At 47.3% G+C, this 70,663-nt stretch overlaps 4 protein-coding genes and 1 long non-coding RNA gene across 6 annotated transcripts; 2 read left to right on the forward strand and 3 right to left on the reverse strand.

The window, feature by feature from the left end:
- The first annotated feature begins 3,964 nt into the window (after positions 1-3,964).
- On the forward strand, positions 3,965-18,810 carry LOC144296349 (olfactory receptor 9S13-like). The gene is made up of 2 exons (XM_077869489.1): positions 3,965-4,177; positions 17,299-18,810. Exon 2 carries the CDS (start codon positions 17,741-17,743, stop codon positions 18,689-18,691), a length of 951 nt encoding a protein of 316 aa, XP_077725615.1. The 5' UTR covers positions 3,965-4,177; positions 17,299-17,740; the 3' UTR covers positions 18,692-18,810.
- A 621-nt stretch (positions 18,811-19,431) lies between these two features.
- LOC144296350 (olfactory receptor 9S13-like) lies at positions 19,432-30,747 on the forward strand. 2 transcript variants are annotated; one of them, XM_077869490.1, is made up of 2 exons: positions 19,432-19,567; positions 29,545-30,747. In XM_077869490.1, exon 2 carries the CDS (start codon positions 29,624-29,626, stop codon positions 30,572-30,574), a length of 951 nt encoding a protein of 316 aa, XP_077725616.1. In that variant the 5' UTR covers positions 19,432-19,567; positions 29,545-29,623; the 3' UTR covers positions 30,575-30,747. The 2 variants fall into 2 exon arrangements, with proteins under 2 accessions (XP_077725616.1, XP_077725617.1); XM_077869491.1 differs by having other exon boundaries at positions 19,481-19,603.
- Positions 30,748-44,146: 13,399 nt separating this feature from the next.
- Positions 44,147-58,900, reverse strand: LOC144296354 (uncharacterized). The gene is made up of 3 exons (XR_013363515.1): positions 58,452-58,900; positions 58,166-58,344; positions 44,147-57,371 (listed from the first exon to the last, which is right to left on the reverse strand). It is a non-coding gene; the product is annotated as an uncharacterized LOC144296354 (long non-coding RNA).
- Positions 58,901-58,913: 13 nt separating this feature from the next.
- COPS9 (COP9 signalosome subunit 9) lies at positions 58,914-62,273 on the reverse strand. The gene is made up of 3 exons (XM_077869495.1): positions 62,117-62,273; positions 61,237-61,309; positions 58,914-59,176 (listed from the first exon to the last, which is right to left on the reverse strand). Exons 1-3 carry the CDS (start codon positions 62,177-62,179, stop codon positions 59,139-59,141), a joined length of 174 nt encoding a protein of 57 aa, XP_077725621.1. The 5' UTR covers positions 62,180-62,273; the 3' UTR covers positions 58,914-59,138.
- A 3,284-nt stretch (positions 62,274-65,557) lies between these two features.
- OTOS (otospiralin) lies at positions 65,558-67,612 on the reverse strand. The gene is made up of 4 exons (XM_077869496.1): positions 66,944-67,612; positions 66,631-66,720; positions 66,496-66,522; positions 65,558-65,788 (listed from the first exon to the last, which is right to left on the reverse strand). Exons 2-4 carry the CDS (start codon positions 66,689-66,691, stop codon positions 65,604-65,606), a joined length of 273 nt encoding a protein of 90 aa, XP_077725622.1. The 5' UTR covers positions 66,692-66,720; positions 66,944-67,612; the 3' UTR covers positions 65,558-65,603.
- Between the last annotated feature and the right edge of the window lie 3,051 nt (positions 67,613-70,663).

Genomic DNA, 70,663 nt, shown 5'->3' on the forward strand with positions numbered 1-70,663 from the left:
GTCCCAGTGCACTCCAGAGGCCAGAAGACAAACAAGCTCACCTAATTGGCCATTCAAGGCTCCAAGTCCCAGCAGTTCAGGAGAAGAGACTTTCCTACCACAGTGACCCCAAGGTGCACGTCCTTGCACTACTACTGCCTGGATGAAGCAACAAGATGTGGCAGCTGAAGTGAGCTGAGGCCATTTCCTCCTCTGCTTCTACCAGAAACCAGGAGCTCCTGAAGCTTGAACATGGAGCACCCATCCACACAGTTCCTGTGACCCCAAGACCCTCGCCTTCCCCCTCCCAACACTCTCTTCATTGCATGGGAACCCAAAGCTAAGAAGGAGAGGTGACAGTTCTACAAGCTGACCTCATCATCTACTGCACAGACATGGGCTGTGTGACCTTCAACAGTCATGACCCTCACCTGGAGGAGGTAAGGGTCAAGGCAGCCATCCCTCAGGGGTCCAGGGTATGAAGGACACCGAGTGTGTAAGGGGGGCATCAGAGTTATGGTAGACAGGAAGCACTCAGGGCTTGCCTCAGCAGCTGAAGGGGTGACCCCACTCCTGCCCTGGCCAGCACTATTTGGGATCAGGGTCATTCCATCTGAAGGAACAGATTTTCATTTTAATCAGAGGATCACAGCACCAGGCTCCCTCATGACCTGAAATGTATTTCTCAGGCTCAAATCAGTAGCCCACCAGAGAACTGGGCACACACTTCTAAGGGACATGGTCCCAGGGTGGGGGATGCAGAAATAGTGCAGATCAAGGCCAGCCCTGGGGAGCTCATGGCTCTGCAGGAAGGCAGACATGACAACAAACATGTGCAATATGATGGGACACAGGCAGTGAGAGGGGGTGTGACCAGGTTGCCTATGGCACAAACAGGAAACAGTCACATCAGAGAGGTAACAGAGAGCCTGTGGGGAAACAGGACACATTTCAAATGTGTCCAGCACATTTGGCTCCTCTCCTCTGCACATCACTTCTACCTGTCTCTCGCCTGTATTTCTACAGGCTTGTCTTATTCTTGCGGATCAAGGATTATGTATATATTGTGCAGACAAGTCCGTTTCCCTTCCTGTATTGCAGTGTGCCTTCCCAAGCTGTGCTCTGCCTTTACACACTCTGCAGACTCTCTCAATTTTCATGTAGCTCCATCCACAAGGTATTTCCTTCGTGCTTTACTCCTTTTTGCTCCCTGCGTGAGACATTTGGGAGGTACTTTCCTGCTTGAGGACCTGGAGGGTCTCCTCTACTCTCATCACTATTTTGCTTTCAAATCTAACTCTGCATTCAGCCTGGACTCTTTTGTGTGTCTAGTATGAGGTAAGAGCCAAATCTCAGTGGTTAGCCTATGACTCTTAATTGACCCAGATTTTTTACTTTTCCATAGACTTCCCACCTGTTTGGTAAATGGGGTGTCTAACAAGCACTGAGTTGACTTCCAGGCTCTCTGTTGTGTTCCGTACTCAGATGGCCTATCCTCTGTCGCTATCATTGTTTCATCACACCTACTGTGAGTTGCTGATAGTGCAAATCCCCCTCACTGTTTGCTGATAGTGCAAATCCCCCTCGCTATTTGCTGATAGTGCAAATCCCCCCCTTGACAGTTTCTCAAAACTGTCTTGGAAACACTAGTGTTGCAAAATTCAACATGGTTTTAGGATCACCTCTTCAGATTCCACAATAAAAAATCACAGTGACTCACTTCACTGTGGGGAGAACTGGCATCTTTGCAATATTGAGTGTTCCGGTTTGGGGATCTGGAATCCCACCATGTTACTTAAGTCTACTTTGGTTTCTCTCTACAGTTTATGCATTCCTGGAATACAGACACTTGGTGTTGGGCATACCGTGACTTTTATATGGTACTTAATCAGATTTTGTTTGGTAAATTTGCTTATATACTTGTGATTGAGATAGTGTAATTGTAAAAAATTTCTTATAATATCCTTGTTAGAGTTTGGCATTAATATTACATGGGCCTCATAAAATAACATGGAAATTTTCCTTCTATTGTTTTGAAGATTTTGTGTAAGATTCAGTTTTGGTAGATTTGGTCATAGTAAAGGTATTTACTTTCCACTGCAAAGCCATCTAGTCCTGGAACCTTTTCCATGGAAAGATTTTACAATACATATCACATTTCTCAAGAATTATGAAACTTACAGATCTTCAACCTTGTTATTTGGGCATTTGGGTTGGGGGATATCTTTCTAGTGGTTTGCAAATTCCACAACTTTTCAAGTTTATGAAAACACTCTGTCACGATCCACTCCGATTCAAGGATCTCAGTGATAACCTCCTTTTATTCCCGACCTCAGTAATTTCTGCCTTTTCTCCTTCATCCCTCAAAAGTCTTGTTATTCGATCAGTCATCCCAAATTATCACCTTTTGTTATAACATCTCTCTGGTGTATGTCTGTTTTGTATTTAATAAATTTTCTGGGCAGCCCTGGTGGCGCAGCGGTTTAGCGCCTCCTGCAGCCCAGGGCGTGATCCTGGCGACCCTGGATCGAGTCCCACGTCAGGCTCCCTGCATGGAGCCTGCTTCTCCCTCTGCCTGTGTCTCTGCCTCTCTCTCTCCCTGTCTTTATGAATAAATAAAGTAATTAATTAAAAAAAGAAAAACAAAAGAATGAAATCTTGCCATTAAAAATTTTTTTTTCTTCTTTACTTTCTTCCCTTCCATTTTCTTGGGATTTCTTTTCTTTTTTTTTTTCTTTTTTTTTTTGGATGAAAGAACTTTCTTTTTAATAATAAATTTATTTTTATTGGTGTTCAATTTGCCAACATACAGAATAACACCCAGTGTTCATCCCGTCAAGTGCCCACCTCAGTGCCCGCCACCCACTCACCCCCATCCCCCGCCCTCCTCCCCTTCCACCACCCCTAGTTCATTTCCCAGAGTTAGGAGTCTTCCATATTCTGTCTCCCTTTCTGATATTTCCTACCCATTTCTTCTCCCTTCCCCTCTATTCCCTTTCACTATTATTTATATTACCCAAATGAATGAGACCTTGGGATTTCATTAACAATTATTTTTATAATATTTTTAGACCAATACTATTTCCTGTTTTTCTACTTTTCTTACATATGGACTTAAGCCTATAAATTTGTCTTTAAACACAGACGATAATGCATCCAAGCTACTACTTTTGTTACTCATCTTATGCGATTTCTATATTTCATAATTCTTGTTTACACCCATGGCTTACTTAGAAGTACTTTTAAAATTAAAAATACAATAGGATTTTAAAATGTTCTATTTGTGATTTACTTTTGGCCTGGTTTCATATAAATTGCACACAAATATATTTTTTACACCTTCAGTCCTTTGAAATTTGTTGAAAGCGGCAATGAATCCAGAATATAACCAATGTGTTAATATGTTCTTTATACTCTTGAAAATAATGTACATCCTCTGACTGATTGATAAAGAGGTGACATATACATGCAATGCAGTATTACTCAGCCATAAAAACCCATGAAGTCTTGCCATTTACAATAACATGGATGGATATAGAGGGTCCTATGCTAAGTGAATGAAGTCAGAGAAAATTATCATATGATCTCACTCATGTGTGGAATTTCAGAAACAAAACAAATGAACATAGGGGAAGAAAGGAAAGAAGCAAAGCAGAAAACAGACTCTGAACTACAGAGAACACACTGAGGGTAAGAGAGGGGAGGTAGGTGGGGGACGGGGGGCTCCAGGCGATGGGAATGAAGAAGTGCACCTGTCGTGATGAGCACCAGGTGCTGTATAGAAGGGCTGAATCACTATACTGTATGCCTGAAACTAATATTATACTCTCTTAACTATACTAGACTTTAAACAAAACCTTTTAGGAAAAAGAAAACAAAGAATATACATCCTGCTGTTGGGTGCCGTGCTCCATTAAGTTATGGTCACTATGCTACTGCCTAAACGTTCCGTATCCAGGTTGGCACCTTGTGTGATTGTTCTATCAGTTCCAAGGGAGGGGGTTAAAATCTCTCACATAGTTGTGGATTTGTACTTTTCTCCCATAAGTGCCCAGTTTTGTTTTGTATATCCTGAGACTCTTCTGGCAGGTGCTCACACGTTTAACACAGTTGCCCGTCTCAGGGGAACCAAATGTTTCTCATCACTGTGAAGTGTCCTCTTCTCAGCTGGTTTTTCCACTTTGAAGTCGGCTTTCTGGTTAGTATAGTAACTGTGGTGGTGTGTGGTTTTTGCTAAAATATTATTTTGCTGTGTATGTTCCCATCACCTTCATTTTCAACATTTTATGTTTGCTTTTTATATCTCTTAATATTGCATATTATTTTTAATAAGAAATTTATTTTTTATTGGTGTTCAATTCGCCAACATACAGAATAACACCCAGTGCTCATCCCACCAAGGGCCCCCCCTCAGTGCCCGTCACCCATTCACCCCCAACCCCCGCCCTCCTCTCCTTCCACCACCCCTAGTTCTTTTCCCAGAGTTAGGAGTCTTTATGTTGTCTCCCTTTCTGATATTTCCCACACATTTCTTCTCCCTTCCCTTGTATTCCCTTTCACTATTATTTATATTCCCCAAATGAATGAGAACATATAATGTTTGTCCTTCTCCGATTGCATATTTTTAAGTTTTGTTTCTTCAACCTGCCTACTAGCACACAACTTTTCATTGGAAATTTCACTTCAATCATGTTGTACACAAGACAGTTTAGTCCTTCACATAATACAGATAAATTTAGGCTTTATGTATACCATGTTCTTTAGTGCTCTTTATTTCTTTCTCCGTTTTTTTTTAACATTCATTGAAAAGTATTATTCCACCTTTATTATATTAGCTCTACGTTTTACTTCCATTTGCTCTTTTTTCTTTTGTTAGGGGTGGCAAACAGATTACAACTTACATTTTGATCTAATACAACCTACGTTAGTATAGTTATTGACTCCCTGAACAATGAGGAAACCCTTTCAACTCTACATATTTACTCCCAATTACCTGTCTTTGGTGTGGTGTACTTTACTTTCTGCATTTTCAACCTGATGTGCATTGCATAAAATCTGTATTTATTTAGGTGTATCCATATTGGGGCCCTTTTTTATAATCTTCATTCTTTATGCCATCTCTGAGCTCTCCTCACCCTCAAGGTCAGTATCCTGCTATCTAAAGGTCACGTCTGCTTTTCCTCCTGTGTGAGACAAATTCTCTTAACTTAGTTTTATTTTATTTATGTTTAGATGCATGCCTCTCTTTATTATGGCTGTTCTCAAACACACGGACATGAAACTAGAGCAGTAATGGATTACCTATCGCACCCACCAACTTCAATATTATCAACCTAGAGCCCATCATAACTAATCCCTTTAAACATTGAAGACTTTAAAGAAAGACAACTCTGATGTTACTATTATCCTTTAAACAATTAATAATGAATTCTTAATATTATAGAATTGCCATTTAGTGTTTCAATTGTCCTGATTGACTCATTTGTCCTTTCTGGTATGTTTTGGAACAGGATTCATAACATCCTTACTCCATGTTCTCATGATGCCTCTAAAACCTCTCATTCACTGGCTTCCTGTCCCTCTATTTTCATTTCAATATTACTACTCACCTTCTTTATTGAACAAACAGATGGTTTATCCTGCAAAGCTTCTCACACACGACAGATTTTGCTGACCTTGTCCCTGTAGGGTTGATTAGCGTATTCTGTTGTTCCTTTTATTTCCAGTAACTGGTAGGTCCTAGAGGCTCAGTCGGACTCATGACTGATTTTTCTGGCAGGAATATTTCATAAGTGTTGAGTGTACTTCCACTGAGAGGTCCACCTGGCTGCATCTCTTGTCCTGTAGTAACAGTAGCCATAAGTAATCTTACCTAAACTTGTTGTTTCATTATGGGTTTATCAGATGATAATATTCAAATTCTGTACTTCAATTTTCATTTATTAGTTGCAATATTCTGTAAAGGAAAAATCCCTCTAAACATTGATTTCCTCACTGTGAGGGTCACTGTGTGGCTTCCCTCTGCATCATACTCCAAAGAAGCCAATGAAGGGGTTTTTATTTTCAGTATTATAAACTCGTGAATTTTTATCCATTTGATATGCTTCAATTAAATTCTCTCAGTTTAAAATGCTGGTAAGATTTGCTTCAACGTGGATGGAACTGGGGGTATTATGCTGAGTGAAATAAGTCAATTGGAGAAGACAAACATGATATGGTCTCATTCATTTGAGGAATATAAAAAATAGTGAAAGGCAATAAAGGGTAAAGGAGAAAAAATGAGTGGGAAATATCAGAAAGGGAGACAGAACATGAGAGACTCCTAACTCTGGGAAACGAACTAGGGGTGGTAGAAAGGGAGGTGGGCGGAGGGTTGGGTGACTGGGTGACGGGCACTGAGGGGGGCACTTGATGGGAGGAGCCCTGGGTGTTCTTCTATATGTTGGCAAATTGAACACCAATAAAAAATAAATCTATACAAAAATTAAAAAATAAAATGCTGGTAAGTGTTCTTATTTCACCTTCATTGTATTCTTAAAATTTTAAATTTGGGGAATATAAAAAATAGTGAAAGGGAATAAAGGGGAAAGGAGAAAAAATAAGTGGGAAATATCAGAAAGGGAGACAGAACATGAAAGACTCCTAACTCTGGAAAACGACCTAGGGGTGGTGGAAGGGGGGAGATGGGCGGGTGGAAGGGAAGGGGAGGAGGGCGGGGGGTGAGGGTGACTGGGTGGCGGGCACTGAGGTGGGCACTTGACGGGATGAGCACTGGGTGTTATTCTGTATGTTGGCAATTTGAACACCAATAAAAAATAAATTTATTTTAAAAAATAAATAAATAAAATCTTAAATTGAGGAACAAAGCTCACATGACATTTTTTCCAGTTCAGTGTACAAATAAGCATGGTCTTTCATTTTTTATTGTATCCACAGCGTTCATCTCTCTGGTTCCAGAAGAGTTTCATCACCCAAAGAAACCCTATTCCCATCAGCACTCTCCCTTCCCTCTCCCAACCATATTTTGGCAAATACAAATGCACTTCTGTCCCTCTTCTGCATATTTTATAAAATGAATTTACAGAATATTCAGGCTTTTGTGCCAAGCTTCATTTATTTAGCATAATTTTTTCAAGGCTCATCCATGATATATCTTGTACTAGAACTTTATTTCTTTCAGGGAACTTGGGTGGTTCGGTCAGTTCAGCATCCGACTCTTGATTTGGGCTCAGCTCATGATCTCAGAGTTGTGAGTCAAGCCCCATATTGGGCTCCATGCTGGGCCTGGATTCTGCTTAAGATTCCCCCTCTCCCCTTCTCTCCCTCTGCCCCTCCTCCTGCTCACCTGTGTGCTCCCTCCCTAACCACCCCCCTCACCACACACACACACACACACACACACACAAGAACTTTATTTCTTTTGTGGATGAATATTGTTTCGCTGTATGAATATTTCACATTTTGTTTATCTCTTCACCATTTGATGGACATTCAGCTTCCATTAGCTTTTTAGCTATTACGAATATTGCTACTATGAACACTTGTGAACAGGCTTGTGTGTGAACGTATATTGTCAACTCTCCTGGGCATATCCCTACATGTGGATTAGGGTGGGTCATAGGGAAACCCTGTGTCTAACTTTTTGAGGGATGGCAAGACTACTTTCTACAGAGGCTGTGCCACTCTTATATTTGTACCTGCCGGATATGAAGGTTCTATTTTCCAAATTCTCACCAACCCTTGTTCTCCTCAGTCTTTAAAAATAATTGTAACCATTCTAACAAAGTGGAATCTCATAGGGGTTTTGTTCCACAGTTCCCTCTTGACTAACGACATTGAATAATGTCTCTTTAACTTATTGGCCAGTTGTATATATCTTTCGAGAAATGCCCATGCAAACCCTTTGCCCAGTTAAACATTTGACTGTGTTTTTGTTGCTGAGTTGGAGGAATTCTGTATATTCCATGGATATTTTATCCTTATTAGATATGTATCAATTGTCAAAAGTATTTACCTTAATATAGATTTTTGTCTTCATCGTCTTGAGAGTGTCCTTTGATGCACAAGATTTTAATTTAGAAGAAGTTCAATTGGTCTATTTTATCATATTTTAGTTTTGATTCTCCTATTTTGTAGTCTGTACTTTGATGTCATATAGGAAATTGCTGACTAATCCCAAGTCACAATAATTGATACTGATGTCTATTTCACCTCACTATATAGTTTTATAGTTTTAGCACAAGCATTTAGGTATTTGTCCATTTTTAGTTAATTTTTGTATGTGGTGTGAGGTAAAGCTCTTAATTCATTCTTTTGCATGTGGATTATACACTTTTTTCCTCAACATTTATGAAAAATACTCTTTTTTCACTGTTGGATGGTGCCCTTGGGCCCCTCGTTGAAAATCACAGGTGAGTTTATTTCTGTATTTTGATTCTATTCCATTGCTCTATGTCTATCCTCGTGCAAGCACAACACTGCTTCAAAGTCAGTTTTGAAATCAGGAAGTGTCAGTCCTCTTACTTTGGTCTCTTCATATATTTTTTCAGCCATTTAGGGTCAATTTTTGCCAAAAAAAACCCACGAAATATAAAACGGTAATTGGATTTTGATAGGATTACATTGAATCTATATGTAAACATGAGGAGTACTACATCTTGACATTAGTAAATCCTCCAGTCCATGATCATGGGATATCCTCGCATTGATGTGGGTCCTCTTCATCTTTCCACAATGATTTGTACTTTTTTGGATCTCCTAAGATGATCATGTAGTTTCTCCCCCTGAATTCCATGTCTATGGTGTATTATATGGAGTGATTTTTTTTGTATATTGGTCTACTCTCGTATTCCTGGATAACTCTCACTTGGTTATGCTGTATAATCCCTGTGAAGTTCTGCTGCATTTAGCTTTTAGTATTTTGATAAGGATTTTTGTATCTATCTTCATATGAGATATTTGTCTGTAGCCTCGTTTTCTTGCACTATCTTTGTTTCCACTTTGCATGAGAATAATACAGGCCTTATGGAATGAATTAGGAAGTGTTTTCTCCCATCTAATTTTTAGAATTTGAGGTGTACCAGTGTGTTAATTCTTGTATACTGGTAAAAGTCACCACTGAAACCATCTGTTCCTAAATTTTTCTTTGTTAGAAATGTTACGTGACTATTGACTCAATCGGTTTATTATATGTCTGCTCGGATTTTCTATTTCTCCTTGAGTCAGTTATGTTAGTCTATTTCTGGGAATTTGGTCATTCTATCTAGGTTAGCTAATGTGTTGGCATGCCATATTCCAATATGTTCTTATAATACTTTTTAATTCTATAACATCAGAAGTCATGTCTCTGTTTTTTTCTGATCTTAGAAATTTAAGTATTCTGCTTTTTGGGGGTGAATCTAGCAGACGGTTTGCCAAGTCGGTTAAACTTCTCAGAGAACTAAATGTTAGTATCATCTATATTCTGAATTATTTTACTCTAATTCTTTTACCTCTACTCTAACCTTTATTTGTTCTATTTGCTATGAGGTATTTTATTCTCTTTCTCCTTTCTTTCCTAAGATGGAAAGTTAAATTATTGATTTGAGATGTTTATTTTTAAAGTTGGTGTTTATAGCTATAAATTTTTTTTTAGGGTCTTTGTCTGGTTTTGGAATTAAGGTGATGCTGGCCTCATAGAACGAATTTGGAAGTACTCCATCTCTTTCTATCTGTCCAAACAGCTTTAGTAGAATAGGTATGATTTCTTCTTTAAATGTTTGATAGAATTCCCCTGGGAAGCCATCTGACCCTGGACTCTTGTGTCTTGGGAGGTTTTTGATGACTGCTTCAATTTCCTCCCTGGTTATTGGCCTGTTCAGGTTTTCTATTTCTTCCTGTTCCAGTTTTGGTAGTTTGTGGCTTTCCAGGATGCATCCATTTCTTCTAGATTGCCTAATTTATTGGCGTATAGCTGTTCATAATATGTTTTTAAAATCGTTTGTATTTCCTTGGTGTTGGTAGTGATCTCTCCTTTCTCATTCATGATTTTATTAATTTGAGTCTTCTCTCTCTTCTTTTTAATAAGGCTGGCTAATGGTTTATCTATGTTATTAATTCTTTCAAAGAACCAACTCCTGGTTCTGTTAATCTGTTCCACAGTTCTTCTGGTCTTGATTTCATTGAGTTCTGCTCAAATTTTAATTAACTCTCTTCTTCTGCTGAGCGTGGGGTCCATCTGCTGTTTTTTCTCTAGCTCCTTTATGTGTAAGGTTAGCTTTTGTATTTGAGTTCTTTCCAGTTTTTGAATGGATGCTTGTATTGCGATATATTTCCCCCTCAGGACTGCTTTTGCTGCATCCCAAAGGTTTTGAACAGTTGTGTCTTCATTCTCATTAGTTTCCATGAATCTTTTTAATTCTTCCTTAATTTCCTGATTGACCCTTTCATCTTTTAGCAGGATGGTCCTTAACCTCCACGTGTTTGAGGTCCTTCCAAGCTTCGTGTTGTGATTTAGTTCTAATTTCAAGGCATTATGGTCTGAGAATATGAGGGAATGATCCCAATCTTTTGGTATCGGTTCAGACCCGATTTGTGACCCAGTATGTGGTCTATTCTGGAGAAAGTCCCATGTGCACTTGAGAAAAATGTGTATTCAGTTGAGTTTGGATGTAAAGTTCTGTAGATATCTGTGAAATCCATCTGGTCCAGTGTATCATTTAAAGCTCTCGTTTCTTTGGAGATGTTGTGCTTAGAAGACCTATTGAGGGTAGAAAGAGCTAGATTGAAGTCACCAAGTATAAGTGTATTATTATCTAAGTATTTCTTCACTTTGGTTATTAATTGGTTTAAATATTTGGCAGCTCCCACATTCGGGGCATATATATTGAGGATTGTTAAGTCCTCTTGTTGGATAGATCCTTTAAGTATGATATAGTGTCCCTCTTCATCTCTCTCTACAGTCTTTGGGGTAAATTTTAGTTTATCTGATATAAGGATGGCTACCCCTGCTTTCTTTTGAGGACCATTTGAAGGGTAAATGGTTCTCCAACCTTTTATTTTCAGGTTGTAGGTGTCCTTCTGTCTAAAATGAGTCTCTTGTAGACAGCAAATAGATGGGTCCTGCTTTTTTATCCAGTCTGAAACCCTGCGCCTTTTGATGGGGTCATTAAGCCCGTTCATGTTCAGAGTTACTATTGACAGATATGAGTTTAGTGTCATCATGATATCTATTCAGTCCTTGTTTTTATGGATTGTTCCACTGACCTTCTTCTTAAAGGGGAATTTTAAGAGTCCCCCTTAAAATTTCTTGCAGAGCTGGTTTGGAGGTCACATATTCTTTCAGTTTCTGCCTGACTTGGAAGCTCTTTATCTCTCCTTCCATTTTGAATGAGAGCCTTGCTGGATACAGTATTCTTGGCTGCATGTTCTTCTCATTTAGGACCCTGGATATATCCTGCCAGCCCTTTCTGGCCTGCCAGGTCTCTGTGGAGAGGTCTGCTGTTACCCTAATACTCTTCCCCATAAAAGTCAGGGATTTCTTGTCTCTTGCTGCTTTAAGGATCTTCTCTTTATCTTTGGAATTTGCAAGCTTCACTATTAAATGTCGAGGTGTTGAACGGTTTTTATTGATTTTAGGGGGGGATCTCTCTATTTCCTGGATCTGAATGCCTGTTTCCCTTCCCAGATTAGGAAAGTTTTCAGCTAGGATTTGTTCAAATACATATTCTGGACCTCTGTCCCTTTCGGCGCCCTTGGGAACCCCAATTAAACATAGGTTTTTCTTCCTCAAGCTGTCGTTTATTTCCCTTAATCTGTCTTCATGGTCTTTTAATTGTCTGTCTCTTTTTTTCTCAGTTTCCCTCTTTGTCATCAACTTGTCTTCTATGTCACTCACTCGTTCTCCCACCTCGTTAACCCTCGTCGTTAGGACTTCTAGTTTGGATTGCATCTCATTCAATTGATTTTTAATTTCTGCCTGATTGGATCTAAATTCTGCAGTCATGAAGTCTCTTGAGTCCTTTATGCTTTTTTCTAGAGCCACCAGTAGCTTTATAATAGTGCTTCTGAATTGGCTTTCTGACATTGAATTGTAATCCAGATTTTGTAACTCTGTGGGAGAGAGGACTGTTTCTGATTCTTTCTTTTGAGGTGAGGTTTTCCTTCTAGTCATTTTGTTCAGTGCAGAGTGGCCAAAAACAAGTTGTATTGGGAAAAGGAGAAAAAGAGAGAGAGAGAAGGAAAGAAAAAAAAAGAAAAAAGAAAAAAGGTAGAAAAAAGGAAAAAAGAAGAAAAAGAGAAAAAGAAAGAAAGGTGAAAAAAGGGGTGGGGGAAGGAATCAGAAATCAAAAAGAAGAAAAAAAACAAGAAAAGAAAAAAACACGGGGGAGTATCTTCTGATTCTGTATACTTTAAGTCCCTTGACTTCCCCTGGAACTTGTCCGTCTAGCTGGTCTTCTGGGGGAGGGGCCTGCTGTGCTCATTTTCAGGTGTTAGCACTTGGGGGAGCTGCTCAGCCCCCTGCCTGGTGCAGGGCTCAGTGGGGGCTGTTCACCCCGTGAGGCCCCAGGAGGAATAACCGCAGTGGCGGGGCCAGCTCTGCAGCCCTGGAGTCAGCCCCCGCAGTAGCTCTGGAGCTCTCCGTCTGCAGGGCCTGGAGGCTCCGGGGCGGGGCCGCTGATCTGCTCAGCTCGGGGCAGGAGCGTCCTTGCTGTCCTGGTCCCTCCTGGCCTCTGCCTGTCCCGGGGGAGGCCGGATCCTGGGCTGTGTCCCAGCGCCCTGTGCTCCCGGGCCTGCGCTGTTGGAATCACGCTCCCACCCCGCAGCCCCCTCCGCGGAGCCGCCCCCGAGCCCCTCCGAGCTGCTCTGGGTCCCGCCGTGCGCGCTGCAGCCCTTAGGGAGCTCGGCGCACTCCCCCGGGGCGCAGGTGTCTGTTAGTGTCCCCGGGAGCCCGAGGGCATCCCCGCCCTCCTGGGTCCTGCTCCATCTCCCTGCGAGCCCCTTTCCGCCCAGAAAGGTTGGTGCAGCTCCTGCTTCTCCGGGACGGGGCTCTCCTGTCCTGGGGACACTCGACCCGGCCTCAGCCCGGCTCCTCGCGGGGCCCCTCCCCCTTGGAGGCCTTTTGTTTATTTCTTTTTCCCCTGTCTTCCTACCTTGATAGAAGCGGGAACTCTTCTCACTGTAGCATTTCAGCTGTTCTGTCTTTAAATCTCAGGCTGAATTCGTAGATTTTCAGGATGATTTGAAAGTTATCTAGGTAATTTGGTGGGGACAGGTGATTTGGGGACCCTACTCTTCTGCCATCTTGCACCTCCTCCTTTTTTTTATATTTTTTATTGGAGTTCTATTTGCCAACATATAGCATAACACCCAGTGCTCATCCCGTCAGATGCCCCCCTCAGTGCCCGTCACCCAATCACCCTTCCCCCCACTCACCTCCCTTTCCACCACCCTTTGTTCGTTTCCCAGAACCAGGAGCCTCCATGTTCTGTCACCTTCTTGGATATTTCCCATTCAGTTCCCCTCCTTTCCCTTTAATCCCATTCACAATTTTTATATTCCCCATATGAGTGAGACCATATGATGATTGTCCTTCTCCGACTGACTGACTTCACTCAGCATAATACCCTCCAGTTCCATCCACGTCGAAGCAAATGGTGGGTATTTGTCATTTCTAGTGGCTGAGGAATATCCCATTGTATACAGAGACCACAGCTTCTTTATCCATTCATCTTTCGATGGACACCGAGGCTCCTTCCACAGTTTGGCTACTGTGGACATTGCTGCTAGAATCATCAGGGTGCAGGTGTCCCGGCATTTCACTGCATCTGTATCTTTGGGGTAAATCCCCAGCAGTGCAATTGCTGGGTCGTAGGGCAGGTCTATTTTTCACTCTTTGAGGAACCTCCACACAGTTTTCAGAGTGGCTGCACCAGGTCACATTCCCATCACAGTGCAAGAGGGTTCCTCTTTCTCCACATCCTCTCCAACATCTGTTGTTTCCCATCTTGTTCATTTTCACCATTCTCACTGGTGTGAGGTGGGATCTTCTGGTGGTTTTGATTTGTATTTCCCTGATGGCCAGTGATGCGGAGCATTTCCTCATGTGCTTGTTGGCCATGTCTATGTCTTCCTCTGTGAGATTTCTCTTCATGTCTTTTGCCCATTTTATGATTGGACTGTTCGTTTCTTTGCTGTTGAGTTTAATAAGTTCTTTATAGATCTTGGAAACTAGCCCTTGATCTGATAGGTAATTTGCAAATATCTTCTCCCATTCTGTAGGTTGTCTTTGAGTTTTGTTGACTGTTTCTTTGGTGTGCAGAAGCTTCTTATCTTGATGAAGTCCCAATAGTTCATTTTTGCTTTTGTTTCTCTTGCCTTCATAGATAGATCTTGCAAGAAGTTACTGTGGCCAACTTCAAAAAGGGTGTTGCCTGTGTTCTCCCCTAGGATTTTGATGGATTCTTGTCTCACGTTTAGATCTTTCATCCATTTTGAGTTTATCTTTGTCTGGTGTCAGACAATGATCTCGTTTCGTTCTGCTACACATGGCTGTCCAATTTTCCCAGCACCATTTATTGAAGAGACTGTCCTTTTTCCACTGGATAGTCTTTCCTGCTTTGTTGAATATTAGTCGACCATAGAGTTGAGGGCCCATTTCTGGGTTCTCTATTCTGTTCCATTGATGTATGTGTCTCTTTTTGTGCCAGCACCACACTGTCTTGATGATCACAGCTTTGTAGTACAACTTGAAACTTGGCATTGTGATGCCACCGGCTCTGGTTTTCTTTTTCAATATCCCCCTGGCTATTTGGGGTCTTTTCTGACTCCACACAAATCTTAAGATTATTTTTTCCAACTCCCTAATGAAAGTCCATGGGATATTTTTATTTTTATTTTTTTTAAATTTTTATTTATTTATGATAGTCACACAGAGAGAGAGAGACAGAGAGAGGCAGAGACACAGGCAGAGGGAGAAGCAGGCTCCATGCACCGGGAGCCTGACGTGGGATTCGATCCCGGGTCTCCAGGATCGCGCCCTGGGCCAAAGGCAGGCGCTAAACCGCTGCGCCACCCAGGGATCCCCATGGGATATTTTTAAAAGATTTTATTTATTTATTCATAAGAGAAAGAGAGAGAGAGAGAGAGGGAAAAGCAGGCTCCATGCAGGGAGCCCAACGTGGGACTCAATCCCCTGTCTCCAGGATCATGCCCTAAGCTGATCTAAGGCGGTGCTAAACCACTGAGCCACCGGTGCTGCCCCCAAGTCCATGGGATTTTGATAGGGATTGCATTGAATGTGTAAATTGCCCTGGGTAGCAGAGACATTTTCACAATATTAATTCTTCCAATCTGTGAGGATGGAATATTTTTCCATCTCTTTGTGACTTCCTCAATTTCTTTCACAAGTGTTCTGTATTTTTAGGGTATGGATCCTTTACTTCTTTGGTTGGTTTATTCCTAGGTATCTTATGCTTTTGGATACAATTGTAAATGGATTGACTCCTTAATTGTTACAGCTACATTCACTTTGAGTTCTGAAGGATATGTTTGGCTAGATGCAGAATAATAGTTGATAATTATTTTCTTTGAAGAAAGGAAAATATATTTCCTTGGCTTCCATTATTTTTAATCTGGTAAGACAATTGTCAGTCTTATTTCTAACTTTAAACATTGAAATGACTATGTCTTCTTTTTTGTCTTTTTTGTAAAGAAAGGTTTTATTATTTATTTTAGAGGAGGGGCACTGGGAAAGGGAGCGAGGGTCTCAAACAGATTCTGTGCTGAATGTGAGCCTGCCATGGTAACCAATCTCACAACTCTGAGATCACAACCTGAGCAGAAGCCAGGAATCAGAGTCCTAACCGACTGTTCCACTTAGGTGCCCCTGAAGTGATTGTTTTCTTTCTCAGAATGCTTTTATACTTTTCTCTTTATTTTGACTCTAAATATTTTTACTATGATATGTCCAAGTGTGGCGTTCATTGTATAAATGCTGCTTTGATTTTGTAGGTTACCCAATCCAGTCTGACTGGTGTCCCTATAAGGAGATACATATAGAGGGAGGCCATGTGGGGGCCCCGGGTGGCGGGGATAGCCTCCTCAAGCCAAGGAGACAGGCCCTGGAGAAACCCGCTGGTACCCTGGTCTCGGGCGTCCCTGCTTCCAGAAGTGCAAGGAAACGAGCCCGGTGTGGTGCATTGTGGCCACTAGCTCCCCAGAGGCTCTTTCATTTCCCGTGCGACAGAGGGCTCCTAGAGCTCTCCTGAGCCGCCGGGGAGGGGGCAGCGGGGCCGGGGACTCACAGTCGCTGCACAGAGGACCCCGCGTTGGGGCTTCTCCACCTCGCGGCTCACGGGGCCGTCTGGGTCGCTCCGAGAAGCAGCGTGCAGGGCCTGGGGCCCACCCTTGACCGAGCTGGTGGGGGGTGCACCCTGGGCTTCAGGCTTTTACAAGCTCCCAGGGGGACGCGGACGAGCCACCGGGGAGGAGCGTGTTGTGCATCAGCCCCCAGGTCCCTCCGTCAAGGACCCACTGTCACTGGGGTGATTTTGTAGGTTAATGAATCTGTAGAATAATATCTTTCATTGTTTTGAGATAACACCTGGCCATTAACTCTTCAAGCACTGATTCAGCATATTAATCTCTTTAATCTTTTTACGGAATTCATAATATGTATATCTCTATGTTGTTGATCTCTAACACTCATTTCTGATTTTTTCTGTTCTTTTGTCTCTCAATACTTCACTCTGAGTATTTTCCACTGATCCGTATTCTAGTTCACTAATTTTCTTCTTAGCTAATCTTTAAAATTCATTCATTGAGTTCCTAATTTTAGCCATTGTACTTCTAAACTGTTACATATTATTCTTTATTGCTTGCAAATTTCAAATAAGATTGTAACTCTCAACTTTCATTCTTTTTTAAAAAAAATTATTCATGAGAGATACAGAGACAGAAACACACACACACAGAGAGAGAGAGAGAGAGGCAGAGACACAGGCATAGGGAGAAGCAGGTTCCATGCAGGAAACCCAACGTGGGACTCGATCCCGGGACTCCAGGATCACGCCCTGGGGCAAAGGCAGGCCCTAACCACTGAGCCACCCAGGCATCGCTCATCTTTCATTCTTTAAAATAATAACTTTATATAAAATTTACATATGTGTTACACCAAAATCGGAAACCTCTTGGGGTTTCTCTATGGTCAGGTAATTTTAATTTTTATTACAGGAATTCAATTTTTTAATTCTGTCTGGCAGTAGTTACAAAAACTTTTAGAGAAAACATCTGCAGTCTAGGATAACATGTCTTCAACTTGATATATGTTTATTTTTGCAGGGTTTTAGAGCATAGCATTCAGATCGTGTCTTAATATACTATCAGTGATTGAAATGGTCAGAAGCTCAGCTGCATACTTACTCCTGATTTAACTCACTCCCATGGTGCATCCTGGCTGCTCCAGTAGTAACCAATCATTATCACATTAGCTCTGGAAGACAGGGAAAATCTCACTGCTGAACCACCTGGCTATCAGATTCCTCTTCACAATTGGCTTAGGAATGAAGGGAAGAAGAAATCTTCAGTATTGAAATCCTTGGACCTATGCGTCTATCTTGAATTTTGTTTATTAATTCTTTGCTAAACCATTAACTCCATTATATCTTCAACTAGATTTTTTGTTGTTGTTTATCTGTTCTAAATAGTCTTCAGCAGGAGTTTAGCTTGACCCACTTATTTTGCCAACAAGGAGGGGTAATTCCCGTCGGGAGGACTGAGGCTCATGCCATTGCACAATAATGGAAACCTCTCCAAGGTCTACTTTCAAGATTTTGTGCTGGAGGGATTTGCAGGTGGCCTTAGGACCCAGGCCCTGCTCTTTGCTGTGTTCCTCGCCCTGTACATGGTGACTGTGCTGGGTAACCTCCTCATGATCATCGTTATCACCCTGGATGCCCGCCTGCACTCCCCAATGTACTTCTTTCTCAAGAACCTCTCCTTTGTGGACTTGTGCTACTCATCTGTCATTGCCCCAAATGCACTGGCCAACTTCTTCTCCTCGTCCAAGGTCATCACCTTTGCAGGATGTGCCACCCAGTTTTTCTTTTTCTCCTTGCTGGCCACAACTGAAGGCTTCCTCCTGGGTGTCATGGCCTATGACCGCTTCATGGCCATCTGTAACCCCTTGCGTTACCCCATCACCATGTGCCAGTCTGCCTGCACTCGCCTGCTGCTGGGTGCCTACTGTGGAGGCTGCTTCAACTCTGTTGTGCAGACCAGCTTCACATTCCACCTCCCATTCTGCAGCTCCAACCGCATCAACCATTTCTTCTGTGATGTGCCCCCTCTGCTCCAGATCGCCTGTGGCAACACGGCCATCAATGAACTTCTCTTGTTTGGCATCTGTGGGCTCATCATAGTGGCTGTGACGATTGTGATCCTCATCTCCTATGGCTACATTACAGTGACCATCCTGAGGATGCGCTCAGGAACTGGGAGACGCAAGATCTTCTCCACCTGTGGCTCCCACATGACTGCAGTGACTCTCTTTTTTGGGACTCTCTTTGTCATGTATGCCCAGCCAGGAGCAATTGAGTCCATGGAGCAGGGCAAGGTGGTCTCTGTCTTCTACACGCTGGTCATCCCAATGCTCAATCCCCTCATCTACAGTCTACGAAACAAGGATGTGAAGGAGGCCCTGCGGAGGCTGGGCCAGAAGCACACGACCATGTGAAGGATGTGCTGAAGGGAGTCAATGTGTCCTGCAACCTTGATGGAGGGTATGGAGATTGCCACAGGTGGGGTGATGAAGTTATTATGTAACAGACATAAACTGCTGTCATAAAAGAATAAGCTTTAGAGATGTGCTGTACCCTGTAACTACAACCAACATGATTACTGTGTTCTGAAAAAATGTATTAAATGGTAGTTCCTAGGTCAAGTGCTCTCTTCTGAATAAAATTGTTAAAAATGAGTCTTCCATATAGGAAAGAAATTAATGGTTGCTGCAGTGGAGGGTATAGGGAATGGGGTAACCGGATGACGGGCATTAAGGTGGGCACATGATGTCTATGATTCTCTTCTGCTCACACCTGAGGCCCAGAGAGACTTGTCTGCTTTGGAGCCTAGCTGTGTAGGGGCAGACGGGTTCAGACAGAGCTTGATGACAGTGGTACCCAGGGGAACTGGGAGTCCCAGTACACTCCAGAGGCCAGAAGACAAACAAGCTCACCTAATTGGCCATTCAAGGCTCCAAGTCCCAGCAGTTCAGGAGGAGAGACCTTCCCAGCACAGTGACCCCAAGGTGCACGTCCTTGCACTACTACTGCCTGGATGAAGCAACAAGATGTGGCAGCTGAAGTGAGCTGAGGCCATTTCCTCCTCTGCTTCTACCAGAAACCAGGAGCTCCTGAAGCTTGAACATGGAGCACCCATCCACACAGCCCCTGTGACCCCAAGACCCTCGCCTGCTCCCTCCCAACACTCTCTTCATTGCATGGGAACCCAAAACTAAGAAGGAGGGGTGACAGTTCTACAAGCCGACCTCATCATCATCTGCATAGACATGGGCTGTGTGACCTTCAACAGTCATGACCCTCACCTGGAGGAGGTAAAGGTCAAGGCGGCCATCCCTCAGGAGTCCAGGGTATGAAAGACACCGAGTGTGTAAGGGGGGCATCAGAGTTATGGTAGACAGGAAGCACTCAGGGCTTGCCTCAGCAGCTGAAAGGGTGACCCACTCCTGCCCTGGCCAGCACTATTTGGGATCAGAGTCATTCCATCTGAAGGAACAGGTTTTCATTTTAATCAGAGGATCACAGCACCAGGCTCCCTCATGACCTGAAATGTATTTCTCAGGCTCAAATCAGTAGCCCACCAGAGAACTGAGCACACACTTCTAAGGGACATGGTCCCAGGGTGGGGGATGCAGAAATAGTGTAGATCAAGGCCAGCCCTGGGAGCTCATGGCTCTGCAGGAAGGCAGACATGACAACAAACATGTGCAATATGATGGGACACAGGCAGTGAGAGGGGGTGTGACCAGGTTGCCTATGGCACATACAGGAAACAGTCTCATCAGAGAGGTGACGGAGAGCCCGTGGGGAGACAGGACACATTTCAAATGTGTCCAGCACATTTGGCTCCTCTCCTCTGCACATCGCTTCTACCTGTCTCTCGCATTTCTACAGGCTTGTCTTATTCTTGTGGGTCAAGGATTACTTATATATCATGCAGACGAGTCGGTTTCCCATCATGTATTGCAGTGTGCCTTCCCAAGCTGTGCTCTGCCTTGACACACTCTGCAGACTCTCTCGATTTTCATGTAGCTCCATCCTCAAGGTATTTCCTTCGTGCTTTACTCCTTTTTGCTCCCTGCACGGGACATTTGGGAGGCACTTTCCTGCTTGAGGACCTGGAGGGTCTTCTCTATTCTCATCACTATTTTGCTTTCAAATCTAACTCTGCATTCAGCCTGGACTCTTTTGTGTGTCTAGTATGAGGTAAGAGCCAAATCTCAGTGGTTAGCCTATGACTCTTAATTGACCCAGATTTTTTACTTTTCCATAGACTTCCCACCTGTTTGGTAAATGGGGTGTCTAACAAGCACTGAGTTGACTTCCAGGCTTTCTGTTGTGTTCCGTACTCAGATGGCCTATCCTCTGTCGCTATCATTGTTTCATCACACCTACTGTGAGTTTCTGATAGTGCAAATCCCCCTCACTGTTTGCTGATAGTGCAAATCCCCCCCTTGATAATTTCTCAAAACTGTCTTGGAAACACTAGTGTTGCAATTCAACATGGTTTTAGGATCACCTCTTCAGATTCCACAATAAAAAATCACAGTGACTCACTTCACTGGGGAGAACTGGCATCTTTGCAATATTGAGTGTTCCAGTTTGGGGATCTGGAATCCCACCATGTTACTTAAGTCTACTTTGGTTTCTCTCTACAGTTTATGCATTCCTGGAATACAGACACTTGGTGTTGGGCATACCATAAGTTTTATATGGTACTTAATCAGAATTTGTTTGGTAAATTTGCTTATATACTTGTGATTGAGATAGTGTAATTGTAAAAAATTTTTTATAATATCCTTGTTAGAGTTTGGCATTAATATTACACGAGCCTCATAAAATAACATGGAAATTTTCCTTCTATTGTTTTGAAGTTTTTTGTAAGATTCAGTTTTGGTAGACTTGGTCATAGTTAGTAAAGGTATTTACTTTCCACTGCAAAGCCATCTAGTCCTGGAACCTTTTCCATGGAAAGATTTTACAATACATATCACATTTCTCAAGAATTATGAAACTTACAGATCTTCAACCTCGTTCATTATTGGGACATTTGGGTTGGGGGAAATCTTTCTCGTGGTTTGCAAATTCCACAACTTTTCAAGTTTATGAAAACACTCTGTCACGATCCACTCTGATTCAAGGATCTCAGTGATAACCTCCTTTCATTCCCGACCTCAGTAATTTCTGCCTTTTCTCCTTCATCCCTCAAAAGTCTGGTTATTTGATCAGTCATCCCAAACTATCACCTTTTGTTATAACATCTCTCTTGTGTATGTCTGTTTTGTATTTAATAAATTTTCTTCTTTACTTTCTTCCCTTTAAAGAAGTGTTTAAATTTGCCTTTAAACACAGACGGTAATGCATCCAAGCTGCTACTTTTGTTACTCATCTTATGCAATTTCTATATTTCAAAATTCTTGTTTACACCCATGGCTTACTTAGAAGTACTTTTAAAAATAAAAATACACAAGGATTTTTACATGATCTATTTGTGATTTACTTTTGGCCTGGTTTCATATAAATTGCACACAATATATTTTTTACACCTTCAGTCCTTTGAAATTTGTTGAAAGCTGCAATGAGTCCAGAATATAACCAATGTGTTAATGTGTTATTTATACTCTTGAAAATAATGTACATCCTCTGACTGATTGATAAAGAGGTGACATATACATGCAATGCAGTATTACTCAGCCATAAAAACCCATGAAGTCTTGCCATTTACAATAACATGGGTGGATATAGAGGGTATTATGCTACATAAAGTCAGAGAAAGACAATTATCATATGATCTCACTCATGTGTGGAATTTCAGAAATAAAACAAATGAACATAGGGGAAGAAAGGAGAGAGGCAAACCAGAAAACAGACTCTGAACTACAGAGAACACACTGAGGGTAAGAGAGGGGAGGTGGGCCGGGGATGGGGGGCTCGAGGCGATGGGGATGAAGGAGCACGCCTGTCGTGATAAGCACCAGGTGCTGTATAGAAGGGCTGAATCACTATACTGTACACCTGAAACTAATATTATACTCTCTTAACTCTACTGGACTTTAAACAAAAGCTTTTAGGAAAAAGAAAACAAAGAATATACATCCTGCCATTTTGTGCCGTGCTCCTTTAGGTTATGGTCACTATGTTACTGCCTAAACGTTCCATATCCAGGTTGGCACCTTGTGAGATTGTTCTATCAGTTCCAAGGGAGGGGGTTAAAATCTCTCACATAGTTGTGGATTTGTACTTTTCTCCCGTAAGTGCCCAGTTTTGCTTTGTACACCCTGAGGCTCTTCTAGCAGGTGCTCACACATTTAACACGGTTGCCCGTCTCGGGGGAACCAAATGTTTCTCGTCACTGTGAAGTGTCTTCTTCTCAGCTGGTGTTTTTATCCTGAATTGGGCTTTGGGATTAGTATAGCAACTGTGGTGTCGTGTGGTTGTTTGGTGGAATGTTAGTTTGCTGTGTTTGTTTCCATCACTTTGTTTTCAACAATTTTGTTGCTTTTTCTATCTCTTATATAGTGTATGGTTAAGTTTTGTTTCTTCAACCTGCCTACTGGAACATCTTTTCATTGGAAACTTCATTCCAATCATGTTGTACAAGACACTTTAGTCCTTCACATAATACCCCATTTTTAGGCTGTATGCATACTGAGTTCATTAGCAATATTTATTTTTTCTCTCTCTCTTCTTCCATTTTTTGCATTCATTGAAAAAAGTATTATTCCACCTTTTCTTTATATTAGCTTGGAAGTTTTACATTTGTTTAGTATTCTTTTTCTTTTGTTAGGGGTGGCAAACAAATTACAAATTGCATTCTTGACCTAACATAACTGACATTAGTATTTTTTATTGATGTTCTGAACAATGAGGAAACTGTTTTTACTCTAGGTATTTACTCTCAATTACCTGTATTTTTTACTTTCTCCATTTTCAACCTGATGTACATTTCATAAAATCTGTATTTATTTAGGTATATCCATTTGGGGCCATTTTTCATAACCTTCATTCTTTCTGCCATCACTGAGCTCCCCTCGTCCCCAAGGTCAGTTTCCTGCTACCTAAAGGTCACGTCTGCTTTTCTTCCTGTGTGAGACCAATTCTCTTCACTTAGTTTTATTTTATTTATTTTTAGATAAAGGCCTCTCTTTATTATGGCTGTTCTCAAACACACAGACATGAAACTAGAGTAGTAATGGATTACCTATAGCACCCACCAACTTCAATATTATCAACCTAGAGCCAATCATATCTAATCCCTCTAAACTGAGGGATTAGAGTGAGGACTTTAAAGAAAGATAACTCCAATGTCACTATTATCTATAAAACAATTAATAATGTCTTCTTAATATTATGAAATTGCCATTTAGTGTTTTAATTGTCCTGATTGACTCATTTTTCCTTTATAGTTTGTTTTGGAACAGGATTAACATCCTTACACCGTGCTCTCATGATGCCTCTAAAGTCTCTCATTCACTGGCTTCCTGTCCCTCTGTTTTCATTTCAAAATTATTACTTCACCTTATTTATTGAAGAAAACAGATTGTTTATCCTGCAAAGCCACTCACACACATGACAGATTTTGCTGATCATGTCCCTGTAGTGTTGATTGGCATACTTTGTTGCTCCTTATATTTCCAGTAACTGGTAGGCCCTAGAGGCTCAGTCTGGCTCACGATTGATTTTTTTTTGCAGGAATATTTCATAAGTGTTCTGCGTACTTCCACTTAGGGGTCCACCTGGCTGCATTTCTTGTTTTCTAATATTAGTAGCCATCAGTAATCTTACCTAAATTCATTGTTTCATTAGGGGATTATAGGACGATAAATTCAAATTGTGTAATTCAATCTTTATTTATTAGCTGCAATTTTCTATAAAGGGATAATCCCTCTAAACATTTATTTCCTCACTATGAGCATCACTGCGTGGATTCCCTCAGCATCTCCTAAGATAACCAATGAAGTGGTTTTTTTGGTATGATGAACACATGGATTTTTAACATATTTGATGTGCCTCAATTAAATTCTCTCAGTTTAAATAGCTGGTAAATGTTCTTATTTAACCTTCATTATTTGTATTTTTAAAATTTTAAATTGAGGAATAATCTCACATGACATAAAAGTCACAATTTTACCAGTTCAAAGTGTACAAACAAGCGTGGTCTTTCATTTTATTATATCCACCATGTTCAACTTTCTGGTTCCAGAATAGTTCCATCACACAAGAAACCCTATACCCATTAGCACTCTCCTTTCCCTCTCTCCCAACCATATTTTGGCAAATACAAATGCACTTCTGTCCCTCTTCTGCACATTTTATATAAATGGAACAATAGATTATTCAGTCTTTTGTGTCAAGCTTCATTTACTCAGCATAATGTTTCCAAGGGTCATCCACGGTGTATCCTGGGTGGTTCAGTCAGTTCAGCATCTGACTCTTGATTTGGGTGCAGGTCATGATCTCAGGGTTGTGAGTCAAGCCCCATATTGGACTCCATGCTGGGCATGGATCCTGCTTAAGATTCTCCCTCTGCCCCTCCCCCTGCTCACCTGTGTGCTCCCTCCCTAACCCCCACAAAAGAATTTCACTTCTTTAATGGCTTCATACTGATGTTGCCTGTATAAATATTTCACATTTTGTTTATCTCTTCACCATTTGATGGACATTTGGCTCACATTTGCTTTTAGCTATTATGAATATTGCTATTATGAACATTTGTGAACAGGCTTGTATGTGAGCATATATTGTCAATTCTCTTGGACACATCCCTACATGTGGATTAGGGTGGGTCATAGGCAAACCCTGTGTCTAACTTTCTGTGGAATGGGAAAGCTATTTTTTACAGAGGCTGTAGCACTCTTATATTTGTACCTGCTGTATATGAAGGTTCTAATTTCCAAATTCTCACCAACCCTTGTTCTTCTCTATCTTTAAAAATAATTGTAACCCTTCTAACAAATGAAGTGGAATCTCATAGTGGTTTTGTTCCACAGTTCCCTCTTGACTAATGACATTGAATAACTTCTCTTATACTTATTGGCCACTTGTATATTAACTTTGGAGAAATATCCATGCAGGTCCTTTACCCATTTTAAAATTTGACTGTCAGGCTGAGTGGGTGGCTCTGTGGTTGAGGGTCTGCTTTTAGCTCAGATCTTGATCCCAAGGTCCTGGGATCGAGTCCCACATCAGGCTCCCTCAAGGGAGGCTGCTTCCCCCTCTGACTATCTCTCTGCCTCTCTGTGTGTGTGTGTCTCATGAATAAATAAAATAAAAAATCTTAAAAAGTAAAATTTGAGTCTTTTTGTTGCTGAGTGGAAGAGTTCTGTATATTCAATGAATAATATATGTTATTCAATGAATAACAGATCCCTATAATATATGTAATTTTTTTAAATTTTCTCCCATAAAATGGGCTGTTTCATATTCTTGATAGTGTCCTTCAATGTGCAATATTTTAATTTTGATGTTCAATTTGTCTATTTTATCTTATTTTATTTTTATTTTTTTTTAATTTTTATTTATTTATGATAGTGACACACAGAGAGAGAGAGAGAGGCAGAGACACAGGCAGAGGGAGAAGCAGGCTCCATGCACCCAGAGCCCGACGTGGGATTCGATCCCAGGTCTCCGGGATCACGCCCTGGGCCAAAGGCAGGCGCCAAACCGCTGTGCCACCCAGGGATCCCTTATTTTAGTTTTAATCTATTTTGTTGTTTGTACTTTGATGTCATATCTAAGAAATTGCTGACTAATCCCAAGTCACAATAAATGACATTGATGTGTCTTTAACATCTAATAATTTTATAATTTTAGCACATGCATTTAGGTCTTTGTCCATTTTGAGTTAATTTTTGTATGTGATGTGAAGTAAAGCTCTTACTTAATTCTTTTGCATGTGGATATTGGATATTTAGTTTTTCCATCACCATTTGTGAAAAAGACTATTTTTTACTGTTGGATGGTGCTGGTGGGCCCCTTGTTGAAAATCTCAGATGTGTGAGTTTATTTCTGTATTCTTGATTCCTTTTCTTTGGTCTATGTCTATCCTTGTGTAAATACAACACTGCTCTGGTTCAAAGTCAGTTTTAAAATCAGGAAGTGTTAGTGCTCCTACTTTGTCCTTTTAAATATTGTTTTCACTATTTAGGGCGATTTCTGCCCCAAATCAAAGAAGACAATTGGAATTTTAATAGGATTATAATTGAATCTGTGTGTAAATTTGGGGATTACTACATCCTGACATTAGTAAGTCTTCCAGTCCATGAACATGGGATATCTTTACATTTCTTCTTGCATTCTGTTCAGCAATGTTTTGTAGTTTTTATGTATCTACTGAGATCATCATGTGGTTATTTTCCCTGAATTCCACTTGTATGGTGTATCACATTGAATGATTTTTGTATATTGCTCCACTCTTGCATTCCTGAGATAACTCTCACTTGTCTCATGCTGTATAGTCCTTGTGAAGTTCTGCTTATTTAGCTTGCTCATATTTTGACAAGGATTCTTGTATCTATATTCCTAAGACATATTGATCTTTAGCTTCATTTTCTTGAAATATCTTTGTCTCCATTTTGTGTGAAAACAATACAGGCCTTATGGAATGAATTAAGAAGTGGTTTCTCCTATCTACATTTTTAGACTTTGAGTTGTACATATGTTAATTCTTATATTCACTGGTAAAAGTCACCACTGAAACCATCTGGTCCTGAACTTCTCTTTGTTAGAAATGTTTTTGACTACTGAGTCAATCTCTTTGTTATATGTCTTCTCAGATTTTCTATTTCTCCTTGGGTTGGTTATGTCAGTTTGAGTGTTTCCAGGAATTTGTTCATTTCATTAGGTTAGCTAATGTGTTAGCATACGATTGTTCCAATATATTCTTACGATACTTTTTATTTATGTAAGTTCAGAAGTCACGTGTCTGCTTTCAGTCCTGATTTTAGAAATTTAATTCTGATTTTTTAGGTCAATCTAACTGAATATGAAGTTGGCTAAACTTTTTGGGGAACTAACTTTTAATGTCTTTGATTTTCTGCCTTATATTACTTTCCTCTAATTCATTTTTGTCTTCTCCAACCTTTATTATCTCATTCTTTATGCTTTGAGTTTAGTTTTGTATTGTTACTCTTTCTTTCCTAAGATGGAAACTTAAATAATTGATTTTAAATATTTTTTTAATGTTGGTGTTTATAGCTATAAATTTCTGAGTCTTCTTTCATTGTATCTCCTAAGTTTGGGGGTGTTGTGTCTCCATTTTCATTAATCTCAAAATATTTTATAATTTTCATTGTGATTTAAAAATATGTTGTTTAGCTTCCACATGTCTGTAAGCTTTCCAAATTGCCCTATGTGGTTGTTCTGTGATTTCATTCCATTTTGTCTGGAGAACATACATCATGTACTTTAAATCTTTTAACATTTATTGAGACTTGCTTTGTGAACTAACATATCGGCTATCCTGGATTATGTTTCCCATGCACCGTGTTCTGCTATTAATGTATTCTGCTATCAATGGGGACACAGTGTGCTCTATGTATGCCTGTTAGGTCTATTTGGTTTATAATGCTGTTCAAATCTGTTATTTCTTACTGATACTTAGTTTTGTTTTTGTATTCAATACTCAGTGGAGTCTTGAAGTCTTAACTATTATTGCTAAATTCACTTTGAGCCTTGAAGGATACTTTTTGGTAGATGTTGGTAATTATTTTCTTTGAACAAAGGAAAATAGAAATCCTTTTATTTTTGCTTCCATTATTTTAATCTGGTAAGATAATTGTCAGTCTTAATTCTAATGTTCATACTTTGAAGCGACTATGTCTTCTTTTATAGAAAAGATTAATTAATTAATTAATTTATTTATTTATTTATTTATTTTAGGTGGGAGAGGCAGTGGGAAAGGGAGAGAGGGTCTCAAGCAGACTCTCTGCTGAATGTGTGCCTGTCATGAGGCTCAATCTCACAACTCTGGGACCACAATCTGAGCAAAAGCCAGGAGGGTTTAAAAAAAAAAAGATTTTATTTATTTATTCATGAGAGACACGGAGAGAGAGAGACAGAGACACAGGCAGAGAGAGAAACAGGCTCCCCCCACCCACCCACCTCCCCTGGGAACTCGATGCAGGACTCAACCACATGACCCTGGGATCCCGCTCTAGCCTAAGGCAGATGATCAACTGCTGAGCTACATACACATCCCAGAATCCAGGAGTGGAAGACCTCATTGACTGTCCCAACCAGGCATCCCTGAAGTGGCTATGGTTCATTCTCAAGCTGTTTTTAATGTTTTTCTATTTATTTGGTTCTAAATATTTCCTATGACATGCCCAAGTTTGGTGTTCTTTGTATAAATCCTGCTTTAATTTGAAGTGTTATTGAATTTATAGAATAATATCATTCATTGGTTTGAGATAATACTTGGCCATTATTTCTTCAAGCTCTGATTCAGCCTATTTATCTCTTTTCCTCTTTTTTAGGAGCTCATACTATGTATTTTTCTATATCTTTTGTCTCTAACCCTCATTTCTGGATTTTTCTTCTATCTTTTAGTCTCTCAATGTTTCACTCTGAATATTTTCTACTGATTGGTATTCTAGTTCACAAATTTTCTCCTTAACTATTTCTAATCTGTAAAACTCATTCATTGAATTCCTAATTTTAGTCATTGTACTTTAAAAAGTTACATATTATTTGCTTTACACCTTTCACATTTCTGCTAAAATTCTTAGTCTCATCTTTTATTCTTTAAACATAATAACTTTAACGCTTATGTGTGTGAATTCCAAAATCTGAAATCCCTTTGCATTTTTCTTGTTTATTGTTTATGTTTTTATGTTATTTTAATTCATAATTCAATTTTAAAAAATGTCTGGCATTATTTAAACAGAACTTTTATAGATAGTACCTGCAGTCTAAGATAATGTGTCTGCCTCTTGAGATATGTCTACTTATGCAAGGTGTCAGAGGCACTAGCGCTCAGATAACATCTTAACACTTTCAGTGATTGAAATGGTCAGATTTATCTCACTCCTATGGTACATCCTGCCTGGTCCCTAGTAACCAACCACTGTCAGCATTAGCTCTGCAAGACAAACAAAACCTCACTGCTCAGCTACCTGGCCTCTCAGATTCCTCTTCAAAATTGGCTTAGGAATCAAGGGATAAAAAAGCTCTGAGTGATGAATCCCTGGGCCTCTGTGTATATTGAATTTTGTTGAGTAATTCTTTGCTAAACCATTAACTCCATTATATCTTCAATCAGATTTTTTGTTGTTATTTATCTTCTAAATAGTCTTCAGCAGGGAATTTAGTTTGACCTACTTAAACTGCCTATACTGAAGAAGTAATACCCCTGGTGAGGACTGAGGCTCATGCCATCCTACAGTAATGGAAACCTCTCCATGGTCTACCTTCAAGATTTTGTGCTGGAGGGATTTGAAGGTGGTCTGGAGACCCAGGCCCTGCTCTTTGCTGTGTTCCTGGCCCTGTACATGGTGACTGTGCTGGGGAACATCCTCATGATCATCGTTATCACCCTGGATGCCCGACTGCACTCCCCAATGTACTTCTTCCTCAAGAACCTCTCCTTCCTGGACTTGTGCTACTCATCTGTCATCGCCCCCAATGCACTGGCCAACTTCTTCTCCTCATCCAAAGTCATCACCTTTACAGGATGTGCCACCCAGTTATTCTTTTTCTCCCTGCTGGTCACAACTGAAGGTTTCCTCTTGGGTGTCATGGCCTATGACCGCTTCATGGCCATCTGTAGCCCCTTGCGCTACCCCATCACCATGTGCCAGTCTGCCTGCACTCGCCTGGTGCTGGGCGCCTACTGTGGAGGCTGCTTCAACTCTGTTGTGCAGACCAGCTTCACATTCCACCTCCCATTCTGCAGCTCCAACCGCATCAACCATTTCTTCTGTGATGTGCCCCCTCTGCTCCAGATCGCCTGTGGCAACACGGCCATCAATGAACTTCTCTTGTTTGGCATCTGTGGGCTCATCATAGTGGCTGTGACGATTGTGATCCTCATCTCCTATGGCTACATCACAGTGACCATCCTGAGGATGCGGTCAGGAGCTGGGAGACGCAAGATCTTCTCCACCTGTGGCTCCCACATGACTGCAGTGACCCTATTTTTTGGGACTGTTTTTGTCATGTATGCCCAGCCAGGAGCAATTGAGTCCATGGAGCAGGGCAAGGTGGTCTCTGTCTTCTACACGCTGGTCATCCCAATGCTCAATCCCCTCATCTACAGTCTGCGAAACAAGGATGTGAAGGAGGCCCTGCGGAGGCTGGGCCAGAAACACACGGCCATGTGAAGGATGTGCTGAAGGGAGTCAGTGTGTCTTGCAGGCTGGATGGAGGCCTCAGGGAGACACTGAATTATGAGGACCTCCTCAAACCTCATCACTTCCAGATGGAATTGGACATGTTGAAAAACTGATTCATTTACTCTTTCAATCAATGTTGATTAAAAGCATTTAATGGACCAGATGTTTACTAAGTGGGAAATGTATGGATAAATGAGGATGTTCTCTCTCAAATCTCTAAATGTTCGAAGAAAGAGCAATGACTTGAATCACATGAAGATAAGGAGAGCAATCACTGGGCATCGAGGCAGGGGTAGGTCTTCTGCTTATTTCTTATCATGGTTCTCTATACCATCCATGAGATTTAGTAGGAGAGGAGTCAGATGTTTATGTATCTTGATCGAACTGGATGAAAAAAGTGTCTGCATACACTGTACCTCCAACCTCCTATCCTCTAAATGCCCTTGCTATCTATTTTTGGCAAGATCTGAACATTTACCTCTCATCAGGCCATCCTCAATACCATTGCCATAGACATCTGTTTAAGATAATAATGTAATGTGTGTCCAAGGTATTCCTCATGGTGGGTTTGGTGTCAATAGAAATGGGCTTGGCTGTAGCAGTTCAGGTCTGATGATAGGGCCTCTCTCACAGAGAAGCCAGGTTAGTGGTCTGAAGCAATGCATTGGCCTCATTCAGAGGAAGGAGCTCCTTTGGGCTCCGCTTCATGACACCAAGGGCATGGGAGACACTGACACTAGAAAAGATGACCCAGAGCTCCAGCCGTGACATCCACCTTCCTAGTCACATAATGAGAGACATGAAGTATAAACAGATATAATTTGTATGTATCTACAGAAAAAAAATAACATCATATCCATTCAGGGAGATCACCAACCCCCAGGTCAAGAAAAAAACCTACCCAGTTTCCACTATACCCCTACCTCCATTTAGTCATTGCCCTGCAAGGTCAACAGCTATCCCGCCTCTAATACACAGATTAGTTTTGCCTGCTGTGAACTTCCTAGGAATAGAAGCACACAATTTTTCTTCTTTTGTGACTTTTTTTTTTTGCTAATATTCTCTCTGTGACGTTAACCCTTGTGATTGTGTATAGAAGCAGTTCTTTAATTTTCGTTGCTATATACATTTCATTATATGAAGATACCATAACTTGTTCATCTTACTGTTATGAACACATGGGTTGTTTCCAGTTATTGTCTTTTAAAATAATGCTGCTATGAAATACTTTTACATATTTTGTTTTGTTTTTGCTGTGAACGAATTCATTTGGGCATTCTTAGGAGTGGAATTGTTCATCTTTTTGGATAATGCAAGTTTTCCAAAAATGTTACAGCAATCTTTGTTCCCAAAAATAGTGCCTGAGAGTTCCTGTTGCTGCACACCATAACAAACAAGTCATATTTATCAATTTTAGCCATTCTGGTAGGTATGTAGCCACATATCATTGTGGCTTTCATTTTCATTTCTCCAGTGGCCAATGGGCTAAGCAGATTTTCATATATTTAACAGCAATTTGGATGTCCTTTTGGGAAAGTATATATGCTTTGCTTGGTTTTTCTATTGTTTTTCTTTTTATATTGGTTATAGAATTTTTTCCTATATTCTGGGTATGAGCTCTTCATCAGTTATATGATTTGCAAATATCATCTTCCTCTCTGCTGCTTCCACATTTGCACTTGTATTAATTTTTTCTATTAACAGAAGTTCTTAAATTCTCTTAGTAAAATTAATCACTCATTTTCTTCATGGTTACTTTATTCTATAGCACTTTTAAAGAACTATTTCCCATATTGGATCCAAAAACATATTTCTCTATACTATCTAGTGAAGTTTTCTTCCTTAGTCTTTTATATTAGTATCTATAAGTCATATAGAATTAACTTTTTGTAGCTTTTGTGATATAGGGGTTGTTTTATTTTTTCCATATGGTTATCCTACTGGCCTTTTTAAAAATATATATGTTTTTCCTCCACTGCTATGTCATGTCACCTTTGTCATAAACCAAGTGTCCCTATATATGTTGATGTGTTTCTAGAGTCTTATTCTGTCCCACCGGGCTATTTGTCTATTCTTGTGCTATTTTTTTTTAATTTTTATTTATTTATGATAGTCACACAGAGAGAGAGAGAGAGGCAGAGACACAGGCAGAGGGAGAAGCAGGCTCCATGCACCGGTAGCCCGACGTGGGATTCGATCCTGGGTCTCCAGGATCGTGCCCTGGGCCAAAGGCAGGCGCCAAACCGCTGCGCCACCCAGGGATCCCTCTTGTGCTATTTTATAACATATTGTTGAATGTTTAAAAAGTAAAATATCATAAAACTCTTCAGTATATATGAATAAATAATAACAAATGATGTGCAATACATTTAGCAAAACAATTTTAAATGTTGTTGAAATATATGAAAGAACTGAGTAAATGGAAAGCTGTATCATGTTCATGGATGAGAAGTTTTAACACAAAGATCCTTATTATACAACATAACCAATATACTCAATGTTGTCTTACTCTTTGGTATATTTATTTATTTTATTAGTTTTTAAATTTTATTTAAATTCATTTTGCCAACATGTAGTATGACACCCAGTGCTCATTCCATCAAGTGCCCTCCTCAGTGCCCATCACCCAACTACCCCATCCCCTTACATTCCTCCCTTCCACAACCCTTTGTTATTTATTTTAGAGCGAGTAAGCAAGAGAGAGCAAGCCGGAGGCGGGGAGGGGAGATGGAGGACTCCATGTTGAGCATAGAGCCCGACACAGAGCTTGATCTCATGACCTGAGCTGAAACCAAGAGTCAGACACTTAACTGACTGAGATGTCAGTTGAGGTGTTCCAATGTTGCCTTGCTCTTAACATATATTTTTTTATATTACTGGACACATGATTCTAACATTTTTATATAGAAACCAGCCATACGAATAACCAAAGTGACATGAAAAATTAGAACAAAGGAAAGGAATGTACCTTTCTTACCTCAAACTCTCCCACAACCAAGAGCATACCAGGTTGAATGATGAATGGACCCTAAGCAGAGGCCCTGCCATTTCTGGCTCTCAGCCCCTTAACCCATTCCATGCTCCCACTGCCCACCATGGCTTCAATGCAAATCACTGCTGCCTCAGCCTCTGACCATGCAGTTTATCTGAGCCCCTGGAAAGGGCTTCTACCAGTGCCTCGATCTTAGGCTCAGAGAGGAGCAACCCTTATAGTGAGGTTTAAAAGATCAACCCCAGAGAAGTCTGGCCATGTTAGCACTCTCTCTTGGCAATCACAGATCCTCTCTTGTCACAGGAAGCCAGTGTTCCTCTTGTAACAATGGTGCCTAGAATGAACTTCCCGCCTAGCTTGCTGGCTACACCTCTATCTTGTTTACCTCTGCCCTCTGCCAGCACAGTCCCAGCATCAAGGCCAGGACAGATCTATGTACCCTTCTTGCATGGCTCCCCTCTACTCTGGATACTTCTACTGGTGCATCTCCCATGTCACATGAATGACAATTCTGTGTGCCTGTGTGAGTGTGCATGTCCATGCATGTGCACCTTCTCAACAACAGAGATCACATCTCACTTGTCTCTGTAGCCCCTGCTCATGGCACCTAGTTGGATGCTGAATGTTTGCTGAACTGAACTGAGTCACCCACACTGCCTTACTATCAGCAAACCACCTCATCACAACTTTGTTAAAAACATGGGGCCTTCAGACGCATTCATCTTTATTTACCTCCTCTGTCTTCGCAGGATAAACTGTCCCCATTCTGCTCAAGGCTGAACATTATACTGGGTCTGGAATTCTACTGCATCCACTCCTCTGGGCTCCTTCAGGGCTCTCTGCCAACAAGTGTCCTCTCTCTCATTTGATTTTGACCTTTCTCCTTCCCAATTCATTCTCTTCAACCTTCAAGCTTATCCAAAATTCTCTCACCCTTCCCTTTAACACAGCCATCTCCGTAGCCTGGTTATATCTCTCACTCACTCCCCATGAATGTTTTTTAAACCTGTACTGTGTACTCACTGTCTCTACCTGTGCTGTCTTGCATCCCTCTGCAATCAAATCTCTCAAACTACTGACTATAGTGCCACTAAGTCTAAGAGACACTTTCTGGCCCTTATCAGTGATGACCTGAGTGGATTTGGGTTACCCCCTTTCTTGTTTTTCTTTTTAATAATAAATTTATTTTTTATTAGTGTTCAATTTGCCAACATACAGAATAACACCCAGTGCTCATCCCGTCAAGTGCCTCCCTCAGTGCCCATCACCCATTCACCCCCACCCCCTGCCCTCCTCCCCTTCCACCACCCCTAGTTCATTTCCCAGAGTTAGGAGTCCTTATGTTCTGTCTCCCTTTCTGATATTTACTACCCATTTCTTCTCCCTTCCCTTCTATTCCCTTTCACTATTATTTATATTCCCCAAATGAATGACAACATATAATGTTTGTCCTTCTCCGATTGACTTATTTCACGCAGCATAATACCCTCCAGTTCCATCCACGTTGAAGCAAATGGTGGGTATTTGTCGTTTCTAATGGCTGAGGAATATTCCATTGTATACAGAGACCACAGCTTCTTTATCCATTCATCTTTCGATGGACACCAAGGTTCCTTCCACAGTTTGGCTATTGTGGACATTGCTGCTAGAAACATCGGATGCAGGTGTCCTGGCATTTCATTGCATCTGAATCTTTGGGGTAAATCCCCAGCAGTGCAATTGCTGGGTCGTAGGGCAGGTCTATTTTTAACTCTTTGAGGACCCTCCACACAGTTTTCCAGAGTGGCTGCACCAGTTCACATTCCCACCAACAGTGTAAGAGGGTTCCCTTTTCTCCGCATCCTCTCCAACATTTGTGGTTTCCTGCCTTGTTAATTTTCCCCATTCTCACTGGTGTGAGGTGGTATCTCATTGTGGTTTTGATTTGTATTTCCCTGATGGCAAGTGATGCAGAGCATTTTCTCATGTGCATGTTGGCCATGTCTATGTCTTCCTCTGTGAGATTTCTCTTCATGTCTTTTGCCCATTTCATGATTGGATTGTTTCTTTGCTGTTGAGTTTAATAAGTTCTTTATAGATCTTGGAAACTAGTCCTTTATCTGATACGTCATTTACAAATATCTTCTCCCATTCTGTAGGTTGTCTTTTAGTTTTGTTGACTGTATCCTTTGCTGTGCAAAACCTTCTTATCTTGATGAAGTCCCAATAGTTCATTTTTGCTTTTGTTTCTTTTGCCTTCGTGGATGAATCTTGCAAGAAGTTACTGTGGCCGAGTTCAAAAAGGGTGTTGCCTGTGTTCTTCTCTAGGATTTTGATGGAATCTTGTCTCACATTTAGATCTTTCATCCATTTTGAGTTTGTCTTTGTGTATGGTGAAAGAGAGTGGTCTAGTTTCATTCTTCTGCATGTGGATGTCCAATTTTCCCAGCACCATTTATTGAAGAGACTGTCTTTCTTCCAATGGATAGTCTTTCCTCCTTTATCGAATATTAGTTGGCCATAAAGTTCAGGGTCCACTTCTGGGTTCTCTATTCTGTTCCATTGATCTATGTGTCTGTTTTTGTGTCAGTACCACACTGTCTTGATGACCACAGCTTTGCAGTACAACCTGAAATCTGGCATTGTGATGCCCCCAGATATGGTTTTCTTTTTTAAAATTCCCCTGGCTATTTGGGGTCTTTTCTGATTCCACACAAATCTTAAAATAATTTGTTATAACTCTCTGAAGAAAGTCCATGGTATTTTGATAGGGATTCCATTAAACGTGTAAATTGCCCTGGGTAACATTAACATTGGCAAAGAAGTCAAACTCTCCCTCTTCACCGATGACATGATACTCTACATAGAAAACCCAAAAGCCTCCACCCCAAGATTGCTAGAACTCATACAGCAATTTGGCAGTGTGGCAGGATACAAAATCAATGCCCAGAAATCAATGGCATTTCTATACACTAACAATGAGACTGAAGAAAGAGAAATTAAGGAGTCAATCCCATTTACAATTGCACCCAAAAGCATAAGATACCTAGGAATAAACCTAACCAAAGAGGTAAAGGATCTATACCCTAAAAACTAAAGAACACTTCTGAAAGAAATTGAGGAAGACACAAAGAGATGGAAAAATATTCCATGCCCATGGATTGGCAGAATTAATATTGTGAAAATGTCAATGTTACCCCTTTCTTCTTTGACAGCTTCTCCTCCTTTAATGTCTGGGGCATGTGGCAATCCCTGTTCTTTCCAAATGCCTCTGATCATTCCTACCCAGACACTCATGGTGGGCCCTCTCTTTCATGCCATTTAAATGCTGATGCCCCCCTGGGGGCTGTTCCTGCCTCCCATCTCTCCAGGGTCCATTTGCCCCCATCAGTGACCTCTGAGGTCGCGGTCTCCATATGAGACCCTCCAATCACATCCATCCCCAGTCATAATGCACAATTATTACATGTGCAGCTTAGTGATTCTCACATGTGAAAATCCCCATAAAACTACCACCCATGCCAAGACTGAAACATTTTCAGAACCAAAGAAGCCCTTTTGTGCCCCTTCCCAATCAATACCTAGGGTGATAACTATTCTAATCTCTAATAATATAAATCAGCTTTTTCTATTCTAAACATCTTAAGAATAGAATTATACACTGTGTCCTCTTTTGTCTGGCTTACTTGGCTCAGTGTAATTCCTGTGTAAGTCCTCCATGCTGTTTCGTGTTGTAGAAGTTCACTCTTTCCTACTGCTGCATACTATGTTATTATATAAACACACAACTTATCCTCTCTACTGCTGATGGTCATTTAAGTTGTTCCAATTTGGGAGCTGTTACAACTCAAACTGCTATGAGCAATCGTTTGCATGTGTTTTGATGGCCATAAGCACTGATTTGTGTTGCAACTATGCCAAGGAACTGAAGTTTCTGGGTCATTGGGGCCTGTTTAACATTAGTAGCTAATTCCAGTTATATGGAAATTTTCAAGGAATCTACAAAATATCTCCTAGAACAATAAATTAGTTTAGCAAAGTCTCAGGGAGCAAAGTCAGAATACAAAATCAGTAATATATCTAGATTAGCAATAAACAGTTGGAATTTGAAATTTCAATAGTATAGTTTACAATAACATCACAAAAATAGAATGCTTCAGTATAAATCTAACAAAATGAAGATATATTTGTGTAAAATTATAAAGGCTGCTTTAAAAATTAAAGAAAGTCTAAATAAATGGAGAGATAAACTGTGTTTATGAATTGGAATACTCTATATTGTTAAGATATCCATTCACCCAAATTTGCTCTATAGATTCAATGCAAACCTGATCAAAATTGCAATAGGCTCTTTAAAGATATTGATGAGCTAATTCTAAAATTTACATAAAAAGGCAAACAGTTCTATTTGTTATAGAAGCTTAAAAAAAAAAAACCCAAACATGTTATCACACCAGTTTCTGTGGGCCAGGAATGCAGACACACCGTAGCAGGCAGTCCTAGCTTGACGTCTTTCTGGAGGCAGCGAAGTGTCACCCTGGGTTGTGGTCACCTAAAGGCCTGAGATCACTCATGTGTCCACAGACAAGGCCTCAAAAGCCCTTCTCCCAAGCTTGTTCATGCAGCTCGGCCCCAGGACTAACCAATGACACTGCAGCTGACTCTCTCCAAATGGGCAGTGAAAGGGGGGGTGGTCTGGGGGGAAGAGAAGACACCAGTGTGGAAGTAGAGTCATAATTTATAAGTCAATCGGAGAAGGACAAACATATAGTCTCATTCATTTGGGGAATATAAAAAATAGTGAAAAGGAATGAAAGGGAAAGGAGAAAAAATGAGTGGAAATATCAGAAAGGGAGACAGAACATGAAAGACTCCTAACTCTGGGAAACGAACTAGGGGTGGTGGAAGGGGAGGTGGGCAGGGGGTGGGGGTGACTGGGTGACGGGCACTGAGGTGAGCACTTGACGGGATGAGCACTGGGTGTTATTCTATATGTTGGCAAATTGAACACCAATAAAAAAATAAATTTATTAAAAAAAATAAACACAGAATAACATCCCAGCATTTTTTTCTGTATTCATTTGGTTTATTTCTCTCCAGTATGAGATGATACACTCATTTCATCACAAGGCTCCCGCAATTTTATCTCATGACTGCATCATCTAGAATCTCATAATTTATATTGGGCCCACATGTGGATGTAGCTTCTCAGGAACATTTCCTTAATTATGGCTCATTGAGTACAGTTTTTCTCAATATGTAGATTGGTGAACCTAAGAGAGAAGTCATGTGAATCCACATATACCCAACATGCAACACTGGATGCGCATGGAAAAACTTCTGTAGAAGTTCCTGTTCAAAAACAGGGAAGTGAGAGGCACAGAGGTGTCACTGGACCTAGCAATTTTGAAATCCAGCTGGGAAATTCTCTTAAGTTCCTTAACTGTGTCTGATGGCCCGGGAATAATTCTCTGTGGCTCTGCCCTCTGGGTCATCTCTCCTTTTGCGTGAATGGTATAAAATGCTTTTAACTAAATAGCTCTCTCACCCTGATTTTTGCCAGTATGATTCTGGGGGCCCAAAGGCTTCTCCCCATTCTCATTTATCACTGTCCTTCTCACAGCTAGCTGGTGGTATTGATGCATATTGAACCCTTTTAAGAACACGAAGGTCTCTGCAAATCTTGAGGCCCTTTGAAGTAATTCCTCCACGCTTTGGCTTCCTGTTCAGACCGGTAAGGATGAGGTCCTTAGCTTCCTAGTGATGCTACTGTGTGAGTAAAAGCATCTTGGATGCACATTCTTACTCTCTTCCAAAGACTTATATGACTTAGGCACAACTTTAGATCTTTCTAAGGTCTTAACAAAGGAGTTCAGTCATACTCTTGGCTTGATTTCTGTGTCTAGTTTTCCTGGAAATGCCCTAGATTTGGGCCTTTCTTAGAGGCCATTTCTTAATTTTAACATCATTTGTCATCTGGAAAGGCTGAGAATTTTCAAAATATAAATTTCTGGTACCTTTCTGCTTAAGAGTATTTCTCTTTAAAAAAAAAATCTTGATCGTCTTGCACTTTAGTATAAGCAGCAAGGAAACAAGTGGCACTTGTAATTTCCTTAGCTTGATTTTCTAATGCATTTGGCATAATTTCTGCTTTCCTCATTATCTAAGCAACAATGTTGCCACACTTTGTGCCACTACATAGCTTCTGCTTCTATACGGTTTCCAATAAAATTCACCTCACTTTCCTGTGAGCCTTTATCAGAGACCGTCAGTTTCCTCTAGGCACTCTAGACTTTCACAAATACTACCTCCAAAGCCCATGATCTGGTTCCAAAGCCACTTCCACAGTTTCCCATCTTTTATGGAAGCACCCCACTTCCAGGTCCAAAGTCTGTTTTAGTTATGTATTGATGCATAACAAATTACCCCCAAACTCAGCAGCTTAAAACAAAGAATATACATCATCTCACAAAGTTACTGAGCATCTGCAATCTGGAAACAGCTTAGCTGGGTGATTCTTTCTCAGGGTTAATAATGAGAAAGCAGCCGACTGAAAGATCTGCTTTTAAGGTTACCCATGTGATTGTTGATAAATGTCAGTTATTCACTGAATAACTCACATCCTTGTCAAGTAGATATCTCGTTTGTTTGTTTTATATTCAAGTTAGTTAACTTATAGTATATTATTAAATTCCAGGGTACAATTTAGTGATTCATCAGTTGCATATAACACTCAGTGCTCATCACAAGTGCCCCCCTTAATGCCCATCACCCAGTTACCCCATACCCCCACCCCTCTAGCAACCCTCCGTTTGTTCTCTATAGTTAAGAATCTTTTATGTTTTGTCTCCGTTTTCATCTTATTTTTCTTTCCCTTCCCCTATGTTCATCTGTTTTGTTTCTTAAATTCCACATATGAGTAAAATCATGTGGTATTTGTCTTTCTCTGACTGACTTGGTTCACTTGGCATAATACCCTCTAGTTCCATCTACATCATTGCAAATGGCAAGATTTCATTCTTTTTGATGGCTACATAATATTCCACTGTATACATACCACATCTTCTTCTTCTTTTTTTTAATCTTCTTTATCCAGTCATCTGTCAAGGGCATCTAGGATTCTCCATAGTCTGGCTACTATGGACATTGCTGTTATAAATATTGGTGTGCATGTGCCCTTTCAAATCGCTGTATTTGTGTCCTTCGGATAAAAATTTAGTAGTGCAATTGCTGGGTTACAGGGTAGCTCTATTTTCAAGTTTTTGAGATAACTCCATACTGTTTTGCAGAGTGGCTGCACCAGTTTTCTAAGCAGATATCTCTATATGGTGCCTAAGTGTCCTTAAAATATGCAAACTGTCTTATTTAAGAAAATGATGAGACAGAGAAGGGAATAAAGGGAGCGAATGAGAAGTCTGGCTTTATATAACTAAACTAATATCGACAGAAACATACCATCACTTCTGCCATATTCTACTCATTAGAAGGAAGTAACTAAATCACACCCACCTCCAGGAAGGGGATAAAACAACAATGTGAAACCGGGGTGGGGGGGGGGCAGGGAGGGCGGAGGTGGTGGTGGTGATGAAGATCTTTAGCGCCATCATGAAGGTTGCCTACACACCATACAAATCACAGAATAGAAGAGAATATCTGCCACTCCTCATTTAAGATTACATATAACAAATATAATATAGTATATTATACTATATAAAATTATATATATATTATATACAACCAAATAAACAAATGAACAAATTATGTTCAACATAATTAATTAGGAAATACAAATGAAAATCACAATGAGACACCATTATATGCTCGCCAGAATGGCTAAAATTTAAGTCTAATAAAAAAGAAAATTAAGAACTCTCATATATTGCAGGTAAGAATGTAAAATGATACAATTTCTTTGGGAAACAGTTTAACAATTTATTAAAAAGTTAAACATACACCTACCATATGACCTAGCCAATCCATTCCCAGATATTTACCCAAGAGAAATGGTAGCATATGTCAATACAGAGACTTATGAGTGAATGTTCATAGCATCCACAATATAATAGCCAAAGAATGGAAACAACCCAAGTACATCAACAGATAGATGAATAAACAGATTGCGGTAAATGCATACAATGTATGAGTAACTCTGCAATAAAAATTAACAAACTATTGATACACCCAACAGCAGGGATGGATCTCAGAATCAGTATGCTCAATTTAAAAGGCCAAAGAAATTAGTATGTACCGCATGATTCAACGTGTATAAAACTCTATCAAATACAACATTATCTATATAGAAAAGAGGCCAGTGGTTGCCTGAGAAGGACAAGGAAGGGATGACAGGAATAAAAATAGGCATGGAGACTTGTGGTTTCTCCAGCATGAGAGGGGCTCATAATTCCCCACTCAATCCTACCAAGAAGTAAAAGGCTGAACAAACTGAGAAATCAACAACTCTTCTTAGATCCACAAGAGAGGTGAGGTCAGAGGGTAAACCACTGCTTCCAAAGACAGGGATTACAGAGAATCACAACATACTGGAGCAGAAACTCAGAGCTGAAAAGTCTATGGGACCAGCACCATCTTGGAAAACCTGAACCACAGCTGATGAACTACTGGAGGCTTGGTGTGAATAAGGCTGAGAGATAAAAACTCAAGGGGGATGCACCCATCAGGGGCCCCACACTCTGGGGAGTTTACCTCCTGGAGTCCTACCAGGTCTCACATAAATACTCGAGAAAAATCCCTTCATGCTTCTGGAAGAGGGAGGAGGCAAGCGGCCATTCTGAAATATGCCAGAATTTTCTGTCTTTCTAAGGTGTGCCTTCAGGAAAGGGCTACTTCACTATTTAACCATGGTCCAATCTAGTGGAAATTATCATTTAACCATGGTCCAATCTAGTGGAAATTATCTAGTGGAAATAGTGACCTGGGGGGAAGGGAAACATCCGACTGCAGTCCATTCTAACCACATTGTGCCAGGCGTGTGTGAAAACAAATGACAATTGAGAAGCAGTTGTGAGGTCACAGTCCAGAGACTTAGGCTCATTACAAGATGGAGATGAAATCACAGGACTACAGAGTGCTTCCCTTCCCCTTACATCTCATCACCATCTCACCAAAGGCCTGTTTCCAGCAGCAACTTTTACCCAGTACCTCATGTCTGAGGAAAAAATTACAAGGCATACTAAAACCATAAAACCAAAGTTTAAAAAAAGAAAGGAAGCATCAGAACCAGGTCCAGGTATGACAGAGATGCTGGAATTGTAAGACCAGGAATCTAAAACACTTCTGAGTAATACACTATGGGGGTCTAGTGGATAAAGTAGACAGTTTCAAAAAATAGATGAGAAAATGTAAATGGAGAGGTATAAATTCTAAGGAAGAATCCAAAGGAAATGTAAGACATAAAAAACACTGATAGAAATGGAGGATGTCTCGGATGGGCTTATTAGTGGGGGACACAACCAAGTTATGCTCCGATGAGCTAGAAAACATGACAACAGAAACTTCCAAAACTGAAAAGCATAGGAAGAAAAACTAAGGGAAAAGCCCCCATAATATCCAAGAACTGTGAGACACAGTGTAGAGAAGGTGTAATATACATGTAATGGAACACCCGAAGGGAAAGTGGGGAAGGAGCAACACTGACTGGTAATTTTCCCTACATTAAGATCAGACAAGGGGGGCTAAACAACAAACATTTGTGGGTTTTGTTCACAGTTCTGGAGGCTGGAAAATCCAAGATCCAGGGTCTGGTGAGGACGTTCTTTCTGGTTTGTAGATGGTCACCTCCTAACTGTGTCCACGTGGCTGATAGAGACCACGTGGCTGATAGAGAGGAAGCAAGCTCTCTGGGGTCCCTTCTTATAAGGGCACCTGTCTCATTATGAGGGCCCAACCTTCAAGATCTAATTACCTCCTGATGTATAATCTCTGAATATCATCACAGTAGGGATTAGGGACTTAATAGATTAATTTGGTTGTTGGGGGGCGGGAGACACATTCAGTTTCTATGAAACACCTACCACAGATCCAGGGAGTTCAGAGAATGACAGGTATATTAAATACCAAAAAAAAAAAAAAAGAAAGAAAAAGAAAAGAAAAAGAAAAAAAAAGAAAAGAAAAGAAAAAACAAAACAACAAAAAACTATACCTAGACATATCATATTCAGAACCAAAAAATAAGGAAAAAATCCTGAAAGGAGCCAGAGAGAAAAGAGATTACCTTATCTATAGAGGAGCAAAGGTAAGAATTACAACCAACTTCTCAAAAAACATGCAAGCAAGAGGAGAGTAGCATTAATACTTAAAATGTTGAGAGGGAAAAAAAATCAACCTAGAATTCTGTACCCTGTGAAATCATCTTTCAAAAGTGAAGCAGAAATACAGACTTTCTCAGACATCAGCATCAGGAAAATACACATCAAAACCACAATGAGATACCACACCACACTGGCCAGAATGGCTAAAATGAGCAACTCAGAACAACAGGTATTAGTGAGGATGTAGAGAGCTCTCCTAACACTGCTGGTGGGAATGCACACTGGTGCATCCACTCTGGAAAACAATATGGAAATTCCAACAATTGCATACAAAGGATACAAATACAGTGATTCAAAGGGGCACCTGCATCCCAATGTTCACAGCAGCAATGTCCACAATAGCCACACTGTGGAAAGAGCCTTGGTGTCCATTGAAAGATGAATGGATAAAGAAGATGTGGTCTATATATACAATGGAATATTCCTCAGCCATTAGAAATGACAAATACCTACCCTGTACTTAGACGTGGATGGAACTGGAGGGTATTATGCTGAGTGAAGTGAGTCAATTGGAGAAGAATAATCATCACATGGTTTCATTCATACGGGGAATATAAAAGGTAGTGAAAGGGATTATAGGGGAAAGGAGATAAAATGGGAAAAATCAGAGGGAGACAGAACATGAGAGACTCCTAACTCTGGGAAATGAACAAGGGGTAGTGGTAGGGGAGATGGGCAGGGGGTTGGGGTGACTGGGTGACGGCCACTGAGGGGGGTACTTGACGGGATGAGCACTGGATGATATGCTGTATGTTGGCAAATTGAACTCCAATAAAAATATACAAATATATATATACACACACACACATAATTATTATGGCAAGAAAAGATAAAATGAAATCAAATCAATGCTCCATTAAACCACAAAAGGCAGAAAAAGAGTATAAGACAAAAACAGGGATAAAGAACAAGGGGAAGAGTAGAAAACAGTAACAAATATGGTAGATATTAGTCCAACCATATCAATAATCACTTTGAATGTCAATGGTCTAAATGCACCAATTAAATTATATAGATTGTCAGGATGTATCAAAAAACAAAACCCAATTACATGTAGTTTATAAAAATCCCACTTAAAATATTGATTAAAATGAAATGAATGGAGAAAGAGAATCCAAGCTAGTCAAAAGAGAGCAGGAGCAGCTATATTAATTTCAGACAGAGCTGACTTCACAGCAAGGAAAATTATCAGGAATAGAGAGAGATACTACATAATGATAAAGGGGTCAGTTCTCTAAGAAGATAAAACAATCTTTAATGTGTATGGGACAAACAAGACAGCATTAAATTGCACAGCACAAAAATTGGTAGAACTGCTAGGAAAAACAGATAAATCCATTATTATTATAGTCAAAGACTTTAACACCAATGGTTATATCCAACTGGCAGAAAAGTAGTAAGGACATGGTTGAGTTCAACAATTCTATCAGTCAGTTGGACGTAACAGACATCTACAGATCATTTTATCCAACAACATTTGAGAAGGCATATTGTTCTCAAACTTCCTTGGAACATTCATCAAGGTAGACTACATTCTGGGTATAAAACACATCTTAAACAAATTTAAAAAATAGAAAACATGCAATGTCTACTCTCAGCCCCCAGTAGAAAAAAACTAGAACTCAGTAACAGAAAGATAGCTACAAAATCCCAAAATACATGGATATTAAACATACTTCTAAATAACACAAGGGTTAAAGAAATATCAAAATAAACTTAAATATATTTTGAAGTAAGTGAAAATGAAAACATAACTCATCAGAATTTGTGGGGTGCATATAAAGTAGTGCTCAGGGGGAAATTTACAGCACTGAGTGCATATATAAGAGTATAAGAAAGATCTACAGTCAATCATCTAAGGTTCTATCTTTAAAAAATAGAAAAAGAAGCACTAATTATATCCAAATAAGTAAAAGGAAAAATAACTAGAGCAGAAACTAATTAAAAACAGAAAAACGATAGAGGAAAACAATGAAATCAAACATTGTCACTTAAAAAAAATCGACAAAACTGATGAGCCTCTAGCCAGACTAAGGAAAACAGAGAGGACAAAAATTATTAATATCAGAAATGACAAAGGGGACATCACTACAGACCTATGGACATTAAATGGATCATAAAAGATTACTAAAACAACTCAATGTCCAAAAACTTGGTAAATTAAATGGACCAATTTCTTTAAAAACACAATTTGCCAAAATTCACACAAGAAGAAACTGGCAATCTGGACATGCCTATATCTTTTAAAGAAATTGAAACCAGTAGTTAATAACCTTCCAAAACAGAAAGCACTAAACTCAGACACTGATGAATTCTACCAAACATTTAAAGAATAGATTGTACTAATCCTCTACAATCTCTCTCAGAGGAATGCTTTCCAAGTCATTATATGAGGCCAGAATTACCCTAATACCAAAACCAGGTAGAGACATCACAAGAAAAGTACAGACCAATACCTCTCATGAACAAAGATACAAAAATCCCCAACAAAATATTAGCAAATTGATCCAAGATTTATAAAGAATTTACCAAACTCAACACTCAAAAAACAAATAATTCAGTCAAGAAATGGGCAGAAGACATGAACAGACATTTCTCCAAAGAAGACATACAAATTGCCAGCAGACACATGAAAAAATGCTCAACATCACTGGGCATCAGGGAAGTATAAATCAAAACCACAGTAAGATACCACCTCACACCAGCCAGAATGGCCACAATTAACAAGTCAGGAACGACAAATGTTGGCGAGGATGCAGAGAAAAGGGAACCAACCCTCTTGCACTGTTGGTGGGAATGCAAGCTGGTGCAGCCACTCTGGAGAACAGTGTGGAGGTTCCTCAGAAAGTTAAAAATAGAGCTACCCTATGACCCAGTTGCACTACTGGGTATGTACCCCAAAGATACAGATGAAGTGAAACACTGGGACACCTGCCCCCCAGTGTTTATAGCAGCAATGTCCACAAGAGCCAAACTATGGAAAGAGACCAAGTGTCCACGGGCAGATGAACAGATAAAGAAGATGTGGTCTATATATACAATGGAATATTACTCAGCCATCAGAAAGGATGAATATCCACCATTTATATCGACATGGAAGGAACTAGAAGGTATTATGCTGAGTGAAATAAGTCAATCAGAGAAAGACAATTATCATGATTTCACTCATACATGGAACATAAGAAACAGCACAAAGGATCATAGGGGAAGGGAGAGAACACTGAATGGGAAGTCATCAGAGAGGGAGACAAACCATGAGAGACACTTAACTATAGGAAATAAACTGAGGGTTGCTGCAGGGGAGGTGGGTGGGGGGATGGGGTAACGGGGTGATGGGCCTTGAGGAGGGCACTTGATGGGATGACCACTGGCTGTTATATGCAACTGATGAATTACCGAACTCTACATCTGAAAAAGAAACAATATAAAAATAATCACACACCACAACCAAGTGAGATTTATCCCAGGTATGCAAAGCTAATTAAACATTTTAAGTCAAATAATATAATCCATCAAATTAACAGGCTAAAGAAAAAAAAATCATGTGATCATATCAATAGATGTAGAAAAAGCATTTGTCATGATCCAACATCCATTTATGATTTAAAAAAAAAACTATCAGTAAATTAGGAATGAAAGCAACTTCCTCAACTTGATAGAGAATGTCTACAAGAAACCTAGAGCTGACATCATACTTAATGGTGTGCGATGTGACGCTTTTCCACTTGGATCAGGAGCAAGAAAAGGATATCCCCTCTCACCACGCCGTTTCAAAATCATGCTGGAAGTCCAAGCAAATTCCATAAAACAGAGAGGAAAAAAAGGAAACATAAGACCTCCTGATTGAGAAGGAAGAAATAAAACTTTGTTCACAGATGACACAATCACCTGTACAAAATCCGAAAGAATCAACAGCAACAACAACAAAACCTCTTGGCACTAATAAGCAATTACAGCAAGCTTGCAGCATATAAGGCTAATTTTTAGCCTTATATACCAGCAATAAATGAGCAGAAATTGACATTGTAAACACAACACTATTTATAGTATCACTGCTCACATTATCACTCCCTGGAAATGAAATGCTCGGGTGTACATTTGACAAAGTAGGTACAAAATCTGTATGAGAAAAACTACAAATGTGTGATGAAAGGAAACAAAGGAGAGCCAGATAAATGGAGGGATATCTCATGTTCATGGATAGCAAGGCTCACTATTGTCAAGATGTGAAGTTTTTTCCAACTCAATCTATAGATTCAATGCAATCCCAATCAAAGTCACAGGCAGTTATCTTGTGGATATTAAGAAACTGATTCTAAATTTTCTGTGGAGAAGTAAAAGACTGGGAGGAGACGACAAAACATCAAAGGAGCAAAACAAAGTTGGAGGATTGATACTACCTGACTTCAAGACTCACCCCATTGCTATAGTAATAAAGACAGTCTGATCATCTGATGCTATTATCAATATGGAAATCAATTGCTAGACAAACTAGACATCCATGTGAAAATATAAAATGATCCTCAAATCTTGCCCTTGCTGTGCATATATATTAATTTGAAATGGATCACAGGTACAAAACATAACTTCTAGAAAAAAAAAAAACATAGAAGACGGCGCCCGTATGATGGCACATATTCAGCAATAAAGAATGAGCTGCTGGTACACGGATTGGGGTGGACGAATCTCAAAAACATCATCTCGGGAAAATACCCCAGATGCGAAGGGGTATGACGTGTGTGTATGAGACGCTAGAGCGGCACAACGCTGCTGTGGTTACAGAAAGTGGGTTAGACATTGCAGGTGGAGGGTTCTGACTACGGAGGAGTAGGAGGGGATGTCTGGGGTTTGGGGATGATGGAAATGTCCTGGATCTTGAATGTGACACAAGTTACGTGGATACACACATTTGCCACATCATCACCCGTACCCTTAAAATGGGTGCCTTGAACTGCGGGTGAACGGAACGGCAGCAAAGTTACTCTGAACGAATAAGCACTTGAAAATTCTTGTTTTCTGCCTGGTGATTCGAGGAGCAGGGGCAGCTTCATTTCTTATTTCGGTTCTGAATACAGACATCCGGAGCCGTTTTCTTTTCTTTTACCTTAAATGTCCACACCTCTCCATAGAACACAGTTCGAGGATTCAACGAGTTCCCTGCATTTTGCTTCCAAGGGTGAGAGGCGAAAGCGGCCAGACCCAGGCACGCTGGGAAGACCATCTTGCCTCTGATCAGCAACCAGGGCGGTGTCCTCGGTCAGCAGGCGGCGCGAATTCCTTAGTTGACAAAGTGCTCCTTCCTTCCACGGCGGTTTCGTGCCAGGACGAGCTAGGACCCGCACGCGATCCGGGTGAACAGCCCCTAAGGATGGAGGCCAAACAGCCCGGCCTTCCAGAGCTGCTGACCATGAAGGCGCCTTCTTGCTCAGGCGGGGTGCGTGGCAGGGGCTGTGTTCAGGGCTGTCTTCCTTGGTGTAATCCTCACGACCACTCTGCGAGCAGGTATTCTTTTTCTCTTTCAAAAACTCTCTTTGTGACTCCTAACTCTGGGAAACGAACTAGGGGTGGTAGAAAGGGAGGTGGGCGGGAGGTGGGGTGACTGGGTGATGGGCACGGAGGGGAGCACTTGATGGGATGAGCACTGGGTGTTATGCTATATGTTGGCAAACTGAACACCAATAATAATAAAAAAAAAACCTCTTTGTTATGAACTGAGTTGTGTCCCTCCCCACCCCCGCGAAGTTCACAGATTGAAGCCCAACACCCCACGTGACTGGATCTGGTGACAGGGCTTTTGAGGACACAGCTGAAGCTAAATGAGGCCGAAGAGTGGGTCCCCGGCTCCATAGGCCTGGTGTCCCTCCAGGAGGAGGAGGAGACACCCGACGCCGACGGGGACGAGGCCAGGGAGGACAGGAGGAGACAGCCGTCTGCAGGCCGCGGAGAGCCGTCTCAGCAGAAACCAGCCCTGGCAACACCGTGATCTGGGACCTCCTGCCTCCAGACTCGGAGGAAAGTCTCTGCTGTTGAAGCCGCCCCAGCACACTAATAACAATAACGTGCTGCCCTTGAAAAAAAAATCATCGAGCAGCCGACAGATCATCAAATGCACACACCTAAGCGCTCAGTCTGATGGGTCCTGACGATTAAATACAACCACAAAACCACCAGCTGCACACGAGACGGAAACTTCCGACCCAGAGGCCGCTTCAGCCTGCACTGCCCGTCAGGGCCACCCCCACCCCTCCAGGCTCTAACCCGTGTCCCCTGGATGAGCTCCGCCCGCACCTGCTCCTGCTCTCCTCCGGGCCTGGCTGCTTTCTCTAGCCCCAGGCTGCGGTGTCCCCCACGCGCTCTCCGGGCTCCACGGCTGGGCGCACGGGGGCAGGGGCCAGTCTGGGCCCAGCTTGGTGCTGGCAGACTCCTCCCTCTTAGGCAAATGCCTGAAAGTGCAGCTCGCAGGCAGAGGGCCTGCAGGAGGGTGGAGGCTTAGCCTAGTAAGGCGGCTGCCCAGCCACCGCCCCGCATGGCAGGCCGGACACGGCCCCCCGAGGGCCCCCCAGCCCCGACATCCGTCCTTGTTGTTTCAGACTGTGGCCATTCAAGCAAATGCGAGATCACATCCCGGCGCCATTGCCCTGATCCATGATGCCCGGCATCCTCTCAGGGGGCCCTGGTCACTTGCCTACCTCCTTTTATAAACGCCCTGTTCCCAGTTCCATTAGGTTGTTCCTGCTTTTATTGTTGATTTGCAGAAGCCCTTGGTGTATTTTGGAGGTGGGCCCCTTGTCAGCTACGATATTCCTCCGTCTGCAGCTTGATGGTCCCCCAATGGCATCTTTTGTCAAGCAGAAAGTGTTCATTTCGTCTTGAGCTAGGTGTCTCTCTAACCCTACGGGAGCAGAGGGCCGGGCCCCAGGTCACACATCTCAGAGGGTGAGACCCGCACCCGTGTCCTAAGCAGGGTGGCCCTGCTGTACCTCTCCAGGCACCGTCCTGCTCCTCCTGTCCTCAGAGGACCTGCCCGGGCAAGTCACGTCGCCGTGGTGAGCCTCAGTTTATTCGTGCCAGTGGCACACCACCTGCCCTCTGGGACATCCTGGGGCTTCACGATGGAATAATGGAAACGTGGTGCTCAGAGTTGGCTTTCAATGAATGCCACCTTGTGGGACTGTTCAGATCCTCAGCAAGAGGCTAAGAAAAAACACAGCCAACTGCTCCAAATGTTATTTTCACGGCAGGCCTGGTGGTTTTCCTGTCTCAGCAAAAGTTCCAACAGGTTCTTTCAACATTTACTTAACCGTGCTGGGCACGGCTGGGGGCTGAAGCCTGCCCCCCTAGTGACAGGATAAATTAGGTCTCAGCAAAATGAAAGTTAAAGTTGGAAGAGTACAGAGATGGACCAAACAGAACAAAACCAGTAACACGGTCCAGAGACTGCGGCTAAAACCAATCACCCCGAGCCCCACACGAATCTCCCCGTGGCCACCCCACCGGCCACCTGGCCCGGATCCTGCACACACCCGGCCACTCTTCTCTCCCTCTCCTCCTCACCACCCGGGGCTTCCTCCAGAGTGCAGCCTACACCTGCCCCAGCACCTGCCCTCACGCTACTTGCTCAGGCTCTTCAGGTGTGTCCTTCCCCGCGGGGCTGTGAGTTCCACCTTCTGGGACACACCCCCCCACATATGTGAGCATGTACCCTGTGTATGGTCACAGCCATGGGCTGAGGGGGGGCGGCCGTACAGGTACAGGTGGGCACACACCGCATGCGTGCCCTCCCCCGGAACACACATCTGTACACGCACAGCAAAAGGTCAATTCTATGTATTAGATGAATAGGTGTAAGTGTATCAAGTAACCGCCCCACCCCCTGCACCTCACCTTGCACACACACAGTGGAATACCCGTCAGCCATACAAAAGGAGGAGGTCTTGCTATTTGCGATGACCTGGATGAAGCTAGGTGTCGGTTGTTTTTTTTTGTTTTGTTTTTTTAAAGATTGTATTTACTTATACAGGAGACACAGAGACACAGGCAGAGGCAGAAGCAGGCTCCCTGCAGGGATCCTGATGCGGGACTCGATCCCAGGACCCCGGGGTCACGCCCTGGGCGAAGACGCTCACCCACGGAGCCACCCGGGCGTCCCGAAGCTGGAGGGTGTTAACGCTAAGTGAAAACAAGTCAGAGAAAGACAAACACCATATGATTCCACTTATTTATGTGAATCCACAAAAATAGATGAATAAACAAACTGAAAACAGAATCAGCCCTGTGAACACAGACCTGTTCAAACTGGTGGTTGCCAGGGCGGGGGTGGGCAGAGTAGGGGAGGGGACGGAGACGGATAAAGCCCCGGCTGTGAAGCAGTGGGGCGCAGGGCCGGGAAGGGCCGCGTGGGGAGGGTGGCCAGTGAGATCGCCGTGGCGCTGCGCGGGGAGGAGGGACCACGCTCAGATGGCGAGCACGGAGTCACGCACAGACCGTGTGACCCGCGTGGTACACCCGACACCGATCGCGTACCCCAACTACACTATCTTCAAGTCAACATAATGAAGTCTTTTAAACGTCTGCCCCTCTAGTGAGGAGAGTGAGGTGTTGCCTCACCGGACATCTACCGGCAGCTGCAGCCTCGCACGGGCCGTGGTTCTGCGCACGGTCTTCCCGGTCCCCGGGCCCATCCTTTCCTTTGCGCGGCTCCGCTGCCCTTCTGCACAGGCGCCCGACCCCGGTCCACACTGGCCCCGCGGCCCTGCATCTGTGGTGTGCGCTTCCCGTGGGTCCTTCCACATTCGCCGTTTGTCTCCCGGCCTGTCCGCACCTCTGGGGAGAGAGAAGGCCGCCCGAGCCCGGGGCTGGGGCTGGGGCCAGGCGCCTCCTGAGACCTGCGCCACGGGGGGCAAATCCCCTTGTGCCGTGGGCAGATGGTGACTCCACAGGGACAGGAACTCAGGGGCAGGGGGAGGCGGAGGACAGAGGACCCAAGGTTCCCGGGGCCCACGGGCGTGCTCACAGCTCGCAGTGCCACGTGCAGGGGGCAATCTGGGCGTAACTCGGGCCCTGCTCACTCTCAGCAGCCCCACTTCACAGCTCAGGCAGGCACAGGGGGGGCAAGTCGGGGGGGAGCAGCTCCAGGGAGCCTGGTCACCGCCACCTTGTGCACCCCGCCTGCCCCTCTGCCTTTGTCTCCCCACCAGGAGGGGCGCGCCTTCAGGTCCCCTGTGCCCCTGGGCCGTGTGGCAGGCAGCCTCGGACTGGGATGTGTTTGCACAATCTCTCATCCCGATGTGCCCCGGGACCCCAAGTCTAGGAGGTCACCTGGGGCTGTGAGGACCCCACCTCCTGGAGTGTTGGGCCTGCAGGACCGCAGGTCACTTGTCCCTCCTGCCTGAGGCCCGGCTTCCTCCATTGTGCATCCCACATGGGGCTGGGCTGGGCCCACCGACACCGGAGTCCACAGGACCTTGCAGCTCGGTCCTGGGGCTCTACTGGCAGCAGGATCCGCCTTCTCTCTGTGCAGCATCTGCACCCCAATTCCCTCCCCCAAATGATCTAATGAACTGGGTGGGGGTGGGCAGCAGGAGAGCTGGCCCCAAGCAGGAACAGGGAGCTCTCTGCAAAGTGCAGGCAGGCCCCCCCCTCCCGCCCCCCGCCCCCGGCTCCAGGAGGGACGGCCTAGAGCCTCGCCCAGGCCCCTCGAAGCATTGGGCTGTCTCCAGGCAGGGTCAGCACAGCCTGCACGTTTCGGGAGGCGGGGGCAGCACTTCACCTGGCAGGGCCTGTTGGGTCCCGGCAAGGTCTGGCCCGTGCCACCTCTAGGGACCTGGTGAGGGGTGTCTCGGGGCAGCCTCTCTCTCGCCAGCTGTGACTGGAAGACGAATGGAAATCCATGTCCCAGCCTTTCCCCACGCCCCGTGCCTGGCACTTCCGGAGGCCCCACTCTCCCCGCCCTGCCAGCCTGGCTGGGGGCGCCGGGAGCCCCCGAGGTGAGCGGAGCAGGCGCTGGGCCCCACGCACAACCTCCCCGGGCTGCTGTCCTCCAGCAGGACCCAGGACTTGATTATTTTCAAAGTCCCTTGCGTATCCAATACACTTGTGTTTATTTAGATTCACGTATTCTTGAGTGCAGTTGATGCACGACAGCACAAGAGTGCCCAGGGTGTTAACGCTGTGCTCACCAGCGTCACTACCACGTCACTACCACGGCACCACACGCTCCCCAGTGCCACCGACTGTGCCGTTCATCCCCGCGGTCAGAAAGCCTGCGCCTCCCGCTCCCCTTCCCCATTCTGCTCACCGCCCCGCCCCAGCAGCCACCAGTGTGTCCTCTGTTTATAGGTCTGTGTCTTTTTGTTTATTCATTTGTTTTGTGTTCTAGATTCCACATACGCATGAAATCACGGCATTCATCTTTCTCTGACTTACTACACTTAGCATAACACCCTCTAGGTCCATCCACGGAGCTGCAAGACCTCGGCCTTTGTTACGGCTGAGTGATAATCCGTTACACACACGCAGCCCTTCCTTCCAGGTCTCGGCTACTGCAAATCATGCTGCAACAAACACGAGCTGCGTGCATCTTTTCCAATTAGCGTTCTTCCTTTCCTTTGGGTGAGTACCCAGTGGTGCGTGGTGCACTTGGCTGGATCACTTCTCACAGAACTAGAACAAATATCACTAACGTCTGTGTGGAACCACTAAAGACTCCCAACAGCCAAAGGTGCTCTTTCTTGAGAAAGAAGAACCAAGCTGGAGACATCACAACCCCAAATTTCAACAATCCCACAAAGCCACCGTAATCAAAACAGCGCAGTACCGGCACCGGAACAGACACCTGCGTCCATGGGAGCAAAGCGAGGCCAGAAATAAGCCCCTGCTTATATGGTCACCCAACCCTGGACAGGGCAGGGGCGGGTACACGGGGGGGACAAGACAGGCTCTTCCACAAATGGTGCTGGAGCACTGGACAGCCGCGTGCAGAACAGGGACACTGGGCCACTCTGCTACGCCGCACACAAAAATAAGTTCAGACCTAAATGTGAGGCAAGAAACCCTTTTCTAAACTCCTAGAAAAGAGCACCGGCGGTGGTGATTTCTCCAACATCAGACATGGCAACTTTTCCTAGATGTGTTCCTGAAGCAAGAAAAATAAAAGCAAACATAAACTACTGGGACTTCACCAAAATAAAAAGCTTTCACACGGTGGAGACCACTGTCAGCAACGTGTAAAGGGCGGCCTACCGAATGGGAGAGGGTATCCGCAAATGACGTATTCAGTGAAGGGTGCGTGTCCAGAACACGTAAAGAACTTCTACAACTCAACAACAACCACAACACCCCAAATAACGTGATTCAAGAACACGCTGAGGACCTGAGGAGACGTTTCTCTAAAGATGCCCAGACGGCCAACAGAGAGATGCTCCACATCGCTCATCAGCAAGGGAAGGCAAATCACGATGCCGATGAGGAATCACCCCACACCTGTCAGAATGGCTAAAGTCAGAAACACAAGAAACAGGTGCTGGCGAGGCCGTGGAGAAAAGGAGCCCTTGTGCACTGTGGTGGGGACGCACGCTGCCGCAGCACCACGCACAACAAGTGCCACTTATTATCCAGGCGCTTCCTGAGCACGACTGCGTGGCAGCCACTGCTTGGCTACAAGCTGCCCCTCCGGTGCGCGGCCACTCACGGGCCAGGGGACTCTCCCTCCCTCCCTGCCACCGCCCCTCCCCAAGGGGTGATGCTCTTCGCCTGGAGGGCACTTGCCATTTCCAGGGCACCACATGCGCTCCCCCGAGTTACACCAGTGAGCCATACTTCTGAGCAGCTCACTTTCTGGCTCGTCGGGGTTAAGCATCATCCACACGACACGCGGCACCCGCAGATCTCACCGTGGGGCTGACACCCCCGCACTGACCTGAGCTGGGTGCAGGAGGTGGGTGCAGAGATGCTGCATCCACCTCCTTGGGGGCGGGAGTGGGGCAGTCACCCTTGCCCTTGGCCGAGGCTTTGCTTCTGCGGCCCCTCAGGGTCCATCTTCAGCCTCTGGAGAAACAAAGGGCCCTATTATCTGGGCGCCTCTCCTCAGCACTTTCTCCTGGCTCCAGGCGGAATTCACAGCGGTAAGATTTCTAAAATCACAAACGCTGCGTTTTAAAAAATGTGACTTGTTTTGGAAGCGTGCTCAGCCCAGCTGTCTGGTGTTTGTGCCAGAACTCAGAGGCCGGCCCCCCGCCCCGTCTCGGGTGGTATCCGGAGTCCTGAGAGGCCACAGGCACGTCTCTGCTCCAACGGAGGGCCGGGCCAGAGCTGGCGTGAGGTGAACGCTGCCCCCACTCGGGAGGACACGAGGGCCAGGAGAGGGGACGGTCCCTTCAGAGGCCCCGACTGAAGTCCTGCCAGTGTGAAACTCGGGACAGTCTTCCTCTCAGGTCGCTTCCTGAGCCCCACACGTGTAGTTGGTCACGAGGTCTTGAAAGGGCTCCCTCTCGTTAGCATCCTCACATCCAAGAACCGGTAACTTCAGATCCCGAGGATCCCCCAACAGTTAACAGAATATTCCCCAAAGAACCCATCACGGCCATGGAGCGGACACCTTCCGCTCTGTACAAAGGTGCTTCCCCAGCTCCAGGGTCTGAGTGGGCACTGCCACCCACTGTCCCAGCGGCAGCCTGGCCACGGCTGGCAGGTCGGGGGGCACACGGGGCCAGCTACAGCCAGCACTGTCAGGACCCTGGCCCCACCTGGCCCGAGAAGCCCGTGGCAGGGGAAGTGGGGGGACGGCCCCCTCGAGGGTCCCAGAGCCTGGGGCCAGCTGTCCTCTGTTCACCTGTCCTTCCAGCCTGCCCACAAATCCCCGCTTCCACTCACAGGCTCTGGTGCGTAAGCTGCCTCCCGTCCTCACTGAGGAGTCTCCTTACCCTCAGCTGGGTCTCCAAGCAGCCCCAGGGGTTCCGGCCCAGCTGTGCCTCACCTTCTCACGTTCCACCCCTTGGCTGGCAGCTGGGCCTGGCGTCAAGTGTGGCATAACTCCACGGCATTTCTTTTTTTTAAGATTTATTTATTTATTCATGAGAGACACAGAGAGAGAGGCAGAGACACAGGCAGAGGGAGAAGCAGGCTCCCAGCGGGCAGCCCGATGTGGGACTCAATCCCGGGATCATGACCTGAGCTGAAGGCAGGCGCTCCACCGCTGAGCCCCCCAGGCGTCCCACAGCATTTCTAAATGTGCCAGAGATGGGCACACGAGGCCCCATGATCAAGGCAAGGAGGTAGAAAAAATTAGAGGAAGTGTGTTTTTGCCACTGTCAATGAAGACACATGACTGACAACGGCAAGAGTCCGCACATGCACAGGACAAGCGGATGCTGCTGTCTCCTACCGTACTCGCCGCTTCCCCATGGGGATGGCCGAGGCGCAGCGAGACAAAGGGGGAGAAGGTGCAAATTCTGTCTCTGAGCCTCATGGCACCAGGAAGCTGCAGCTTCTGTGAAGGCAAAAGGTGGTCCAGGGCACAAATGCCTAACGGGTCTAACCGCGTGTGTCACACACACGGGGATTAGCACTCACACAGCTGCTGGGACAGACTCGCCCGGGATTCTAAGGCTCACACAGAGCTCCCCACTGCAGCCATGGAGTTCCCGTGCTCTGGTTCCCCTTCCTCCACCTCGGGCCACCCCCTCCTGCTGACAAGCAGAGGCCCAAGAACCAGGAGCCATGTCAGGGACCAAGGGCCTCGTCTGCCGACAAAGGAGGCCCGACAGGTGAGGGGGGTTGGGCGGGGCCCACAGCTCCTTGGTGACACTCAACACAGGGGTCACTGCAGGGTCGCTGCGGGTCTGAGCCCCAGCCAGCCCCGACGCAAAACGGCACAAGCCACACAGGGCTGTTGAAAACCTCAACAGATGAGGACTGTAGGGTAACCCCAAAAAATTCACCCCCACACCTACCTGCTCCCCAGACACTTGTGGGCCTGTTCTGAGAAACCCACTTAGCAAACAGTAGAAACCGCTCGTGAATTAAGCTAAGCACCAAGAAAGCCGCTCTCAGAAGGCAGAGAGTGCGCAGCTCGCCTGTGAGGCAGCCTGTGCTTTGGGGCCCCGAGCCTCAGAGGAAGGGGCTTCCGACACAGCAGACCACACCTGTCCTGTCCTGTCTGGCAGGGACACTGGGCCGTAACCCGCTCTCGTGTGGGCCCAGGGCAGCTTGCCAGACTAGTTCTCCCAGGGCAGGGCAGGAGCACCGTCTAAGTGACAGACTGGAAGCCCGCACAGCACTCACGGGGACACAGCAGAGGTGAGGGCTCCTCCAGGTTAGACCTTCATCTCTCTTCGGGCTACCAGGTGATGCTGTCGAGCGCGTTGTCCCGGGGGAGGTCAGCATGTGCTGAGCATCTACTCAGTGGCCCTGCTCATCTCTAAGATATGCGGAGCGCTGTAGTCCTGTGGCATGGGCGCTTCCTGGTCGAAGAAACACTCTTCACTTTGACATCGACATGAAATAGAAATCTTAGTTTTTACAGCCATTATCTATAGCTGAGCTGGGCCAAGAAGAAAGTCAAAAATACCTTTTTCTCCCTTAGGTGTTACATCCTCTTTGAAATGGCCCAACATACACATTTCTCACAAGGAAGGCACCTCCGTCAGGGTCATTATCTAGCTGTCTTGAGTCTTCAAGCCTCGGGTCTCGCAACAGCAGCTGCTCTAGTGCTAGGGCAGGTGACCCGAGGCCCAGCTTGGGGGAGCGGGGGGGACCGTGCCAGGCGCATCTGCCCAGAGTAAGGTCTGACCAGCGTGCTGTGAGGAGGGCCACGTGCACACCCGACACCGCTGTCTAGCCCACACTTTGCAGGGGGTGAGCCCTCACAATTACTCGATACTGCATACGGGGAAAAGAGCGTAGTGTGTACTTGTAGGCTGACAAGTGTTTCACTCTCCATGCCAACACACACGCACCCACACGTAAGCACAGAGACTTTCAGGGATTGTAACATTTGCTTGAAAATTCAAGAATTAAAATTACCCTGCAATGACGGCATCACTTTTTCTTTTAATTGAAGGACAAAAGTTGGTCACATCTAGAGATTAGCGGGCCTCATGCAGATATTTAAAACCATCCTTCTCTTTCTTGGTAACCACCTCCTAATTTCTAGTAATGTCCACAAGTTCTTTAGAGCCATCTGAAATTGTCCTTTGCGGAGCTCCACCACAGCAGTACAGTGCAGGCGTGAGCACACGCGCCCCTGGACGGCGTCTCACTGGATGTCATCATCATCAAACAGATCTTCAAAATCTACGTAAACAAACAAAACTACACGTTAACTAGGCACAAAGGTAAACTAAGAAAATAACTTCAAAATGAATTACATAATCATCCAAAATACAGAAAAAACAGTAAACAATCCAAATAAACGAGCTTTTCCAGACTCCATTTTATCCAGCAGAGGTCATACTGTCCTAGGGGCAGAGTAGTGCAGAAAGCGGCATCTTTAACCTATTTAGGTGACAATCTTAAGAAAATGCACACAGGCGGAGGCGAGGCCACTGAAGGCTGGCAGGCACTGGACGCCGCGCAAGCACGGGAACGCAGAGGGCAGGCGGGAGGAAGGTGCTAGAACTGAGCCACCCAAGAATGGCCGTCTTTAAGGGAGTCCAACCAACGGTCCCGCCTGAGAGACGGTCTGAGCCCTTTGTGCTGGAAGAAGCACCACACACTTGCGGCGTTCCGCTTACTGGGATGGGTCCCCTGCCTCAGCACTGGAGGACGCTGGATTCTCTTTGTCTATGGGTTTCCTAAACCCTCTACCACCGGCAGGCCTTGCTCTCACGACGGGGAAAGGAAACTAAGGGTCTCCTCATAGTCCCATGTTCAAACGGTGCAGGACAAACAGCTGGAAAGAGGTGTGGAGGGTCCCAGCCGCCTCTGCTCAGCAATGACACGGGGGTGGGGGGGGGGTGTCCCAGCGCAGCAGGGCTGACTCCCCGTCCCACAGCTCTGCACCTTTCTCCCCAGCCCCCAGCCCCAGCTCACACCCCCGCCCCCAGAGAAACTGCCCTCACAGCTGCCCCCCCCTCGTGCCTGGCCCCAGGGGCCAGGGGGCAGAAGCCCCACCCTAGGCACTCCCGGCTAGTAAGCAGCTTCCTGAACACAGGGCACTGGCACAGCCTGACGGCCACGTGCTCCCTCCTCGTGAACTGTCGGTGGGTGGACCGATGGGTGGACCGATACAGCACAAAGTCGTTCTGTGCTCCCTCCCTTTCCAGCCCTGACCAGAGAGAGGAGGGCCCCACGCTGGGCGGCCCGGGTCCCTCCCAGGTACCTTCCTGGCAGAATTAAAGGGCTGTTTTCAGAAACCATGTGCACCTGAACACTGGAACGCAGGCAAGTCTGTAAATCCAGAGGACCCGTGGGACCTTGAGGGAGATTACTGCATGTGATAGCAGGTCGGGTGCTGCTGGAGACCACCCTGCCCTGCCCGGGGAGAGGCCCCCTGAGATCACCTCACATGAGCGGGGCTTTCACATGGTGACTCTGGAGACCTTAGAGAAAGGCTGTCCCGTCCTCCAGGCTGGTGGCAGCCTGGGTGTCGCCTCAGGAGAGTGGCCGGCTCCCCGGGAAGACGGCACCTAAGCAAGCAGCCTGGCTTCTCTTTTTAGGCAACGACTTGCTGAAAAGACGCCAGATAAGAGAACGTGGACTCGGGCTCCAGCGGGGACTGGGCACATCAAAGCAGCACCCTGGATGAAAGGAGGATGATGGAAAACACCACGGGCTCTCCCAAGACGACCTATCTTGTGTCTTAGTAAGAATACAACCTGCAGGAACAGGGCCTTAGGAGACCCGAGGGCAGCAGGAGAAACACCCCCTGTAACGTGGGGAGGCTGTGAGAAGGTGTCACGCCCCCTTGGTTCTTCACTAGTGACTATCCAGGTTCTGGGTAACCAGCATCAAAGCTCTGAAGTACAACAAAGTCCTGCTTTCAGCGACAAGGGCGGGGAGAGCGGGTTGTGGCCGTGAAGGGAGCCCGGGGGCCAGAACCCAGCAACACGACACAGGGAAGGAAGGAAAACCAGCCGTCTCCTACGGCAGACGAGAAACCCCCCTGGGGTTCCCGCACCCGAGTCTCGGGTCACAACAGACCAGCCTCTGCCACGGGCTCAGGAGGCCAAAAGCGTGGCTACAGCGCAAGCTCGACCACCGGAACGCAAGACTGGGTGCAGTTTTATACTTTGTTTTCCTCCTGGGAAGCAGGGCTGACTGCCCAGGCTGCAGCGCCGCAAGGTATTCCACTGCCTCACACACCCGACGAACACTCGGGTCAGCCCTGGAATCCCCAACCCCCGCGTCCTCACCATTGAAAAAGTCTGCGTGAACTGCCTTCTCGTTGGCTGCCAAGTCCATCAGGAGCCCGGTGCTACCTCCGGCCTGGAAGGGAAAGGGGACACGGCGTCAGGGCTGCTTTCCGGGAGAGCAGGAAGGGGGGGGGGGGGGGACAGCGCCCTACAGGGCCCGGGGCCGCCCTGCAGCAGAGGCAGGCGGGCGAGGGATGGAGAGGTGCCCCGGTCGGAGCCAGAGTTTCGTTTCAGGCCAAAGAAGTGGGCGAGAGGGGCGGCATCCCAGGGAATTACCTTGAAGGTCCCCTGGGGTCCTCGGGTCTTGGACGCCGTGTGCATCGCATCCCCGGGCTCCCCCTGCGTCTCACACAGCATCCTGCAGCCGCCCTGACCTGCCACCTCCCCGCAAACCCTGGGCGGGGTTCTAGCCCCCTACGGGGCGCCGCAGAGGCCCCGAGTCTGTGCGAACCCTGCGCCGCCGCCTGGGCCCTGGATCGCCCCCGCTGCTGCGGAGCCTCCACCCACTTCCCTGGGGCCTCCCCGCGGGCCTGGGGTCCCGGCGCCTCGCGGGCCAGCGCGGCCGGGCAGGCGGAGGCCACACGGCGACGGGGGAGGGTCCCCGGGCCGCCCGCTCCCGCCTTTCCCGGCTCCGGAGTCGCCGGGCGGCTGCCCCTGGGCCTTTCCGCGGTCGTTCTCAGGAACCCAAGCCCGAGACGTTTAAGAAAAAAAAAAAAAAAAAAAAAAAATCCCGGGATCCTCCGCCGCCCCGGGCCACGCAGGCCACCCGCTCCCGGGCCGCGTCCCCTCTCGCCCCAGCCCCCAGCCCGCCCCCCGGGCCGCCTCCCAGCGCCGCCCCCGTGTCCCCGGGCGCCCGCCTGGCCGCCGCCTCCCGCCTCACCTCGTCCAGGTCCACGTAGGGCCCGGCGCCCTCGGGGAACATCTCGTCCACCGCCGGCTTCATCTCGCCGCCCGCGCCCCCGGCCCACTTCCGGCCCGCCCGACGCCTCTTCCGGTGCGCGCCGGCCGCGGCGGGTCTAGGCGCGCCGGAGGACCGCCGACTCTATGGTTCCCTCGGCGCCCGGAGCCCCTCCCGCCCCTGGGGCCCCCGCCTGGCCGCCGCCCCAGCCTGGCCGCCGCCGCCTCCCCGCCTCACCTCGTCCAGGTCCACGTAGGGCCCGGAGCCCTCGGGGAACATCTCGTCCACCACCGCCGGCTTCATCTCGCCGCCCGCGCCCCCGGCCCACTTCCGGCCCGCCCGACGCCTCTTCCGGTGCGCGCCGGCCGCGGCGGGTCTAGGCGCCGGAGGACCGCCGACTCTGTGGTTCCCTGGGCGCCCCGGGAGGGACCTGCGCGGGGAGGCGGGGAGGCGGGGTGGCCCCGGGCGCCGACGGCTCGGCCCCGACGGCCCAGCGCGCAGACCGGGCGAAGCCGCGCGCGAACGCTGGGGTCGGAGGGCCGGGGCGGGGCGGGGCCGGGCTATCCTGCGGTCCTGGGGGCGGCGGGGGGCGGGGGACACCGGACGGGGGGGACGGGGGGGAGGGGACACGGGGAGGGGGAGGGCACGGGGAAGGGGGAGGGTACGGGGCGGGGGACACGGGGGAGGGGGAGGGGGACACGGGGAAGGGGAGGGGACACGGGGAGGGGACACGGGGGAGGGGAGGGCACGGGGGGGAGGGGACACGGGGGAGGGGAGGGGACACGGAGGGGGGAGGGCACGGGGGGCACACGGGGGGAGGGGGGACACGGGGAGGGGGAGGGGACACGGAGAGGGGGAGGGCACGGGGGGAGGGGACACGGGGGAGGGGAGGGGACACGGGGAGGGGGAGGGCACGGGGGGGAGGGGACACGGGGGAGGGGAGGGGACACGGGGAGGGGGAGGGCACGGGGGGAGGGGACACGGGGGAGGGGAGGGGACACGGGGAGGGGGAGGGCACGGGGGGAGGGGAGGGGACACGGAGAGGGGGAGGGCACGGGGGGAGGGGACACGGGGGAGGGGAGGGGGAGGGCACGGGGGGAGGGGACACGGGGGAGGGGAGGGGACACGGAGAGGGGGAGGGCACGGGGGGAGGGGACACGGGGGAGGGGAGGGGACACGGGGAGGGGGAGGGCACGGGGGGGAGGGGACACGGGGGAGGGGAGGGGACACGGAGAGGGGGAGGGCACGGGGGGAGGGGACACGGGGGAGGGGAGGGGACACGGGGAGGGGGAGGGCACGGGGGGAGGGGAGGGGACACGGAGAGGGGGAGGGCACGGGGGGAGGGGACACGGGGGAGGGGAGGGGGAGGGCACGGGGGGAGGGGACACGGGGGAGGGGAGGGGACACGGAGAGGGGGAGGGCACGGGGGGAGGGGACACGGGGGAGGGGAGGGGACACGGGGAGGGGGAGGGCACGGGGGGAGGGGAGGGGACACGGAGAGGGGGAGGGCACGGGGGGAGGGGACACGGGGGAGGGGAGGGGGAGGGCACGGGGGGAGGGGACACGGGGGAGGGGAGGGGACACGGAGAGGGGGAGGGCACGGGGGGAGGGGACACGGGGGAGGGGAGGGGACACGGGGAGGGGGAGGGCACGGGGGGAGGGGAGGGGACACGGAGAGGGGGAGGGCACGGGGGGAGGGGACACGGGGGAGGGGAGGGGGAGGGCACGGGGGGAGGGGACACGGGGGAGGGGAGGGGACACGGAGAGGGGGAGGGCACGGGGGGGGGACACGGGGGGAGGGGGGACACGGAGAGGGGGAGGGCACGGGGGGACACGGGGGGAGGGGGGACACGGGGAGGGGGAGGGGACACGGAGAGGGGGAGGGCACGGGGCGGGGGGACACGGGGAAGGGGGAGGACACGGGGGGGAGGGGACACGGGGAAGGGGAGGGCACGGGGGGGACACGGGGGGAGGGGGGACACGGGGGGGAGGGGACACGGGGAAGGGGAGGGCACGGGGCGGGGGAGGGGACAACGGGAGGGGAGAGGGCACGGGGGGGGGGGGCGGGAGGACGGGGCCGGGAGGGGGATGGACACGGGGCTGGGGGGAGGCGGCGAGGGCGGCGATCGGGTGGGGGGAGCCCCCGGGGGGAGCCCCGCGGACCGAGGACAGGGGCGGGTGGTGGTGGTCAGGGGGCTCCGGGACTCCCGGGCCCCGCCCGCTGCAGGCACATGCCCGTGGGCCGCTGTGCACCGCGGTGAGCGATCCGTGCGCAGCACACGGAGACCCCGTGACTCTCCAGCACAGACCGCACCTCAGTGGCCAAGTGACCCGACGAGCCCTTTCTCTGCAGCGGACACAGGAATGGCGAGAAGCCCAGGAAGGGTGCTCCGCCCCCGCAGCCTCGGGGAGATGCCGGAGGAATCCACCTGACCTCCCTGTTTACAACCAGGAGGGCGGAGGAGGAGGAGTCCTGGGGAGGGGAGGGGAGGGGAGGGGAGGGGAGGGCCGGGCCGGAGCGGTCAGTCGTGCACCGCCGGGGAATGTGACCGGAGCAGCAGTGGGGAGCGGGTAGAACCGCCCTGCCAGCCCTGCCAGCCTCGGTGCCACTGGGGGACACACCTAGAGGACGTGGGGGCAGGCTCTGCTCGAGGCACTTGCACCCTGTGGTCAGGGCACCGTCATCCCCAGCAGCTCAAAGGTGGGAGCACCCCGTGCTCACTGACAAACGGGGGGAGCCGGATGTGTCCTCTACCTACTGCGCCCCATACAGAGGCTTCTCATTGACCCGAGGTGGCCGGCAGGGCGTGCGGCTTGTATGCTTGCCCCGGGGAGGCTCACCGCCTGCAGAGCTGCAGAGCTGCCACCCCAGACACCATGCCGGTGGCCTGCCTGTCCTCCCCCACCTCCAGAGTCCCCAGGGCATGTTGCCTGCTTCCTCCCGCAGCCCCGGAGGAGTAGGCCACGCCTGCGCCCAGGTTTCAGGGACCCTCCCCTTACAGACGGAGGGCACCCAGCCCCTGGCCCTTCCCCACAGGCCAGGCTCCTGCCGCCCTGCTGTGAGCGGCCCTCAGGAGCACGCTGCGGGAAGGGGGGGCGGCAGGGGGCCCAGCCCGGGCGGCCGCTGAGGGTCCGGCTGCTGCACACCTCGGTGACCGAGGGCCGGGGCTCTGGGGTGTGGCCGCCTGGAATCTAGGTCCCGTCAACAAGTCAGGCAGCGCCCTAGTGTCTGTTTGCCTCAGTTTCCCCCCTGCACTCCGGGAGACCTGCAGCACCTCCCTCCGAGGGGCTGTGAGTTTAGGTAACAGGGTGACGCGTAAAGCACGGTCCTGAGTCAGGGCCCTGGAGCGCTTGTCACATAAGAAAGGGAACGTGGCCTGACTAGAGCCGTTCTTGAAAGAAAACCCGAAGGCTCGGTGCATCTCAAGTCGGGAATTTATTGAGCATGAGACTGGGGAGCCAGGCGGGCTCAGTCCTGCTGATAGGGGACATGGAACCCCAGGGTGGTCCCCAGGGGGAAGTGAGCAAAGAAGGTGCGTGCCAGGTCCTCAACCTGCGGGTAGGCCCCCAGGGCCTGGAAGTACTGCACGTAGTTCCAGAAGTCGGAAGTGGAGAAAGGCCAGTAGGGCATGGCGGGCGGCTCGGCATAGGGGCCTGAAAGACACGCCCGCCGCCGCCTCAGTGGCTGCCCCACCCGCCCTGCCCGAGCTGCCCCTCCGTGATGCCTCAGGGCAGGTGGCCGGTGGCCAGCAGTGCCCTGGCAGTGAAGGGGCCCTCCCAGCTGGGAGCCGGGACCTGGGCCACCCCCGGTCCTCTGTGGAAGTACCCGGAGCCTCGTTATCTGGGTGATGGCCTGGGTCTGCCTCTCAGCACTCCTGGTTGGGGGGGGGGACAGCTCAGGGACAGGAAAAGGGGGAGGGGGAGGGGGCGGGGAATCTGGCTCCCATCCTGGAGATGCTGGGCAGGGAGGGAACACCTCGGTGAGGGTGGGGGCACAGCCCGGGTGGGCTTTCCCCGGAGACCACAGCCCCAGCCCTGGAGTCCAGACGCCACTGCTCTGAGGCAGGACTCAGGTGGGGGGGCCCTGGGGTGAGTCCAACCCGAGGATGAGGAGGCCGAGCAAGCCTAGGACACCGGTCGCGGAGGGTTTGTGTCCCCAGGGGGCTGGAGGGCAGGGCCGGGGGAAGAGGCTCCTGACCCTCTGCCTGCATAGCTTGTCCTTGGCCTGACCCAGGCTCCTGCTTCATTGGCTCAGGACGGGGGCGGGGGGGCAGCCCCCACCCAGCCCCCACCCGGCTCCCTCTTCAGACCCCATCCCACCCAAACACACACAAGGAGAGAACAAGAAGACCATACGATACCTCCCTCCTCCTGCACCGGCTTGGCCCCTGCAGAGGAAGAGGAGGGCAGTGACCCTGGAGAGCCCCCCAGGCAGGACCCCCCGGCCCCCACACACCCGCTGCCTAGCGGCCAGGGGCACAGCAGCCGCCACTCACCCGCCAGAGGTCCCAGCAGGAGGCAGAGGGCCACCCCTGGCACCAAGCAGGCCTTCATCATGCCCACCAGCTGACGAAGCTCCCGTCCACCTGCAGCGGGAGGAGCCGGGGTGGGACCAGGCACCCGGCAGCGCCCGCTTCTTCCCCCCAAGCCTCCCCACACCGGGCAGCTCCCTGGAAAACGGCTCTGGGAAGAGGTCGGGCTCTGAGGGTTCAGTTCCAGGGGCCTCAGACCGTCGTCCTGAGCCCAAGCCCCGGCCGTCTGGGTCCCTCCCTGTCGCGGCGCCCCCACATCTGCCCCTGCAGGGGTTACCTTGAGCTCCCGGGGCTCACCGCGGCCGCAGGGGGAAGGGGATGGGCTCTGCGGTCCAGCAGGCTCCTCTTTATAAGAGGCCCGGCCGAGGAGGCAGGCGTCCCCCTCCACCCTCCACCCTCGGGAGCGGAGCCGTCAAACTGAATATTTCATCCGCCACCGCCCGAGGACTGAGGGCTCCTGTGACCCTGCTGGCAGCACGATCTTGAGAGTTCGCTCCTGAGGATCGGATCCAAGGATCAGGCTGGGAGAAAAACACCGCTGCAGAGGCCCCTGCTGGGGTTTTCGGGACTGGAGTCAGCACGGGAACTGGAAGTCAACGCAGTGTCTTGTCCACCGGGAGAGAAACACGTCCTGAGCCTGACACCGGGGCTGAGATGCCCCCTTGCAGGACCAGCGTGATGGCTGAGCTGCCTCGGGGGACCCCTGGGGAGCCACCTGCTGACAGGACACCGCTGAGCAGAGGCCGTGCGGGAAGCGTGGGTGTCCAGTCCCCCCCCACCTCAGACCACAGCGTCCCTGCCGTGATCCAGCCCGTCGTTGGGAAGGCAGGTGACCCAGCCCCAGGGACGCCGTGGCCCACATCCAGGCTCCGTGGTCAGTGCTCTGATACACCTCGGGGCCCATCACCCACGGAATCCACGCAGCTGCGGTGCACGGCGTGCCGTCTGGCTGGCCGCTGAGTGGCAGGGGACAGGGCCTAGGTGGCAGATCCAACCAACAAGCCCCTGGTCCCCCCAAGCCTTTGGCCACCTGCCTGGACCGGGGACCACAGGTCTGGCATCTCAGCCTCCTGCGTGGGCAAGTTTTGTGCAAACACAGACAGAGCCACTCGCCGTCACCCTGAGAATCCACTCTCGTCCACGGGGGCCCCTGGCCAGCACTCAGTATCACCTCCACCCTAACCCTCCCCATATATGGCCCCTGGGCTGCGGGCAACACAAATGGTCCTATGCAGAGCCTCCTGGGGACACACTTCGCCCCTCAGCTTCTAAGTCACATCTGAGCCTCAGGGTCTCGTCACGGATCTGGAAACAGAGTCACGGGTGGTCCCGAGGAGAATCAACAGCCCCCCGCGGATGACTACTTTGTGGGGGGAACTACAGGTTCTCCAGGCAAGGGGAGCTAACCCGCCAGAGGGGGAGGAAGGGCGCTTCTGGCAAAGGACACCCTGCAGAATGTCGGGGCTCAGGTCCTCACCTTCAGAATCTCCCCACATGTCCCCATCCAAGTGACGGGGCTCCTTCTTGCCCAACAATACCCGGCCCCCCGCAAAAGATGGCCCCAGAGATCAGGAATTCAACTTGCCTTGTGATGCAGCCACCCACCAGATCAAATCTTCTTGGGTTTGCTTTGTGCTTTTTCAGATACTGGAATCTGCTTGCAAGAGATACTGGACTCTTGTAGGGCAGCTGCGTCAGGGTCCCCGGGCCCACCCGGCTCGGGGACCTCGAGGACCCCTGGACTTCCCAGAGGCCGCGCCCCTGCTGGGGCTGGTGCAGTGCAGGGGAGGGGGGAGCAGGGAGCAGGGGGCAGCTCCCAGGCCCTCCCCGTGGGCTCACACAGGCCACCACTGGGTGTGACGACGTGGGAGGTGCCGTCTGCGGGGGAGCCCGTGGAGCTGCGGCACCCAGGGTACCCGCCGGGGACGGGGCACAGGGTCCCTCTGCCCGCTGGAGACTCGGGTGCTCAGCCTGAACCACGCTGCTCGGGCGATGGCAGCGGCGGGGCCCTCGGACCCCTGAGGGTGCTGGGAGCCCTCCCGGGGGCCAGCCGGGGCGGGGGACGGACCTGCAGGTGGACCCCCTCTCTGCATAGCACAGACGCTTTTTGGCTCTTCACCTGCCCCCTGAGCTGGGAATTTTAAGCCCTGAGCTCCTGATTTTATTTCCCCACACTCTCCGGTTGGCAACCAGCCCCACAGCCCGCACCGCGTATCCCGTCCAGGTGGTCTGTGGCGGGAGCCGCCCGGTCACCCAGAGCCTGGCCCTCTGCAGCCCCTCGGCCGCACGGCCTCCAGCGCCCGCATCCTGCGGACGGCACCGCTGTCAGGCCGAGAACGGATTCCCGATTCCACCCGGAGCCTCGTCCCCTGGGCCCTCCTGGCTCCCGCATGCCGCCCACACGGGGGACGCGGGGTTTGGTGCAGAGCCGGACCTCATACAGCGTGGGGCGCCCGCCGGGCGAGTGGGGCTCCCCTGCCCTCCGCGTGGCCCGCGTGTCTGTGGGGGCGCCGCCCAGCGCCGTAGGGGCTGAGACCTCCGTGTCCGGGGCGGCTGACAGGGCTGGGCAGCGCGCAGGGGGCAGTGAGGACCCGTCGGACGGGCCGCAGAGGGCAGGGGCGCATCGTCCAGCTCCGGCCGCCCCCGATGTGCAACCAATCACTCCTCTGATGTCAGGAGAAAGGAAAGAGAATGACATATACTGTATCTTTATAACTGTTTCCTTATTTAAAAAAAAACTACCTGAAAAAAACCTGCAAGGAATGAGCAGTGATGGTACTGGGTGGTGGGGCGACGGGTGGGGTTTTTCTTCTTTCTGGACATACATATATTCCTTAATTTATTACTTTTATGTAAGGAGGAAAAACCTGTGAAACCACCACCCGTTGCTCCCTGTTACTAAGCATTGTGATCCGCCGCCCTGGGCCAATCCCCCAGGTCTTCCACAACCAAATCACCACCCCCACGTTCACCCCACACCTTTTCTCCCTGAGTCCTTCAAGCCCCTTTCCCTTACTGGCCTGTACACACACCTTCCCTGGATCCACCTGGAGGGCCCCACCTGGAGAACTCTACTTGGGGAACCCCACCTAGAGGACCCTACCTGAAGAGCCCCACCAGGGGAACCCCACCTGTAGCACTCCACCTGCAGGACCCCACCTGTAGAGCCCCACCTAGAAGACTCCACTTGGAGAGCCCCACCTGGAGAACTCTACCTGGAGAGTCCTACCTAGAGGACCCCACCTGGAGGGCCCCACTTAGAGCATCCCACCTGGAGAGCCCCACCTGGAGAACCCTACCTAGAGGACCCCATCTGGAGGACCCCACCTGGAGAGCCCCACCTGGAGGACCCCACCTAGAGGACCCCACCTGGAGAGCCCCACCTAGAGGACCCTACCTGGAGAGCCCCAGCAGGGCAACTCCACCTGTAGCACTCCACCTGCAGGACCCCACCTGTAGAGCCCCACCTAGAAGACTCCACTTGGAGAGCCCCACCTGGAGAACTCTACCTGGAGAGTCCCATCTAGAGGACCCCACCTGGAGGACCCCACTTAGAGGACCCCACCTAGAGGACCCCACTTAGAGCATCCCACCTGGAGAGCCCCACCTGGAGAACCCTACCTAGAGGACCCCATCTGGAGGACCCCACCTGGAGAGCCCCACCTGGAGAGCCCCACCTGGAGAACCCTACCTAGAGGACCCCATCTGGAGGACCCCACCTGGAGAGCCCCACCTGGAGAACTCCACCTGGAGAACCCCACCTGGAGAGACCCACCTGTAGGACCCCACCTAGAGGACCCCACCTGGAGAGCCCCACCTGGAGGACCCCACCTAGAGGACCCCACCTGGAGAGCCCCACCTGGAGAGCCCCACCTGGAGGACCCCACCTAGAGGACCCCACCTGGAGAGCCCCAGCAGGGCAACTCCACCTGTAGCACTCCACCTGCAGGACCCCACCTGTAGAGCCCCACCTAGAAGACTCCACTTGGAGAGCCCC

The sequence above is a fragment of the Canis aureus genome, chromosome 24 (assembly GCF_053574225.1).
Source record: "Canis aureus isolate CA01 chromosome 24, VMU_Caureus_v.1.0, whole genome shotgun sequence".
NCBI lineage: Eukaryota > Metazoa > Chordata > Mammalia > Carnivora > Canidae > Canis > Canis aureus.

Coding starts and splice junctions, on each gene's coding strand:
- OTOS (XM_077869496.1), bottom strand. CDS start 66,691: ATGATGAAGGCCTGCTTGGTGCCAGGGGTGGCCCTCTGCCTCCTGCTG. Junction 66,523..66,630: donor CCTGCTGGGACCTCTGGCGG/GTGAGTGGCGGC, acceptor CTTCCTCTGCAG/GGGCCAAGCCGGTGCAGGAG. Junction 65,789..66,495: donor GCCGGTGCAGGAGGAGGGAG/GTATCGTATGGT, acceptor CGTGTCTTTCAG/GCCCCTATGCCGAGCCGCCC.
- COPS9 (XM_077869495.1), bottom strand. CDS start 62,179: ATGAAGCCGGCGGTGGACGAGATGTTCCCCGAGGGCGCCGGGCCCTAC. Junction 61,310..62,116: donor CCTACGTGGACCTGGACGAG/GTGAGGCGGGAG, acceptor TTTCCCTTCCAG/GCCGGAGGTAGCACCGGGCT. Junction 59,177..61,236: donor TCACGCAGACTTTTTCAATG/GTGAGGACGCGG, acceptor TTGTTTACGTAG/ATTTTGAAGATCTGTTTGAT.
- LOC144296350 (XM_077869490.1), top strand. CDS start 29,624: ATGCCATCCTACAGTAATGGAAACCTCTCCATGGTCTACCTTCAAGAT.
- LOC144296349 (XM_077869489.1), top strand. CDS start 17,741: ATGCCATTGCACAATAATGGAAACCTCTCCAAGGTCTACTTTCAAGAT.